This window comes from Bidens hawaiensis, unplaced genomic scaffold (assembly GCF_021521415.1).
Source record: "Bidens hawaiensis isolate Kalapana, Puna unplaced genomic scaffold, B.hawaiensis_p1.1 tig00033156_1, whole genome shotgun sequence".
Classification (NCBI taxonomy): Eukaryota; Viridiplantae; Streptophyta; class Magnoliopsida; order Asterales; family Asteraceae; genus Bidens; species Bidens hawaiensis.
The window spans coordinates 1-65,951 of NW_027505280.1; the positions used below are offsets into that span (position 1 = coordinate 1).

Genomic DNA, 65,951 nt, shown 5'->3' on the forward strand with positions numbered 1-65,951 from the left:
GTTTCAGTTTCTGATTTCCAGTTCGTTATTCTGCTCCGTTTAAAATAGGTTGATTGTTTAACGGAGTTCAGTAGAACAATCGTTAAGTTCAAGCTCGTGTTGCTGTGTCTGTCTCTGTTTTATCCAGTTTTTCGTTTTAGTCATTGCCATGGCAGAAGACGGAAAGGTTTCGATACAGAAGTTTGGTTGGTGGAAGATGCAGATTGAGGCACTACTTTGTCAGAAAGACTTGGATGTAATGTTTGAGGATGAAAAACAAGAAAAGTTGTCGGAAGCAGAGTGGAATAAGTTAGACAAGAAAGCTAGGGCTTGTATTACATTATCGTTGTCGGAAGATGTGGTGTTTAACGTCATGAAAGAAACCACAGCCCGTGGTATGATGGACGCACTATCCAACATGTATGAGAAGCCTTCGGCAGCAAATAAGGTCTATCTTATCAGAGAGCTAGTGACAACTCGAATGAAAGAGGGTGGGTCAGTTACAACGCATATCAATAATCTTAATTCGAACCTCTCCCGCTTAGTGTCAGTCGGCATTAAGTTTGATGATGAAGTTCAAGGCTTGTTGTTATTATCATCTTTGCCCGACAGTTGGTCGCAAACAGTGACAGCAGTTTGTAGTTCGTCTACAAAAATTACTTTTGATGGATTCGGGATTTGATTCTTGGAGAAGATTCAAGACGCAGAAATTCAGGTAAATCATCAAGTGATATATTAGTCACAGAAGGTAGAGGTAGGGAAAAACAACGAGGCAGTGAGAGTAGGAAGAGGAGTCAATCTAGGACTCGTAATGATATTGAATGCTGGGGTTGTAAAGAGAAGGGACACTTCAGGAATCAGTGTCCGAATGGCAAGAAAGAGGTGAACGTTACAAAAGTCAACACTGTAGAAGAATGCCCAGAGGATGAGTTTTACGTTCTTAGTGTTGAGGATAACGTTGATGCTTGGGTGATGGATTCTGGTGCATCGTGTCATGCCACTCACTGTAGTGAAACGATGAAGAATCTAAAGTTTGGGGATTTTGGAAAAGTTCGACTTGCGAACGATGATATTCTAGAGCTTACGGGTATGGGAGATGTTGATTTGATAACTTCAGCCGGTACTTCTTGGACTTTGAAAGATGTTAGGGTTATTCCAAGTTTGAAGAAAAGTTTGATTTCAGTTGGGCAGTTGGATGACCAGGGTTACGATGTTAAGTTCGGGAATGGGCAGTGGAAAGTAGTCAAAGGGAATCTCGTTGTTGCTCGTGGCAAGAAAATGGGTTCGTTGTATACGGTCGATATGTCACCGAAAGGAGTGGATCCAGTTTTGGTGAAAGACAAAGTCCGGTTCACAGAATCTCGTGGGCAGAAGAAGGTTCGTTTTGCAAGTAACAAACCCAGAGCCAGAGTGAGGATTCAGGATGAACGAGCTAGGAAGGTTAAATCAGACAGAGGACATCGTGACAGTGGGAGCACATGTCGTGTTTCAGTTACAGTTTCAGGTCGACAGTGGATTAAGAAAACCAGTATTCCGGCTGTAAAAGTCTCTCCAGTGAATTACTTGCTGAATATGGAGAGTGTTTGTTCTTAGGGTATCTCAAGATCCGGTAGTTTGTTTCAGTGGAAGCCGGTAGGGACAGAGAACGGGTCAAGGGCAGTTTTAGCCGTGACTGACGTTGGAGCTTCGGGGAGCTTCAACGGGCCTTCAGGTTAATTGATGAGAAGGCGGTGGCAACTAGAAGATGGTTAATGTTTGGATTACAGAAGTACAATCAGGAGTGCAGACGAAAGTACTCAAGGCCTCCGAGTGGGAGTTTGTTGGGTTTCGTAGGCCTTTCGGTGTAGGCCCGGTTTATTATTTGAAGTCCAAAGGGCAGGCCCGGCCCGGTTTGGATTTCTTGTTTAATAAGATACAAACCCTAAGTGTATCTCTATATATTTGATGTCTTGTACTTGTAATCGTTGTCACTCATTAAAGAAATACCTAGTTGCCACCCGTGGACGTAGGTCAGTTTAGACCGAACCACGTTAAATCCTCGTGTCGTTATTGCTTTCGTTTCGTGTTCGGTTCGTTTGTTCGTTTAATCCTAACAGTTTTAACCGGTTTCATGTTGGTTTCATAGGTTAACTTGAACGTTTCTGCGAGAAAACCATACCGTTGGATGCTGCTCTCTGGCGTAACACATGGTGGGACTAAAACCCGGGTGGACTCGGTATTCAAGCTGCCAATCTCACAAGAACTAGCTCAAATCATTCATTGTCAATGTCCATCCAAAATGTCATAAGTGATAATTCAACTTGGGTCAATAATGATGGAGAATACTAACCTTTTATCACTGGGCCACAATTGAGGGATGAAACTTTTACAAACTAATATGTGGTAGGGAAGATTTTATCTTATAAATATATTTAAAATTGTTTTGTTTAGCTATTTTAGTGTAAATAAAATATATTATATTTAATTTGAAGATAAAATATGAATCAAGTTTTTGTTCTACTGAAATTATTATTACTTTTTTAATTATAGAAATCAATGAAGTAACATTCGTTGCTCCATGATTTTATGGTTAAAACTTAAAAGTGTAGAGCTTGATCTAAGAGGATAAACACAAATAAAATAAGAAGCCTTAAAGATGAACAATTTATAAATTACAAACCTTTATAAAAATCAGGTTGAACTTATTTACAAGAAGCCTTAAAGACGACCCCATGTGTGTCATTTGTTCTTCAGAGATAGACTATAACACAATGGGCTTGTTGCAGGTTTGAAGTGTGGTGTTTAAATATTTGAAAGGTTTAGAGAATGAAGTGTGTTTGATTTAGTATTTACTTGTGTTTTCGTCTTTTCTTAAAAAGTTTTTTATTTGCACCATGTTGTCTATAGTGTCTGATGAAAGTTTTTGTTTGCTAGAAACTTGTTGAAGCTCCAACAAGTCTATCCCGATGTTGATACCGATCTATTTAATTTTTGGTTTTTGAACTTGCCTTTTATTTCCATATGAGTTTATGGCCTCGTTGTGTAAGGAGAAACGGGCATGTGGTATGAATTAAGGTGATATTTGGTTTCTTACTTTGGAATGAATCACAATGGATATTACTACTAAGATATGTCGGATTATACTCTTAGGTGTTGTTTGTTTTTCTGAAAAAGGTCTTCGCGGGCTCTTTTGTCTGCACCGTGCAGACATTGCCATCTGCAGACTGTTTGTTTTCTTGTAGAAATTTCATTAAAAAAACGTATGCACAAGCTTTTCTTGGATCATCCACTTCTGAGATCTGCAGAGGGTTAAAACATCACACCCTACCAACACCCACTATCCATCACCACTCACCACCACCGCCCACCACCATCCATCCACCATTCGCCACCACCACTACCCATCATTCGCCGCCACCATCGTCCACCCCCACCACCCACCCACCATTTGCCATCACCATCGTCACCGACTAGACATTTTAAAAAAATAAAACACAATAAAAATGTGTAACCATTTAGCCGATTACGTTAAACGCTTAAAGTGTCGGTCGCATGACAATTTCCACTATGGCGGGAAATCTTGTCAAACTCCCTAGTTTTAAGTGAAAATGAGCAAAACAAGGATATGTGATTCTCAAGGAACTTCCTAATAAAAGCAATCAACTAACTTTAAATAAAAAAATATTCTGAGAGAAGTCATAAAAATATTTTGAGGGTGAGACATAGTCTCGGGGTTATAAAAATATTTTGAAGATGAAGCATAGCTTCGGAGTTGTATGTGCATGACAATAAAAATAAATAATTAATTAAATAATTATCTAAGAAAGCTGTAAACAACTAATTTGAACACATAAGGCAAACTATTAAGCACGTATGTGGCTCCTAAGCATGTTACTAAGGCACCACTAACAACCTATCTTAAACCTCCGGATATGATACTAATCTGTCACACCCCAACCTAGGCGGAAATGCCGAGGCATGAGCTGATTGCTCACAGCTCTCAATGTTCTATCATGCAATATTTAAAATGGTAATATCTATTAATCAAATTCAAATAATCCAACAAATTTCAAATAACCAAAGCACATAATTCCATAAACAAAACAAGTAAAACGTAATTCAAATTTAAATTCTTGTATCTTCTTCTCTAGCATGCAACCCTAAGTTTTCTTCAAACAAATCTTGATAATTATATCATACGGTGATCTGCATATGCGTTAAAAATACAATAATTTGTCAACACAAGGTTGAGTGAGTAAAACACCAGATGAGTGAATATATAATAAGTATAGAAAAGTGCAAACTGTATCAAGTGAGATAATCAATTTAACTAAATGAGCAAGTAAATAAGTTACTGGTAAGCATGAGGCCAGATGAACTGGACGATAGCTACTACGACAGTCGTATGATCATACTATTATGTGATTATGATGGACCTTTCCGAATGCGTATCAAATAAAGCATATAAGCATTTAACACGTTAGGCATAAATTGATATACACGCATGATTAATAGTTGCAATTGAGTATTAAATAATAATAAAATAATTATAACGCATATGTCTCCAAAATAATAAAAACGAGTTAAAAGAGGGGAGTGGCATACTCACATGATTAGATGAACCAAATTACAATGATGATTATGAGAATGATGAACCCCTTCGAGATTTACCGTCAAGGATTCCTAATTAAATAATATAATATTATGAGTTATTTGTAAATGATATAACACGTATAACGATTTACCGTCAAGGATTCCTAATTAAATAATATAATATTATGAGTTATTTGTAAATGATATAACACGTATAACGAATTAAAGTTTCGATGTGATTTGAGTTATGTTTGGTATTAGAATGTTTATTAATTGATCGATGAATTTCTATTATGATTGCTATTGTAAAAACATTATTATTAGTTTAAGTAAATAAATATGCAAAAACATTATTATTATAAAGATAATATAATATTATTATCTTTGTCATTGTGTTGCACTATCTTGATCATAAATTTTTATGATATCTTTGAGCTTCTTGGTTCTCTTCCAAAACTTCAAGACCTTCATTTGAGTTTACAAGACTACAAGGCAATTTATGGTAAGTTGTGTCTTTGAAGTTTACTTTATAGTCTTATTTTTTCCGTTCAGCTTTTGTATAGTTGACTAAAGGTGATATTAAAAAGAAGTTCCCCACTGTATTTTCGTCCCTTGAGGCTCTTAATCTATATGGTATAGATTTTGGCAATGTTATGAATTTATCATGTGCTTTTGAATTGATTAAGATCTCCCCGAATTTGCAGACCCTTCGAATCTCAGCAATTCAATGTGTAAGAACCAATCATACTATAATCTCATACTTATATAGTTTTACATTTGAACACTAGTTGGTTATTGTTGCAGGATGCTGACCCAATTCCAATATTAGAGGTGGAATACTGCACAACGCGGCTTCGGAGTGTGGTTTTTATATATTTTGCAGGTTCAGAGAATGAAATGTGTTTGATAAAGTACTTACTCACGTGCTCTCCTTTCTTAAAAAAGATTTTTATTGGTCCACGTTATCGTCTAGCAGCCGCTGAACTATTGATGTTTACCACAAAGTTAATAAAGCTACCTCGAGCCTCCACTGTATTTGAAATTGATTTCCAGTATTTTTTGTTCTAGAATGAATTAAGTTGACGCTTGATTTTTAGACTTGAACTTCAAAACTGTCGTGTTCATGTGGCATCTAGATTAATATCAATACATTTGGTTGTTGCATGTTTGTTTTGCATGAGTTTATAAATGTATACATTTGTATATGCATAGAGGAAACCTGCTAGAGCAATATATATCAATTACAAGTAGTTATTTTTTTTTTGAATTGTCATGAATAGTTAAGGGGATCATTATCCACTTAGTGTAGAAATGGATATCTAGAGTGAGTCGTTTGATATGCAAAATTGTATATATCTTCTATTTTAAAGAATATGAATTGAGTCGACTATCTTCTTCATCCCCTTTGAAGATTCACCTTCTTATGTCATAGTTTTATGATATATGATTCGACTTGTGTCATTAAAAAGGTAACTTTTTTAGAAGAATAAGTGATAAAAAAAATTGATTTATACTAGTCATTCAATATTTTGTTTTATCATATTTGACATTAATTAACTATATTTATACTAAGGTTGGAAAAATATTTTTTTTAAATAAAGAAAGAAAAGAAACCCGGGTGAAAATAATTTAAGAGTAATCATATTATCTTGACCTGAAAAATCACTATTTTTTAAAGCAAAGGCGTGGACGCACGGGATAACCCTTTCGACCGAACAGAAGATGGCTACCCCGGTCACCCATTGAGGAAACCCACAACAAAAAAAAAACTCATGACTTCAGACGAAACTTTTACCCACGAACTCCGATAAGGAAGTCAGAGAGCTACTGCTAGGCCGTTATGAAATTCAAAATAATAAAAATAAACAAGATTAATATATGAAATGAGAAAATAAAGAGGGGAAGGGAAAGTATTGTCAAATTGAAAGATCGTCTCCGATGAAATAAGAATAAGAAGGGAGTTCAAATTCACAATCATTAGAGGAGGTTAAAACTCAAATTCAAGCTAAGGTAAGGTTGTAAAGGTGGGTAAGTGTGGTTAGGGTGCAATTTTATAAGGTCTAATATGTTTTATGCAAGCCTTTGCTACACTAACGGATCAAGTGTTCAAAGTTCAAACACATTTCTTGCGGTTAGGTTATGGATTAGTTGATGCCAATAGATGTAAATGCATAAATGGAGATTGTTTATGAGTAGAGTAAATATACAAACTAGTAAAATAGTGGTGTTATATGCTATTTCTTTTAACTTTTTTAATAAGTAAAGGGCATTCGGGAAAGTAATTGCAAGTGAGGTGCGTCTGTATAGCTCTTAAAACATTAAACTTATGTGATATCATATTAGCATTGGTATAGGTGATATTGTGGTAAATATGACGTTGTTACACATATATGTGCTATTGGTATTATACTATTATGTAAAATAAAAGGTGATGAACAAAACGACTCATTTGACGTGTTTAGTATTAAAATGGGGATCATGGTTATTAAGGTGATTCTATATCGAGATCGTTGAGTCTTGTATAGAGTTATTAAGGTGTTAACACATTCAAAATGAAATTTCATGGTGATTTTAAACGTGTAATGAACAAAACGACTCATTTGACGTGTTTAGTATAAAAATTATATAATTCTTGATTAACTCCTATATTGGATTATTATTAGGTTAGCTATAAAGGTTTATGCAATGTTGTAAACATCATTTGTTTGTTTAATTATGGTGATTTATATTTAGATAAATAATACAACGTGGAAAAAGGAAAGGCAAAAATGCACTTGAACGGGGTTGTTTTGGTATTCATGTTGTTGTTGCACATTTGTACGACCATACACCAAGTACTAAACTAAGATACATTCAACCTAAAAAAAAAATAAAAGAAAAAAATAGTTATAGGACCATGCTTAGGATCATTTAAACTTTCAAGACATTCTATTCCAAGATTTTAATTCTAATTTGGGCTTTGGTTCCTACTTTCGTACTTTGAGTTAAGTGTCATTTTGGTACCTGCAGTTTATTCAATTGCGCAATTTTAGTACTTTTTTCGAATTTTTTGCAAATAGCTACTTGAGTTTTCTAAAACTTGCAATTTTAGTACTATTTTCTAACTCCGTTTATTTTATCCGTTAAGTTATGGGTAATTTGGTAATTTCGCTATTTTCTTTGTTTAATCACATTCCCCAATTTCTAAAAAAAATATTGAAATCCTTTTTTTAGTCTTTTCTTGGGTTAAATATATGTCAATCCATTTATTTAAGATTAAAATACACAACATTATCATGAAGTCTCTCATCCTCATTCATAATCTTCGGCAACCATCAAACAGAGTCCGATGAGTTTTTCTGGCGACATGGCTTATTAATTTCTTCTTCATGTCTGTAATAATGATCCTTTTACCCAACATAGTTCACACCAAAGAATTTAACTTCTATCAAACTCTCCTTGTCGGAGATTGATCCCTTAGAGAAATCCGTTAATTGGCAAGCCTCGCTGGAGAAATCTCACCCTTCAAATTCCGATGAACCCTCATGAACTCGTGACCTCTAATGTATTTCCCGATTCCATTACCCTTCGCTAGCAAATAGCCGAAGATCCTGAAATCATGCTCGACGTTCATGGTTTCGGTAATCGACATTGATGTCGTCACCGCTGGCGACGGCAACGATGCTGATGGTTTTGATGGCTCTACACCCCCAATTTACTGCGAATTTTGAGGATTTTGGGGAATTTTGGTTAGGGTTTTGACATTGGGGGAATTGGAGCAGTGAATTGTGAGAAGATGTGAAAGATTGTGTGTGATCTGGTGTGCGGATGAACTCAAGATTTGGGGGAAATTAATGAAATCTAGGGTTTGGGTTGTTGGATTTCATGGTAATGAAAAGGGATCTTTAACAAATCAATCTATATGATATAAAGGGGAATGTGATTAATTAAAGAAAAAATTAAGAAAATAGCGAAATTATTGAATTACCCCTGACTTAACAGATAAAATAGACGGTGTTAGAAAATAATACTAAAATTGCAAGTTTAAGAAAACTCAAGTAGCCATTTGCAAAAAATTCGAAAAAAGTACTAAAGTTGCGCAATTGAATAAACCACAGGTACCAAAATGGCACTTAACTCTACGTACTTTCTAGGAGCGCTCTAGGATTTAGGAAAATACTACTAGGTACAAGTATATATTAAGGCTTGCCTCCAAAGTTTCCTTTAAATAATCATATTTTATAACAATAGTTAAAAAACATTTAAGAAAGTTTCCTATCGTTTATAAGTTTCTTTTTAAGAAAACAACAGCAATTATAATAATAATAATAATAAACATACCTAATTGAACAAGTTGTACGGTACAAAAGAATGATGCTGGGGATATTTCCGGTAACAATTAATAAGAATCATAAACATAAATTCATAATAATAAGATGAAACGAAAGCACAGTACTAGCGGTGGCGGAGTTAATTATACACTTATCAATCCCTTGCTTGCATGCCGCCTCCTTCATTTCATTTCTTCACAAGGTTATATTTTATAACTTCTTCTTCTTCTTCTTCTTCAGTTACCATTTCCAATTCCTTCTTATTATTCATCAGTGAGATTGAGATAGAAGAATTATATATTCAAAATTCATATGAATTGTGACGCGATATATAATTGCATAGAAAGTGTCAATTTTATTTGTATGTGGAAAACTTAACTGGGAATATATGTATGTAGATAAGGTGTTCGACGATATGCCACTTTGTGTTTATTTTATTATTATGTATATATATTTGACTTCTCTCTCTCAACACATATACCATCCATCAGTTAATGGGTCTTGCTTGTACATGCTAAATGCTGCTAGGCTTTTCGCAATTAGGTTCGGCAAATTTGGGTTCTTTATTTGTTTAGGCTGGCTATTTAAAGATTGCATTTTGTGGTCCATGTCACAATATTCATTTTTATCATTGGATGAGAAATTGAAATAATAAAGAAATGATGTGGGTCCAGTTTACTTACAAGCTGTGAAATGTATCATCAATTTGAAATACTGAAACAATAGGTAGCTGAATTCACCATAAACATGGCTAAAATACTCCAAACATTTAATCATGTTATGTTAATGTGTACTTGTGTATACGAAACCAACCGTTTGCACATGTGGGAGTGTCAATTGTTAGTCGAAGAATCAAAAAGGATATTATTCATTTCTGTTACGAGTATTAGTAGCCGTTTCAGTCCTGATTTTGTTCATAAGTAACACATTTTGTTGATCGTTTGTGACTCTTGTTTAATGATGTAATTTGTTGCATATTGTGAAGTAGGTTTTCATATGTCATCTTGCTAATGTTAAATAATAGTTTCTGTGAAAGTTAAAACAGATAAGTGGATGATGCACATCCATCAATGTCTGAATCTTTGTTTATTGATCTTGTATGTATGCTAGGATGTAGATGACACCGTCCATGCCGTTTTAAAGTGTAAATTCTGAGTCACTTGGGTTGAATTTTGTCTTTCTTGATTGTTTCTTGTAAGCCCGGTGTTACTTGTATACCTACTCCTCTTTTGCTAAACTCGTGTGTTAAGTTGACACCTACCCATAATATATACAACTTCATAAAGTTGGTTTCTCTGCTCCACCCTAATCTTATAAACTATTGACCATTTGACTTCTTTTATAAGATAAAGGACAGAATGATTACTCGATTATTCGATATGGATTCTGAATCTGACAAATATATGTTTTAATATACACAGATACCTAATCCTATAACCTATTTTAAGAGCAAGCAATGGCTTCTGGGCAACTCAATGGTGTTCTATTTAAAGGATTAGCCTCCGGAAGCGGTAAACGGGCCAGATCAAAACTGAAAAACGGGCCTCACCCTGAGACACTGTCAATTCGAGCCCATAATTTAATTTTAGCAAACAACCGTAAGAGGTTGAGATTTGCAGCAGATGTTGTAGCAAATCATAGCTCGGTTTCATCAGATCATTCAAAGATGTCATATTCTTCGGTTATCCATAAGCGGAAACATGTTGCTTCCACAAATAAAGGCCGGGTTCAGTCGAATTGTCGTGTGCAGTCTTCTGATGCAGAAAATATTATTGTCAAGGAAGAAAATGATGTGTCAAACATGAGAGAAATATATCCGTAAGTTCTCTGAATTATGTTTATCCTGATTTATCTGCACATCATATTGCATATAGGCTTGTACACAAACTGAACGAACACAAACGGCACATGTTCGTGTTCATTCGTCTGTTGAGAAAATGAACGTACTTGTGTTCGTCTGTTGAGAAAATGAATGTGCTTGTGTTCATTTATGCTTGTTTGTTAATAGTATAAACGAATGTACATGACTGGGCATAGATGAATAAATTTGATAGAGATAATACCAATTAAAAGTAGCCATGAATCTAAAAAATAAATAAAACTAGACAAAATTGTAATGGGTCTAAAAATTTAAATTAATATATTGATGAATGTAAACGAACTTGAACGGTCGTATACTAACAAGTAACAAGCATAAATGAATGAACGGATTAACATTCATGAACGAACACAAGACATATATTCATCGTCTGTTTAACTAAAATGAACAAAAAAAATATCTCTATGTTCATTCGTTTATTAAATAAACGAACGCAAACGAGCTTCCTGCAGTATGGTTCACAAATGGTTCACTGAATGTTTGGTTCGTTTACAGTTCTAGTTGCACACAACAAATGTGTTCTAATTTCAAAGATATTTTGTCGCATACGTTTCCTGTTAGCATGTCATAAAAAAATTCTCTTAATTGTGACCTTTAAATAAAATCATCTAATTTATTAATATGTATTAGTTATAAGATATTTTGCAATTTGATTCACAGGGACTTGATGGGTGTTGGTTCAAATGAAGAACTGAAAACGACCGAAAAATCTCATTCTGAAAATATCAAAAAGGAACTCATTGCATTGTCGCTACCAGCACTCGCGGGCCAAGCAATTGAACATATGGCTCAGTTAATGGAGACCGCTTATATTGGTCGATTAGGTAATATTATTTCATTTTAGTTATAGTTACATTTGGGCATAATAAACCCTTTTATATGATATTATTTACGTTATTCACAGGCTCGGTGCAATTGGCGTCTGCTGGTGTCTCGATATCAATCTTCAACATTGTTTCTAAACTATTTAATATTCCTCTTCTCAGTGTTGCTACTTCTTTTGTGGCTGAGGATATTGCTAAGAACTCGAGTAGTAAAAAATATCTTTTACTGATTTGAAAGTGAAATTTACCTCATTGTTTTAACTTTACTTTGTGGTAAAATGTCACAGGGGAAAATACTGAGCAAGCAAATGGCAAAATAGAGAGACAACAGTTGGCTTCTGTTTCAACAGCTTTGCTTTTGGCGGTTGGAATCGGTTTATTTGAGGGCTTGGCTTTGTATTTTGGGTCGGGAGTGTTTCTCAATTTGATGGGTATATCATCGGTAAGTTTCAATCAAGTTTAATTTTGACTTTTGAGGTCAAACTGAAAGGTGTCAATTTAGTTGGGCTCAAAACGGGTTTGCCAAAATGGAATCGGGTTAAAATGAGTTGTTTTAGAGAAAAGTACTCACCCAGTTTGGCCATGCTGACCATTTTAAGATAACCCAATTTGACCCGTTGAATAATATAAGGTGACCAAATGAACTCATATACAATCTAGTTTTGCTCAAATTAATCCATTATTTGCAATGGCTCATGATTACCACCTAGAATTTAGACTTTTGAGGTCAAACTGATGTTGATGATTTGCCACAGGCTTCTTCTATGCATGGTCCAGCTCAGCAATTTCTCTCTCTTAGAGCTCTAGGTGCACCTGCGGTTGTCGTATCATTGGCTCTTCAAGGCGTATTTCGTGGTTTTAAGGATACAAAAACACCTTTTATATGTCTAGGAAAGTACTCAATTGATTATAGTCATTAAATATTGTTTTAGTAAGTTTCTTGTTATTAAATGATTTATATTTTGTGCAGGCATTGGTAATTGTTTAGCTGTATTTTTGTTTCCTCTGCTTATGTATTACTTCAAATTAGGCGTAAGCGGAGCTGCTATCTCTACTGTTATCTCACAGTATGTGCTCACTTATAGTATTTTCAATGCTTATTTTGTATATTTGTACAATAATATTATAACGTTGTAATGTTGTTTCAGATATATTGTCACCTTTTTAATGATATGGCATCTTAATAAAAGAGCTATAATACTGCCTCCAAGGCTCGGTGCGTTACAATTTGGTGGCTATATGAAGTCTGGTGAGTAACACACGACAATATCATTTTTAGCAAATTTTTAAAAACATATTGATAGTGTTATTTAATCATGTTTTACTCAATTAGGTGGTTTTCTTCTTGGAAGAACACTTGCAGTACTTACAACCACCACCTTAGGGACATCAATGGTGGCTCGCCAAGGTCCTATAGCTATGGCTGCCCACCAAATATGTCTTCAAGTTTGGCTGGCGGTTTCTCTTATAACGGATGCACTGGCTGTGTCTGGTCAGGTTTGAAATTATGGTTACATCTTTGTTTTTGGTCAAATCCATGTGTTGACTTTATTTTTGTTTTGTTTAAGGCGGTGATTGCTAGTTCAGTTTCAGAAGGGGATTATAAGTCTGTGAAGGATATCACATACTTTGTTTTGAAGGTAACATATATTAAAAAGTTTAAAAAGTTAATGTTTTGATGTTTCACCAAAATTAATGTTTGATTATATTTACATGTTTGCCAGATTGGTTTTGTGACGGGTGTTACTTTGGCTGCAATATTGGGTATATCGTTTGGCTCTATATCTACATTGTTTACTAAGGATATTGAAGTATTGAAGATTGCTAGGACCGGGATTTTGGTAAAATGTCTAAAAAAAATTCTTGTTTGATTTTAAGTTTATGTTTCACTTCATTTCATTTACGCCTTTTTTGTTGACAAGTTTGTGAGTGCAAGTCAACCATTGAATGCTTTGGCTTTTATTGTTGATGGTTTGCATTATGGAGTTTCGGATTTCCCTTACGCGGCTTATTCCATGGTGCGTCTTTTATATTATTATTTTAAATTTTTTAAGGACTTTATATTGATGTTTATGAAATGAAATGTAGATGCTTGTGGGGGCTATATCATCTACATTTCTTTTATATGCTCCTTCGGCTTTTGGTCTTTATGGTGTTTGGTCCGGTTTGACTATCTTTATGGGATTGCGAATGGTGGCAGGGTTTATCAGGTAATTATTGTTAATTCCTGTTTCATCTTATTCCTTGTGTTCTGTGAAATTGTAAGTTTTGGCTTTACTGTTTTTCATCAAAATTCAAATGTTGACTGCTTCATGTTTATTTTTTTAGATTGTCGACCAAGAACGGTCCCTGGTGGTTTTTGCATCAGGATTTGAATAAAGCTAAGCTTTCACCCGTTAGATAATCTGATTACACAACACACTGTTGAGTGTTGACTGCTGATACACATGCTGACTGTAAGTTTGTTATTTTGGGTGGGGTTTACTTTGAAATGCTGATCCGTGTATATGAGTATGCTGAAGAAACATGTGTTTATAACTTTATTTATAGGTTCTTTCTGGTTGCATCTTACATGGCTGGGATTGGATTAAAGTTTTTGGACGGGTACAAATTTCTGCTTGCGTATGAACGGACACATTTAGCATCTGGTTATAATTAACTGTAGATATGTTTACCGTCTACTTTTGATGTCAATAAGGTTACTTTTGATGTTAATAAGGTTGTAGATAAACCTACTTTAGATGTTATGAAAATTCGTATTGAGAATCCTAGCCTGTCTTTGAATGTTTCGGAATGGTACATTGGTACGTACGTGTAGCGGGGGCTTTCAATCTGTCGTGGCGCTAATGTATTGTACCAACCCTTTTTGTAATCTTTTGTTCGGTACTGACACAATAGTTATCTCTTATCTATAATAATAATAATAATAATAATAATAACTCACTTAACGCTCATCTTCTTCTTTTATCATCTGCAACATCGATTCAGTCCGGGTTTAATTGAGAGTATTACAAAAGCCCAAACTGTTACGTTTAAGATTGTATAAGGACTTGAATTGTAATAGATAGATAAAGGACTGGTCTTGTAATACTTGTAATAGTCAGGGACAATATTGTAACTATATAACGAACTGTTAGTTCGTTAGGGTTGTTGTACTTAACAATCATTTGAGCTAATGAGAGGGCAAGCAAAAGTTGGTTAATCTTCTCTCTGAATTCTTAATCTCTTTTACCTATCAAGTGGTATCGGAGCACCGATCCGTCGGAGCTCCGGTGACCAATTCCGTCAATATTTCACTTCTGATCTTGTTCCTAAAACCCTAATTGATCATCACTTGATCAATTCTTCTTCGATTCACTCACAATTCATCTGTTTTTGTTTCATTTCATCTTTAATTGATCATTCCTTCGATCAATTTGTCCCATTTCCATCCTAATTCGTTCAATTCAAGAATCAGTAATGGCGGCCAATGTTAACACTCGTCAGCAAGAGATCGATAAAACCTTGAAAGAACACGAACGCATGATTCTTCGCATGGAGACTGCTTCACAAGCGGCGATGGCTGATTTACAGTCTAATGTGGAGAAGATGATGGAAAGAATGCTTGCTCCAATTCAAGAGCAACTGTTACATGGTCGGAACCCTAATTCTGGCCCTAGTTCTGGTACACAGTTGTCTGAATCTCAATTTGGGGCAGATCAACGACCAACTCGATATGGTCGAATTGATTTCCCTAAATTCAACGGCGATGACGTTGAAGGCTGGTTATACAAGTGCGATCATTTTTTCGAAATGGATCGAACACCTGAACATCAAAAATTGAGAATTGCAGTGGTCAACCTTGAAGGCCCTGCTCTTCAATGACACCAAGCTTATATGAAATCTTGTAACTGTTCAATTGATGATTTACCATGGAAATCATATGTGGGGGCAGTAACAACAAGATTTTCTGAAGTTCTTGAAGATGCTATGGAAGAACTTAAGGTATTGTATCAAAATAGTACATTGAAAGAATATTATTTAGCCTTTGATGCCTTATTGAATAAGGTCACAATCTGTGAAACGTATGCCGTGAGTTTGTTTGTGGGAGGATTGAAACCTGAATTGAAATGTATGGTTAAGATGTTTAAGCCTAAGACCCTTAGAGAAGCATATGCCATGGCTAAATAACAAGATATTGCTCACACTACTTTGTTTAGTGGGTTATTCACCAAGAAACCTACTGTTTCCAATTATACTCCTTCAACCACTTCATATAACCACATAACAACTAAAATTGCAGGCCCTACAAATGCAACTAAACTTCCTTTACTTCCTACACCTACCCAAAAACCTTTAAGTTCCAAAAGATTGACTACAAAAGAATTAGAGGCTAAGAGAGCAAAAGGTGAATGCTTTTGGTGTTTTGAAAAATTTATCCCTGGTCATAAGTGCCCAAATAGACAGTTGTTTGTTATTGAGTTAGCTGATGATGATGATAACCAAGAGGTAGTTCAAATACAAGAAGAGGAAGAGCCTAGAATTTCTATTCATGCTTTGACCAGAATTCCATCTTATTCCACTATGAAAATCATTGGTTCCATGGGTACAAGAACTCTGCACATTCTAATTGATTCAGGTTCTACACATAATTTCATTGATCAAAACTTAGCCAATAAGCTCAACATCACTACCCAAGATGTGAAACCTATGAAAGTGACTGTAGCAAATGGTAATCAGTTAAGTTGTATGAGTATGTGTAAAAACTTTAAGTGGATGATGCAGGGGGCATGGTTTAGTGCAGATGTGTTAGTAATTCCCTTAGAAAGTTATGATATGGTGTTGGGAATTCAATGGCTCACTCCATTAGGGAATATCACTTGGAATTTTGGAAACATGACTATGGAATTTAAGGTGAAAGGGGTTACATACAAGCTGAAGGGCACTGAGACTAACAAGGCCAGTTTATGTTCGGTAGAAAAGATGTCCAATATTCTGCAATCTCCTACAAAGGTCATACAATCTCAAATGTATGGTCTACAACTTATTCCATCAACTACTACAGAAAACCATGGGTCTAAAGTTAGCAATCTCCTTGACAATAATGCTTTACAAGATCTTTTGGGATCTTATAAAGATGTTTTTGCTATACCTAAAAGTTTACCACCTTCAAGACATTGTGACCATAAAATTGTCTTAAAGGATGAAACCAAAACTATTAACCTAAAACCTTACAAATACCAATCCAAAAAGATGTAATTGAGAAAATGACTCAGGAGTTATTAGATTCGGGAGTTATTCGGAACAGTAGCAGTTCTTTTGCATCACCAATAGTTCTTGTGAAGAAAAAAGATGGCACATGGAGGATGTGTGTGGACTACAGACAGTTGAATGATGCAACAATCAAGAATAGGTACCCAATTCCTTTAATTGATGAATTATTAGAGGAATTAGGAGGGGCTACTATATTCTCCAAGTTGGATTTAAGGTCTGGTTACCATCAGATAAGGATGTTTGAGAATGATATTTCCAAAACAGCATTTAGAACACATCAAGGATTGTTTGAGTTCTTAGTTATGCCTTTTGGTTTGACAAATGCCCCATCCACATTCCAATCCTTAATAAATAAGACCTTTAAAGATTTGTTAAGGAAATGTGTGTTGGTATTTTTTGATGATATCCTTGTATACAGCAAGGATATGCAACATTTGGGGCATTTACAAACAGTTTTGGAGACACTAAGGGGTAATAATTTGTTTGCTAAACAATCCAAATGCACTTTTGGGGACCAATCTGTGGAGTATTTGGGGCACATAATCACTAAAAATGGAGTCTCCACTGACCCATCTAAAATAGAAGCTGTGGTACAGTGGCGAACACCTGCAAATGTTAAACAACTGAGAGGATTTTTGGGTTTAGCAGGTTATTACAGACGGTTTATTTGTAATTTTGGGTTAATTGCTAAACCTCTGAATGAGCTATTAAAGAAAGATGGGTTTAAATGGTTTATGGAAGCTCAGACTTCTTTTGACCAACTTAAGAATGCCTTAAGTTCTGCACCAGTTTTAGCTCTTCCTGATGTGAGCCAAACTTTTATCGTGGAGACCGATGCATCTAACCGAGGTATTGGTGCTGTTTTGATGCAAGGGAAACACCCTCTAGCTTTTATTAGCAGAGCTCTCTCTCCTAAACAGCAGACTTTGTCTGTTTATGAGAAAGAACTTTTGGCCATTATCTTAGCTACTAAGCAGTGGCATTATTACTTAATCACCGGTCATTTTATCATAAAGACATATCAAAAGAGTTTAAAACACTTAATTGATCAAAAGATCACCACACCACTACAACATTCTTGGCTTGTGAAATTAATGGGATATGATTTTGAGATACAATATAGAAAGGGTTGTGAGAATGTGGCTGCGGATTCCCTTTCTAGAATGGAAGGAGTGTCTGAGTTCAGTTTAACACTCATTTCCTTTCAACCATTATTTCTGTCTAGAATTTAGAATTCTTGGAAGACTGACCTTGCAATTCAAAAACAGATCTTAGATCTGCAACAAGGTCAATTATCGAACCATTTTACATGGCAAGATGACCTTTTAAGGAGAAAGAATAAACTAGTGGTGGGTCAAGATTCAAGCTTGAGGCAGGACATTATTAAGGAATGTCATTCCACTGCTATGGGTGGTCATTCTGGTGTGCATGCCACTCAACAAAGGCTAAAAAGCATGTTTTATTGGAAAGGGCAGTTGAAAGAAGTTAGAGAATTTGTGAGAAATTGTGCAATTTGTCAACAAGTGAAATCAGAAACTGTTTCTTATCCTGGATTATTACAGCCATTGCCTATACCAACCTTTGTATTCTCTGATATCAGCATGGATTTTATTACTGGGTTAACAAGATCTAGGGGTGAAGTGGTAATTTTTGTTTTAGTTGACAGACTCACCAAGTATTCTCATTTCATAGCTTTATGTCATCCATATAGTGCAACCACTGTAGCTCAAGCTTTTGTAGATAATGTCTACAAACTTCATGGATGGCCAACTACAATTGTATCCGATAGGGACACTATTTTCTTGAGTGCATTTTGGAAGGAATTCACCCGGATTCAGGGTATTTCAGTCAATATGTCAACTGCATATCACCCAGAAACTGATGTGCAAACAGAAGTAGTAAATAAATGTTTGGAAGCCTATTTGAGATGTATGGTATTACAAAATCCTAACTCATGGGATAGATGGTTGTCATTGGCTGAATTCTGGTATAACACAAATTTTCATACCACTATCCAAACAACCCCATTTCAGGCTTTATATGGATATGCTCCACCATTGCATGTTCCGTATATCCATCGGGATTCAAATGTAGCAGAGGTGGATGATATGATGTGTGATCGGGAAGGTACAGTAAAGTTACTGAAAGAAGCATTAAACAAAGCGCAAAACAGGATGAAACAATATGCAGATAAGAAAAGAAGTGAAAGAAGTTTTGCGACAGGAACTTGGGTATATGTTAAACTACAGCCTTATGTGCAGTCATCTTTAAGGCTTGTTGGATATAATAAGTTGTCTCCAAAGAATTTTGGACCATATCTGATCATTGAAAAAGTAGGAATTGTTGCCTACATGTTGGATTTACCAATAGAAGCCCAGATCCATCCAGTTTTTCATGTCTCGTTATTGAAGAAAGCATCTGGTCCTTCAACACATGTTTCAGTCATACCCACTACTTCTCCAAGATTTTCCTTACAGCCTTTAAAGATTTTGGATAGTAGAGTCACTAGAAGAAGAAATAGAGCTGTTGGACAAGTTTTAGTGCAATGGAAGGATCTTCCAATTTGTGATGCTACGTGGGAATTTAGAGATGAGTTTCAATGTCGATTTCCTGATTTTCAGATGTTGTATCCTTGGGTCAAGGATCTCTAATAAGGAGGGGGTATTGTTACGTTTAAGATTGTATAAGGACTTGAATTGTAATAGATAGATAAAGGACTGGTCTTGGAATACTTGTAATAGTTAGGGACAATATTGTAACTAGATAACGAACTGTTAGTTCGTTAGGGTTGTTGTACTTAACAATCATTTGAGCTAATGAGAGGGCAGGCAAAAGTTGGTTAATCTTCTCTCTGAATTCTTAATCTCTTTTACCTATCACAAACTTCACATATTGTGTTTGACTAGTTTGCCTGCTAAACAAACCCCAAATTATAATTATAGATAGTTATATACACAGAAATAAGTAAAATGTTTCAAGCCAAAACGTGTTTTGACTAGATTGTGTTGGAGAAAAATTGAGCTGATCCGAAAAGAAATATCAGCTTGGTTAGGTTAAAAAAACGTTCACTTGTTATAATTGTGTTTGTAATAAAACTGAAAAAAAGAAAAAAAGAACAAAGGAAAAATAAGATTTCAAATAATGTTACTATCTTTCTCTTGCATGGCTGTAATATATATAGCTATGACAGTGACACACACACCTTTGAAGAATATTGTAGTTGTGAATCTCATCATCTTACGTTTACAATGAGAAACTGGAAGTAGCTTTTTTGAACGTCAAACCTACTCCGAAATACTTCTACAGACCACCTATGCCAGACCATGCCCATGAAAGTAGCTACATAACTTATTTTGTACTTGAGAAAACTTATCATGGATGAGTGTATATAGTTTAACATCATGCTCCGAGACTGGTGCAACCATTCTAGGAAGGAGATTGGGATTGGCGGATTGTCGATGCTTGATTTGCTCTGTGAGCTAATTCAGTAGTATTTTTCTGGTAAAATCATCAAAACTTGAATTAGAAAACAACATTAAAGGACTAAAAGTGTTTTTTTGATGTACATCCATAATTTGTACCAACAAGTCACACAGAGGCTTTTATTGGTCTAGCAATATCCATTATATGTTTTGAGATACCTAAAAACATTCCTTTTCTCACAAGTTAGGAATAAGTTGATTTGGGTTATGTTTTCTCTCAAACAAGTATAAATTCTAAAAGAACGTGTCAAAATGCGTACATCTAATCTTAGTTTGGTGTAAGCCTTGAAAACAGGGGCGTAGCTTAATGGAGACTCAAGGGTCCCCTGAATCTGGTGACTTTGTATTCATTTGGGAGTATGAGCTATTATAATTGGATGAGTTTGTAACAATTTCAACACATAATTACCCTAATTAAACTGTCTTTTTTATTCGCTCTTTAACTTATGTCTCTTATAGGCATTCATAAAAGAAAAACAAAAGTTAAAATCAAAAGTTCAATGACAAGTTCAACCATGTCTTAAAGAACCTTCTAATAAATCCAAAAAAAAAAATTAAAACCTTAGAACCAGCAGGTGGTGGTCAGGTAAACTGATGCAGGAGCATCGAGAATCTTTTTTTATTATTAGTTTATCTTTTATTATTTTACGTTTATCTCGTTTCCATGTTTATCTCATTTTCTTTTAGTATAACTAGGGTGCTAGGGTTTTTTTGTTATTTAGTTTTTTGTTGAATATTAAATATAAGAACATTGTTCTTTGAACCTTCGGTTCGATTTTATCGTCTTTGATTATCATGAGTGTCTTGAGCCATTGATCGCTTCCGAAACTGCATCATAAACCAATTTATTAAACAGTTATATTAGGTAAACAAAAATATAAGCATATTCATATCATGTTTCGAATAATGGAATCAGACGGATGGATCTTTGTGGGTTAGACCTCAAACAAGTCACTTCAGCATCTGGAAAACCGCCAATCTGCTTGTTTCATTGTAACTTATAGCATAAACAATGCAAAACACAAACTTTTTAACACACTCTATGATAGACAAAAAGATAACCATGTTTAGCTTCAATTTTGCTACATTAATAATTGCCTCGATGTAACATCCCATCGGTTCAAATCCGCACAAATAAATACATGATGATAGAATATCATGATCAGTTCTTTTTTAAAAGTATTCCCGCCTCAAAGGTCAAGTTATTCACAAAAGAAATTCAAATCTCCAAAGAAGCAAAAAACCCGTATAAAGCAGCAAAACAATGAAAACATCTATCAATCAAGCTTAGCAATGACAGCATCAACAACTTCCTGAGTAGTACTGTTCCCGCCAAGATCTTTTGTTCTGTATTTTCCCTCCAAGATCACACGTTTCACAGAGTTTTCAAGTCGGTCTGCAAATGAAGGGAATTGAAGATGTCTAAGCATCATGGCTGATGACAGAAGCAATGCAATTGGATTTGCAGTCTTTCTTTCAACAAATTTCTGTTTTCCAACGTTTCCCGCTGATGCACCTTGCTCGAATACGGCATGATCCGCCCCCACATTGCCTGCAAATTATCCCAACTTAAGTTATTATTTTTTAGATTAAATACAAAGGCATACCGTATAACTAGTCTTCAGTAGGGCTGTAAATGATCCGAACAACAGTTCATGAACCATTCCACTGGAAGTTCATACTTAATAAATTGTTCTTTTAGTTAAACAAACAAACGTGAACACTACCAGTCCGTTCATTTATGTTCGTGAACGTTCGTTTATTTAAAATTGTTCATGTCAGTTCGTTTATGTTACTTTACGATTGTTTAAGTTCGTTCGTTCGTTAATATATTCATTAAAAGATATTTTGCCCCATTACAGCTTAGTCTGGTTTTTATAACTTTTTAGACCCAACACATTGTTCTTCACATTACTTTTAACTAGTTTAAGCTCAGTTAGAGCATTCACATCCCATTCTCAATTAAGCTCAGCTAAAATACCTCTACAGTCTACATCCATTTCTCTCTTTTCTCTAGATCTCTAAACTACATAGTCGAGAGTAATAGTAACTCTATATATTTGATAGGTTATACTATTCATCACTCTTAACTTGTTGTGAGTGTATAAGATTTGGTCAAGAGATAAATTTAAAAACAAATGCTTTAGAGTAAAATAGAGATAGAGATGGAAAATGGGATGTAGGAGGTTTATAGAATATAAACCAAATTTAGAGAAAAATGTGTTTTTTAAGCATTCACATCCCATTCTCTAAAATAAATATATCTCTAAATTATATAGAAAAGTATAACAAAAGCACCTAATTTACCCTTAGAGCATTCTCATCCCACCCCTATCTCTAAACCAAAAATTACACTAAAACTCATTACACTTTCTCTCTCCATTTCAATTAAATAATACTTTTTAATACCTTTATCATTATCTTCTCTTTCCCTCACTCACAACCACTTTCAAAAATATTAAAAAATTCTAGAGAAAGAGAAAAATAAAAACACATACGTAATAGTGAGTATTACGGAGAAAGAGAATTGGATGTGATATGTTTTAAAAAATAAACAAATTTTAGAGAAAACGTGTTTTTTTTTGTTAAATTATATAGATATAGAAAATGGGATGTGAATGCTTATAAAGATATAGATGAAGAATGGGACGTGAATGCTCTTATGTTAATTTATATATGCTCAGTTATGTCCGTTCGTTTTCGTTTGTGAACTGTTCGCTTATACTGTTAACGAACGAGCATAAACAAACATGACATGTTCCACTTCTTAATAAACGAACAAAAACAAGAAAGCTTGTTCGTTTTAACTGTTTGTGTTAGATCGTTTGGTTTGATTTAAGTTAAACGAACAAACACAAACATACTCCGTTCATGTTCGCTTGGTTCCTTTACAAGCCTACATGACAGTGACAGTACAAACCTCCAGGCATGACACCAGTGCCGCCCGCAATACCAGCAGCAGTATTTGCCACCAAATTTCCATAAAGATTAGGAGTCACCTACAAACAAAAATCTCAGTTTTCAGAATTTTGTACATCATTAAACCTTTTATATACAAGAATTAATTAGAATTACAAACATATTATTATGGTGATAAAACCAATAAGCCAAATGTTTTAGACAAAAATGTTACAAAATTGTTAGCATTAAAAAATATGAGCAGCTTTCGGCCACTTTGACCCATTTAAAACTTTTGATTAAACCCGTTTGCAATAAGCGCATAACCCAAACTAATTTAACTATGAACAAATTTAGCACAAGTGCTAGAAAAGTCAAAATTATGACAGCAATAATCCTAAATTCCTAATGTTAGAATAAAAATGTTTGGTGTGTGCATTAAAACAAAAAACTTAACAGCTTTCAGCCCGTTTGACCCATTTAAGCTTTTGATTTGGCCGGTTTGCGATAAAACACACAATCCGAATCGATGCATTATAACCTTACAGCACAAGAATTAGAGAAAACCAATTTTAAGACAGTAATAATCCAAATGTTGGAATAAAAAACTACTTTGAACAGCTTTCAGCCAGTTTGACCTGTTTAAAACATTTGATTTGATCCGTTTGCGATAAAACATAGCGCAAGGGTTGGTTAAAACAACTCAGTGAAGAATTACTGACCATAACATCGAATTGTTCCGGCTTAGAAACGAGCTGCATGCAGCAGTTATCTACAATAATTTCATTGTATTTAATGCTGGGATACTTGCTTGCTATTTCTCTGCATGATTCCAGAAACAAACCGTCTGCCAGTTTCATGATATTTGCTTTGTGTACAGCTGTCACTGTTTTCCGGTTGTTGAGGTAAGCATACTCAAACGCATATTTTGCAATACGTTCTGAGCAAAACTTTGTGATTACCTGCCCATTATTAGAAGATACTTGAGATCGTTATATAAATGAATATATATTATCAATATACATAAGCATCAGGTTAACCGTCTACCAAAAGGCATAGAAGAAAAAGCATTCTGATTTCAGGCATATATGTAATAAAGATACAATCAACATACAAAGTCATAAATGAGAACTTATCAGGTAACAAGATCTAAAATTAAAAAATCAAATCTTATTACCCTACAAAATGTCAGCATTTTCTCTGTTTTAATACGCTTGAAATATAATAAAGAAGCAAACAATGCATAGAACTACTAAACATTTCTTTAAGGTTTCACAATAAATAAACAATGTCAATGTAATAAAAACATTAAGAGAAATAGACTAACACGGCCCAAAGTGCCCCCTCCTTTCTTTGTTTTTAGTTCAATTACAGAATTTTGTAAGAATGAATATAATTAACCAAAACTCACAACTTAAGGTCTACTAACCACTAGCCGGCTAATGCCCATGAAAGAAAAACCGTGAAGCTACAAATGAAACAAACAATAAATTGTGTTTCATTCTTAATCTTCTAAAGCTATCAATCATGAACACATCAATCTATATAACTTAAAACCAAAACTCTACACAAGTTCTTTAAAGCACTATCAAAGCATCCCAAAGTCCAAACTTGTAAAAATCTTTTTGCATTTTTCTTGTTAAAAAGTTCATTCATCATCTATCATTTCCTTCACCACAATTTCTTTCACAGCCTAAATTAAGTTCCCTTCAAAACCTATGCTTTAAACTAGCTAAACCATCATTCATCATAAACACACAACCGTCAAGCTCAGACCATCATTTCCTTGATCCTTAAAACATTTGAGACACGAAATTTTAGGTTTGTATTTGCACATGGAAAGCTTGTAGTAATATGAAACACCAGGTCTGTAAACAAACAGACACGAACAAAGGCATGCTTGTGTCCGTTCATTTAACTTTAAACGAACACGGACACTTAATCAGACAAATACTTAACCTTAAATCTAATCGTACAGTTCACGAACATAACCAAACAAATATAAACGAACGCAACTGAACATAAAAAAACTACCTTAAGACTTTCAACAACACCGGGAACAACCTCATGTTCCAGCCCCGCATACTCGCCCTCAGTATTCTCCCTAATAACCACAATATCCACATTCTCATGGCGCGTAACCAGCCCGGGCAAATTAAAACAATTGACAAGCGACGCGTACAGATCAAGCTCCTTCCTCAACTGCACATTCAACGAGCTCACACCGCCGCCCATGGGCGTGTTCAACCCGCCTTTCAAACACACCTTGTTCCTCCTGATCGAATCCAAAACCTCGGACGGAATAGTCTTCATGTCGCCGTGAACCTCAAACTTCTCGAAGTAAATCGGCGCGTGCATGGCCTCCATGACCTGCTCGACGGCGCCGGTGACGAGAGGGCCGATGCCGTCGCCGGGGATTAGGGTGACGGTGCGAGGTGCGCCGTCGCCGGGTCGGGGCATGTAGGTGACGGATCGGGTGGTGGCGGGGTGTTGGTGGAGTAATTGCTTCAGGATCGGAAGAGTACGACGGGCCATTGGAATAGGGTTTGGGTTTGGTTGATTCAAAGAGTCTTTTACAAGTGGTGATAGGCAGCAGCCGCCGAATAATTGGAGGGAGAGAGAAGAGAAGAATTGACTTTTTAATAATCTAACCTAATAATAATAATAATATAAGTTTTTATCGTATAAAACTAGTTTGATCCTCGTGGAAGTTTATTTAAAGTTGGAAAATTGTATTTTTTTCCAGCTATTACCTTTTGGTCATTGTCGGTCCCAACTAACGAATTGGTTACTGAGGTCACAACTTTTAATATATTTGTTCCTAATGGTCCGCGACTAACAGAATCATAACGCCGTTAGTTTCAGGTCGCCGGAAAAAACGTTTTTTACTGGAAAAGTCAATTTTTTTTCCGGAAAATACTACCTGAACACCGCCGCCACCACCACCAATTAACTCACCGCCAACCAACCACCATCACTTAAGCACTATCAACTGATTCCGACGATGGTTCTAGGGTTCCGGCGACCTCAATAATTAGGGGTTTTACTAGAAAAATGTTCCTAAATGTACGATACAAAATTACCATGATGTTTAGGACAAAATTGTTGAGTTTTCGGGAAAAAATGTGTGTTTTCCGGCAAAAAACGTTTTTCCAGCGGCCTGAAACTAACGACGTTAGAATTCTGTTAGTCGCGGGCCGTTAGGAACAAATACGTTAAAAGTTGGGACCGCCAGCAGCCAATTCGTTAGTTGGGACCGGCAGTGACCAAAAGACGATAGTTGGGACCAATAAAAACCAATTTTCCTTTAAAGTTTTGTTTTTAATCGTTTTCTATTTTATGATGATTTATTTTATTTTTAACGTAGTTTTATTTTAATTTAATACATATATATTCGTTTGTTATTATATTTTTTTAATGTTTCGGTTTTATCAGTTGAGATGTTTAGGTTTTTTAGATTTTTAACGAACAAACATAAACGAACACGAGTATGTTGATTTTTTTAAATGTACAAACATGAACACAAATATTTGTCTAATGAAAAAAATAGGCGTTGATGTAGTTGGTGATGGTGGGTAGTATCGAAAGTTAACTGAAGATAGAGATGAAAGACCAGCAACGAAGAACATGTAAAGCAAATAAATTAAATTAGGGTTTGATAATGAAAATGTCAATAAATAAGATCTTATAACCCATTTGAGGGCTATTAGAGTTTGGTAAGACACATAACCCGTGAAAATTATTCTTTGATAATTAAGGGGTATTTCACAAATAAATGAGATGTTATAACTCATTTAAGGGTTATCCGGGTTTGGTGAGACCCATGACCCGTGAAAATTATTGTTTGCTTATGAAATAGTTTACAAATAGATGAGATGTTATAACCCATTTAAAGACTATCCGGGTTTGGTGAGACCCATACCCGCGAAATCGGGTCAAATGCATGAGAAGCCTCCATTTATAAATCAAGCAATCTGGTGACTTTAGAGAATGGGAGGGGGAACAACCTGAGAGCGACACATGCTAATTTAAGAGGAGTGCATAATAAACACTTGTTAACTTAAGAATAATTCATAATTAACACATGTTAACTTAATAGGAGTGTAAAGTAAACACCTGGTAACTTAAGAGGAATGCACCGTAAACACCTGTTACTTAAAAGGAGTGCATAATAAACACATGTTAACTTAATAGGAGTGTAAAATAAACACCTGGTAACTTAAGAGGAGTGCACCGCAAACACCAGTTACTTAAGAGGAGTGCATAATAAACACATATTAACTTAAGAGGAGTGTAAAATAAACACCTAGTAACTTAAGAGGAGTGCACCGTAAACACCAGTTACTTAATAGGAGTGCATAATAAACCTAGATAACCTGCTATGCAGGTCAAATATATGGGGTTGAAACACTAACTAAAGTTTAAGTTACCAAAATTAAACAAAACTTTACACCAGTGACCTGATTGGAACACAAACTGAAACTTGGTTACTATTCTATGAAGTTGCCCCTTTAATTTTGAATGCTGTTTTTCTTGGTTTAGGTTTGCTTATCTTTGTTTGTAGAAAACTAGATGTGTATAACAATAGCATTTTTAGGTATCTATCACATGCTTTTAAGTTATTTACATGTATTGTTGTATTTGTATAATTTGTTCACTGCACATTTAAAAAACATGTGTTTCACTTAGTAGTTGTTTCCTGTCTTTTGTCTCTTCAGTCTTCATTGTTGTTTCGATTGTTGCTTGCATGTACCAGTAGTTATTTTATATGTTAAATCAAAATGCTGTGTAAACCAATTATCACTATAATATAAACAAGAGATTTGGTGCCGCACTTGGGCGGCATCGTATTGTTTGATAAATTTTGTTTTTTTAGTTCAGTTACCATAATACATATAATGGGAATTGATCAAACGTCATTTTTTAAGTTCTGGTACCAAGAACTGACCGAGTTCGCGCAAACTCGCGAACTTATTTAAAGTCCGTAATTGACAACGCTCGAGTTTTACCGATGCTCAAGTTTACCGTCAACCCCCCTCCCCCATTTCCCCAATAAATAAATAAAATTGGTCTTTGGTCCACCTCAATTTTTATATTTTTTTCGTTTTTTAGTTCCGGTACCGTAACGTACGTAAACAAAACCAACCTAATTCGTGTCAAGTTACTGCATCAATCTTCGAGACCACAACACTTTTGTTTTACTACCACTCGGGTTTGCCAACCAAATAAACACCGTCTTAAATATTTTGTTTTCTTATATGTTAATTTAACGAATTAATTTTTGGGTTTTAACACTCAAATTTGACCAATGATGTCTATATCGTAACGAATGCATTCGATATTGATCGAATTCGTGTCGCCTCATTGTCATAACGCTCAGGTTTACCAACGTCTGTGTTTCAACCCTGGTGTTTTTTGCTAAGCGCCAAGTAAAAAAACTAGTTATACAAAAAAAACATATAACCGAACAACACAAATGCCATAACGTCACTAACATCATCGACATCCTTCCTTGACCAAAAGCAAGAGATAATCACCAGACGAAAATGTGGATGCCAAAGTGAGATAATTTTCTGTATATATGAAAAGTTAATGTTCATACTCTATAATTTTTTTAATATATTTTGAGAATAGTTGTGAGTGAAGGAAAAAAGAAATGGTAATGATAAATGTACTAAAAAATATTATTTAATTAGAAGGAAAGAAAATATGTATTTTTAGTGTAATTTTGAATTTGAAGACAGGGGTTGGATGTGAATGTACTAAGAGCATTCTCATCCAACCCCTCATATTATATGAGACGGTGTTTTTATAATCTAGAGAGTGATTAAGGTGTTGTGAGTGAAGAATTTTTATATTTTAGAAAACGTAGTGATTTTTCTGTATATTTGAAAAACAACTGTTCACCACTATAATCTTCTATAATATATATAAACGAAAACCCAAAAATCTTATGTGTCGCGATGTGGTCGCTCCCCCTTTTTTGGAGTCATCAGATTTGCTTGATTTTTAAATGGTGGCTTCTCATGCATTTGACCCGAATTCACGGGTATGGGTCTTATCAAACCCAGATATTTTTTAAACGGGTTATAACATCTCATTAAATTAAAAACCAATCTCAATAACAAATATTTGATATAAAAATCCTATAAAGTAGGGATATACTAAAAATTAATATCTTATTTATTTAAAAAAGATATATATTATTTATATTTAAAAAACCAATTTTATAGTAAAAAAATAAACAGGTCTTGAGTCTCATCAAACTATAAGTATATTATTAACTTTCATAAATATTATTTATAATTAAAAAACCAATTTTATAGTCAAAAAATAAACGGGTCTTGGGTCTCATCAAAACCATATAGCTTTTATATAAACGAAAACATAAAAATCATACGTGTCGCGATGTGGTCTCTCCCCCTTATTTTGGAGTCATCAGATTTGCTTGATTTTTAAATGGAGGCTTCTCATGCATTTGACCCGAATTCACGGGTATGGGTCTTACCAAACCCAGATATTCCTTAAACGGGTTATAACATCTCACTAAAATAAAAATTATTCTCACTAAATTATTAATGTGAAAATCCTATAAATAGGATATACTAAAAATTATTATATAATTTTTTTAAAAAAAATTATTTATAATTAAACAATTTTATAGTAAAAAAAATAAGCGGGTCTTGGGTCTTACCAAACCCAGATAACTTTTAAACCGGATTATAACATCTTAGTTATTTGTGAAACCTTTTTATCATCAAACTCTAAGTATATTATAAATTTCATCACAATAAATAATATTAAACCTAAAAAATACATAAATATTAAAAACGAGTAATGTAAAACAGCCCCCGTAATACGAGGATAAAAACTAGTTTTTTAATATATTTTGAAAATGTTTGTGAGCGAAAGAAAGATAAGTGGTAATAATAAAAGTATAAAGGGTATTATTTAATTGAAAATGAGAGAGAAAATGTAATGTATTTTTTTATAATTTTGGATTTAAAAATAAAGAGTCAGAGAGAATACTCTAAAGCATCTAAAAAGTGTGGTCATTTTAGCGATTCACTTAAGCCAAGTATTTATCTGGTCAAACCAACTAGGTTCTCATATACTTAAACGATAATCCACAAAGGACTTACCACACATTTTGTAACACGTTTTTTTAAAGTGTTTATCTTCATAAAAATCATTTTTATTTATGTTCTTATGCAACAATATTGGGGATTCTAGTGTGAAGCCATTTTTATTTTGTTGGTATCACTTAAAAGCCCAAAAATAAATAAATATATAAATAATGAAAAAAGTAACATTACCCGTGAAGGAATAAAAGTGATGTTGAGATTGAGAAGAGTCAAAAGTTATTCAAGCACTAAGAGACCTTAATGTTCGGACACCTATATAATTTTATTTAATAAATTTAATATATGTTTTCTGTAACATTTTAAAAAATATTATATTTATTTTTGGATTAATATGTCAAATTATGAAAATTTAAGAACCCGAAAATAATTTAATAATAAATATGGTAAAGAAATAATATATATGGAATATAATAAATTAGAAGAATTCATATTAAGAAAATGATAGAAGGATTTCCATCCCACATGGAAAGTAGAAAGAAAATGGAATTCCTTTCCAAAGGTATAAATAAATTGCATCCCACATAGAAAGTGCGATAAATTTGGAAGCTCTTTATAAGAGATGGAGTTTCCATAATAATATTCTTTTATGCATAGCATGTATCAAGTGGTCCTAGCGGAGGGTGTGCAGCACCCGACGCGCACGGGCTCGGGCGGAGCCGATGGCGACGGCGAAGGGCACAAACTGGCGCTTTGATGGCGCACGCTCACATCGCCTCGAGCGGCTTGAGAGCCGCCTTATTGTTTTTAGATAATGGAAGCGAGAACCTAAATTCCATCGCGATACGCGATGGAATATAATATTCAGAGGTGGTTAACAGGTCCATCGCGATACGCGATGGATCCCTTTTTAACCCATCGCGTATCGCAATTGGTCACAATCTCAGCCCTTTAAATAGGGGTGTCGGGCTCTGCTTTATGCATCCCAAATTCTTTTTTTACTATCACTTGTCTCGATAATCGTGTCTCGACCCCGACGTTTCGACGATCCGATCTCGAAGTACGTGCAAGAGTTGAAGTTCTGATAATTGTATTTTTGTTTACCCGCTGACAAGCAGAAGTGCTGCCCGTGTCAAATCATAGGCATTTCAAATAAGCTAGCCATACAAGGTTGGGATTCTGCCCAATTACTTTATTATATATAGCTTAGACCCTAGTCGGGGGGGTATAGTCTATACCTTGGTAAAATATAGTTTTATAAGACAAGGGTATAGATAAAATATTATTTCTTTATAATTATAAATTTTCTAATGTTTCTTAACAAAGAAGAAACATAATATATACGTTTCTTCATGAAGAAGAAACGTAATGTTTTATGAATGAATGTTTTGGACTAAAGGTCCATGTGTAAAGAAATAATTATCAAGGTAATGATTATGCAAATAGACTAAAAGGCCTAAAGCTAGATCGTTGATCTAGTATTTATACTTGGTTATTCTCGTACCATAGGTCCGAGGTAACTTCAAAACAAAATCAGTGAAAGCGCTGATCAAAATAAAGGTGAATACGCTCATAACTTTAAAACTCTTTAATCGAGTCATTTACCCAGAAACCAAAGTTACATGGGATAATGTATCCCTAAAACTTTAGTATCTGCTGACAATTGGACTAGTTATAATTGCGTTTGGATCCTTACATATGTGGGCAGAGGGTAGGCATACCCCACCACGCGTGGTACCAGGTCCCCGTCTCGTTGAGCCAGTCTATAGGGCTGGACTAATGTGATATAATTGGTACTCCGGTCTAGAGGGCCGCTGATTGTTTCGAGTATGAACTAAAGGTTTTTCATAAATGTTTTAGCGTCAGCCTGTTCACCAGTATGTGTTGCTGACGTATTTTATTAACTGTTTTTCAGGTAATCAAGATTAGGTGTTTGGAGATGAAGAATAGCCATTAGACGATCTGATGGCTCAGATGGAGTTTTATTATTAAAATAATGTAAATTATTAATGTGTTGCAAAACACATAGCGTTTTATCCCGTTTTTGTGTTGTTTTGTGCGTAAACCGTTAACGAATATAACTTGTTCTTGCATGAAATTATATGTTTATGTATATGATAGGTCCCATGTTGAAGAGAGCGAAAAAAATGACTTTAATGAAAAAAAAAATCAGCTCAAACGAGATTCAAATGAAGCTGGTATGCGCATTTGAAGATAAACGAGTCAGAAAACGAAGAAATGAGTACCCAGGACCTGGCCGCGCTACGCGACCATGCGATTCATCCATGCCCGCGCTATGCGACGTCCCAAAGGCTGCCAAGAATGTTCAGGAATCAGCTACCCATCTATTTTGTCTTATAATGGGCTTGTGGGCTTGTTTTAACCTATTTTATATTAGGAATGAGGTGTTTAAACATATATACAAAGGGCTAATACCCTATGAACGAATTAAACATAATATTTCCAGCCACCACACCTGCTCTAGAGGAGAAACCAAGGAGGACAAGCTTACGGTTCTATGTTTTATCCTTCGGTTGTCGGTTTTGACTATTTTAACGTTTGTGAGTTTGTTTTTGGTTTTTAATCAGTCAAACCTTTTGTAATCAGATTTATATGAACATGTTTATCATTTATATCTATTTTATCTACTGTTCATTGATTATGATTGGCTAAACCTCTTTGTTCTACCTATGTTAGATGATTATTGTTTGGTTTTGAGGAACTAAATGGATTTATGATTAATATGACTTGAATTGCTATTGAAAGTTTGGTTTAATGATGAATTAGGTTGTGTTTAGTGGCTGTGATTTTATTTATTTTATCTCATAATCTCATATTTCGATTAATTGAATTGGTTTTGATTGATAGTTGTATGTTTAATTCTTTACTTTGTGTTTAGAGTTTGAGTGCGTTAAGATCAACCGTAGGGTTTTGTTGAGATTATTGATTGATATAATTCAGCGGGTAAGCATCTTCTTAGAGACCGAGAGGTGATAGGAAGTAAAGTCGTCTCATAGCTTTTACTTGTTAGGATTAGGATCACGCGAGAGCGGGTTCGGTTCTTGTCGGGTTTGAGTTTGTGAGCGATTAGTTGATCTAGTTTAAGTTAAACCAAATTGTTCCTCTATCCTTGGTTGCGTAGTATTCGTTCCATATGGTTTTCATGTTTCAAACACTTTTTTACCAAACATCGGGTGTTTAATTCCTGACTTTTGAATTATATTAATATTTTAATTAACCTTAGGACAGTTAGAGTTACTGCCGCCGTTTACCGGGGCTTCCATTCAAAGCTTATAACACTTCTCCTTCCTACTTTCCAGCACCGGGCAGGTGTCAGACTCTATACATCGTGTTACCACTTAGCAGAGTCCTGTGTTTTTAATAAACAGTCGCTACCCCCTTGTATGTGCCGCTTTCCTAATCAAAAGATAGGAGAGCACCCCTTCTCCCGATGTTACGGGGTCATTTTACCGAGTTCCTTCGACATGGTTCTCTCAAGCACCCTAGTATACTCTACTTGTTCACCTGTGTCGGTTTGGGGTACGGTCAGTTCACCGGGAGGATCGCCCTCCCAATTCGAAGTTTAAAATTTCCGCTTTACAACCTCACTCTGATATATTTACAAAACATGTACTAACTATTGGTCACACGCCTAGGCCCTAAGTCGGGGTGTGACAGGTTGGTATCAGAGCCATCGATCTTAGAGAACTGGGTATTTAATCGTACCTAAGCTTTGATCAATGGATAATTTTCAATATTTTATTATATTATATTATAGGGACAAGATAGGTTGGTATCCTTTCCTATCCCTCATCGTTCTAAAATTCCAAAAATAGATGTCATTCCAGAAAGTGATGAACGGCTTCATGAGCGACGCGAGAAGAGCAGGCATCCCCGAGCCAATACTCCTGGAGGATAACAAGAATGAAGATTATTATGAAGCTTTCTTTAAACAAGACCGTCCAATCATACAGTAGTTCCATATGGAAGTCAACCCATCCATTTCCCGGGCACGGAGCAAATGCTAATTCATGTTCCAAGTTCTCCACCAACTCCCGAGTATCACCCATCTGGATTCCGGACTATCACCTTCCAATGAAATGCAAGTTGATAAGCATATCAAATCGGAATCTGAGCAAGAAACATCCAGTTGGATGCAGTGTCATTCCGATCAGTGAAGATGGCGCTTTGGAACTCCATCTTATAACCAACCAGATCCCAACAATAATACTTTAGTAGGTCCATCAAGGAAACCTAAGATGAGATGCAACCTCAAGAAAAGATAAAAATACAAGTGGATTTGAACAAGGATGATGAAGAGATGCGGATTAAGGAAGAATCAGAAGAAGATACAGAGGAGGAAGAGGAAGAAGAAGAGGATGTTTCCGAAGAAGAAATTTCGGAAGAGATAAGCACGGAAGAGGAAATCTTGGTATTCAAAATGCTCCAACATGTGATTGTCCACCAAATATTGGTTGCCAACACCCCATGCTTCCTATGACCTATTACTACACAATTCCAGAACGATTCACTCAAATGCCTTTTGGGATTCCAGAACCACCCACTCAAATGCCTTTTGAGATTCAAGAACCACCTACTCAAATGCCTTTTGGGTATATTCATCAAGACCCTTATGTTCAAATGTTTCCCCCAAGTTTCCTACCATACCCTGGAATTGTTCCTACCATCTCGAAACAAGCCAATGAAATAAGGGAAAAGGAAGCCACAGCTGAAGCTTTTTACAACTTACCAATTGAAGCAAGTCTCCCACCACCATACCCGAAGAATCACTATGATATTGTGATGATGGGATATCGTGATCCACCACCACAATATGGATACCCTAATATTATGCCCCAGTCACAAGAGGAACACCTTAATAGAGCTCTGCATGAAGCTGACGACTTGAGGAAGAAGGTTGCTATTAGTGGAGGTAAAAAGAAGAAGGTTGGAAATAAATTACCACGAAAATGTAGTAAGATGAAGAAGATAATCAGGGATTACATGAAGGATTAGGAATTCCGCTTATGGTTGTTTGTATCGGTTGTTTCGGTGTCAGTCTTTGTAATATACTCTATCCTTAGGATTCGTAATCGTTTGTATGATGTTTTAGGTGTGTTTGTAAGATATTCCATCCACCGGTATATAAATAAAAACCTTTGGTTCTAAATGTATTCTTTATAATTTCAGATGTCGAACCAAAACAATCCTTCACAAAACGAAGAAGCTTCTAACGCAAATAACAATCGATATAGAACCGAACCTGCTCAAGCGATTCCTAAAAATCTTATGATAAAAATGCAAGAAATGATAACACAAGCTATGAATTCATGATTCAAGCTATGAAAGATGGTTCAGTTCGCAAGAGTGAAACTCGAACATCCCACAAAACCGAACAATCCATCAAATCCAAGATACATCCTAACCCTACTCACCAAGATGAAGGAAGTGACCAAGGATCAAATACTGGTGATAACTTTAACCGAAACTTTAAAAAGAAACTTAGGATCAAAGGAAGGTTGTCTTTTTAAAGATTTCAAGACTTATGGTTCAAAAGAGTTTAATGGCGACATGGGCGCCATTGCTGCCTTACGATGGTTAGAAGAAATGGAATCCATTGTGATAATCAGCAAGTGTTCCGAGAAGGAAAAGATTCAGTATACTTCTCAAATGTTTAGGGGTGAAGCTTGGGAGTGGTGGAACACTCTAATCATGTCTAAAGGAAAAGAACCCATGTAGCAGTTGACGTGGGAAGAGTTCAAGGAAGTGGTGCTTCAAAAATTTTGTCCGATGCATGAGACGGACATGATTCAAACCAAGTTCTTAAACCACAAGGTGGTTGGAACCAATCTGAAAGACTACAATACTAAGTTCCAAGAGTATTGTAGGTTGGTACCTCAATTAGTTACTCCCGAGTCAAGTAAGGTAACTCATTACATTTGGGGTTTGCCTAGGGAAATACGAGACATGGTGAGGTCTCATTTGCCACAAACTGCCGACTCCGCTATGGAATTGGCCGGTTACCTAATGAATGGTTTGATTCGAAACAAAGAGGAGGACAAGAAAGGAGATGGTGAAGGAAGGAAGGATACCCGTTTCAAGGGTAAACAAGTGGAAAGGAAAAAGGGAGGATTTACTCAAACAATTCCGTTATGCAAGACTTGCAAGAGACTCCACTTGGGGCGATGTAGATATGAAGCTTCTACTTCAACAACAAAAGTTTGTGACTCATGTAAACGACCAGGTCATCTAGCGGCAAATTGTTGGAAGAAAAATATGACTTGCTTTAACTGCAAGGAGATGGGACATCTAAGTTTCGATTGCCCTAAAAAAATACTGTAACACTCGTCAAATTTCGTGTCAAAAATGTCAACTTTAAAAGTTGAAAGGTTATGGATATATATAATAATGACATAAGAAGTGGGTCCAAATATACGCATATGGATATAAATAATATGTATTTCGGTTTATATTGTAAATATTATTACTCGATCTTTTGGCAGAGAAATGGTCGTTTAAGATATAAAATGTAATGAAACACACCAATCTACAAAGGTAATATGTGCTCTACAATAAGAGTGATTAATATATATATATATATATATATATATATATATATATATATATATATATATATATATATATATGTGTGTGTGTGTGTGTGTGTATAATAATAATAATAATCTCATGTTCTTATGCTACAAATATTTTACTGCAATTGGCATATGATAATAAATAGATAGGAGAACATGAAGCTTCGTTTATCATATAAATAAATTTAAGTGAGTTTTAATGTAAAGTAATAATATTGGAAATGAGAAATTGAGAATCAATAATTCTTCCTATGAGGGCACGTGTGTTTTGGGGTAAATAAAAATTTACAAGTGTTTACACCACAAATATAACTGTAATGCATTATACATATTTTATGAATTCTTCGTGTTGAAGAATCTAATCTACTAGACTTATCCTTTACTATTATTAATATATACATATGAAATTAATATTGAAAATCTTCATAATAAAGCAATTGAATTGGTGAGGACACGTGCATCATCCTTTTGTGTTTAGTCATTATGGTCATATATATACACACACATAAAATGTGACTCATTGACAATCTAACGTGAGGAATAGAAGAAATAAAAAGTTCACAGAGAAACTAAAGAGCGAAAAATACGGTAGAGAGAGAAAGAGAAGGGGCGCTAAACGGTTTTGGCGAGCCGCATGGGCAGATTAGTCTTGACGCTCCACCGGACGCATCGAGGAAAGGGATACTCATTTGATGCATTCCGAGGTGTTACCTAAAAGTTTGTACACGGCGTTTGTTCTTGAGGTATGATACCATCCTGTCCTCGAGGCCTCAAGAACAAACGCCGTGTACAAACTTTTAGGTAACACCTCAGAATGCATCAAATGAGTATCCCTTTCCTCGATGCATCCGGTGGAGCGTCAAGACTAATCTGCCCATGCGGCCCGCCAAACCCGTTTAGCGCCCCTTCTCTCTCTCTCTCTCTACCGTATTTTCGGTCTTTATTTTCTCTGGGAACTTTTGATTTTTTCTATTCCGCACGTTAGATTGTCAAGGAGTCACATTTGATGTGTGTATATATATGACTATAATGACTAAACACAAAAGGATGATGCACGTGTCCTCACCAATTCAATTGCTTTATTATGAAGATTTTCAATATTAATTTCATATGTATATATTAATAATAATAATAAAGGATAAGTCTAGTAGATTAGATTCTTCAACATGAAAAATTCATAAAATATGTATAATGCATTAGAGTTATATTTGTGGTGTAAACACTTGTAAATTTTTATTTACCCCAAAACACACGTGCCCTCATAGAAAGAATTATTGATTCTCAATTTCTCATTTCCAATATTATTACTTTACATTAAAACTCACTTAAATTTATTTATATAATAAAACGAAGCTTTATGTTCTCCTATCTATTTATTATCACTAGCAGAAGTGCCCGCGCGTTGCTGCGGGTTCGCGCAAATTATCTTCTCGTATTTGTTTGCATGTGGCGTGTAATGGGTTATCAGTGCGAGCGTGCTGCCGCATGTGCATATTGTTTGTTGGATGTTGTCTTGTGTGCAGAAGTGCGCATTCAAATATTAACGTGTGCATATATATTAGAGGCATGATTTTTGTGAAATATTTGTTGATAAAGTAAATGTTTGTTAATTGGTGAGTAGTTAGAGTTGCAATTTAATTAGAATATTAAAAAAAAATGTTCAAATTAAAACCACAAATTGGTCTGCCAACGAATTGTAAAAAGAGTAAATTGATGGCCATACGTGATCTGATTGTGCACATGCATTGTGGTGTATATATTTTACGTTTCATAATTAAAAATATCAAATGTATCCATATTTGTTAATCTTTAGAGTTTAGAAACAACTCATTTTCTAAAAAATAGTTGTTGTAACCTTACGATTTTACGTTAAGTTGTAACTCATAATCAAGTTATAACTTATATTGTGATATTATAAAATTTATTAATTTAAGAAGGGTATTTGTCTCGCTAAACAAGATTTCTTGGTCCTTGCTAAACCAATTCATGTGGTATGCACGATCTAAAGGTTTAATGACCTTGGCAATCTCATATAACTTTGTCACGCCACTCATAGAAAGCAATGAGTCGTTTGTAATGTATTGGGTAATTGGTATCCATGATCTAAGCGATATTGGTGACATTGCACGTGTCAGAAACATAGGGACCCACTGATCTCCTTGCATGGATCATACGTAGTGTGATATTTTTGTCTTTCAAGAGTTAGCAGCATAAATGTAGGGAGTTGTGAATGTTTCCTATGTCTGTCCAAAATATGGACTTTGATGGAACTGGTGGGAAGGTTAGCTCGATAACCAGCTCTTTTTTTATTGTCAAATTTAATAATATCATGTGTAATTACAAACCAAGTTTCTAAAATGAATATGTACAAACTATGTTGAAATTGAGTTCCATTCGACCAAATTGAAGTCGTTCTTGGTATTCGTGCTTGGTGTTGAAGGGTATATGTCTCCAAGTGGCCGTTTATCTTGAGTAGATGTGACCGGTAATTGTCACACCCCCATCTTAGGCCTAGGAGTGTGATCCAATAGTTGGTACCACAAGTGTAAATAAATCAGAGTTACGTTATATTAGCGGAAGTCTTATAAAACTTGTGTATTAAAGTTGTATATATTTACAATAACAAAAGTTGGGATTTTAAAAGATTAAACTTAAGTACAAAAGATTACTTGTTTTTACATTACAAAACCACCATCATTTATATTTTAAAGTTTAATACAAAAGATCCGAGCCATCGGATATTCATAGCACTTCGTCACTCCAAGCGCTATCATTGTTCACCTGCAAAATGTAAGAAATTACGTCAGCAACGAATGCTGGTGAACACGCTGACGCAAAATAATTTCTTTTACTTTATTACCCCTAGAGACTACGCCTGCCTCGGCCCATCGTGGCTTAGGAATAACAAAGTTAAATCAACACATTATAAATTCGAGCCTCTACTCTAGGTCACCTCAGCAAACACCGCAACGTTCGACTTAGTTAAGTACCCGTAAATATACACATAAGGTCGTACTCCCTGCAGGAGAGCGTCCTACGACCAAGGGTGGTGCGATGTGCCCATTCATCGCATAGTACCACCTATGTAAGGATCCAGACATACGTATACCACAGCCTGAGGGCTAGGTTTATACTCTTATCTATAACGGTTTTAGGAACACATAGTTCCTTGTAAACAATTTCATATAACATATTTGACTCGTTTGAAAACAAGTTTAAAAGTTTGGGGGTGTATTCACCTTGTCTCTTTTAGGATCGGCTTCACTCACCGTCCAAGGGTCTTTCCCTTCTTTATGTCGCACCTATAGTACGAGTATAAATACTTGTTAGTTGGATACACGATCCGGCTTAAGACCTTTAGTCTTATTTTATATCTCAACCTTGATGAACCTTTAGTTCATTTTCTTTTACTTAAAAACCTTTAGTTTAAAAGTAAATTATAAACCTTTAGTTTATATTGAAACCCGACGTTTCTTCTTCTCCAAGAAACGTAATCATTTTCATTTATTATTTAAGAATACTCATTATTCATTAAATAATATTTTCATAACAAAGAGAATACATATATACTTACACACATATATACGTATTCATAATATTCAATATCTTATATTTCATTCATTTCTTTGTTATGTTTTCTTTTCTTTTCTTTTATCGAGGTATCGAGTATAACCTCGACTTAAGACTTAAACCTTGAATATAATATTATATTCAATTGACATTACGCCTCCTTGTTTGTTGAAACCAAACTTTCAACACTTGACGGCACGCTTTACGAGATTCATTGCCATTATAACAAACACCTTCTTGATCGTATGTGGATGGAGGGTGGCACGAACTTCAAGGAAACGCTGGTACAAATGAAGGTTTGGGACACGTTTTACGAGGAAAGATGGCACGCTTATCGAGCCAAATCGTTTATATGTTTGGGATATTCTAGAGAGAGGCTAGAGAGAGAGTTAAGTGTGTGAAATGAGGTGTGTATGAACTGAACTTGTAGCCTACTATTTATAGGCAAAATTTGGTTCCCATCGCGGTACGCGATGGGTCCCTGGGCAGGCCTATCGCGTACCGCGATATAGGCCTGCTGAATCACCATGTAGACCTGCCATGTGGCAGGCGCCGCTCCACATGGCGGACATGTTGCCACGTGGTGACACGTGGCGGCAACCGGTGCCATCGTGTGCCACGTGGCACACGTGTCACAACTTGTCAGGCACCCCATCGCGAATCAGGATAGGAGTCTCTTCTGACTCATCGCGTAGCGCGATGGGTCTGGAAAACAATATTTTCACTTTTAACCCTCAGGTTTGGATTTTTGGCATTTTCAGTCCCTATACTTTGGAAAAATGACATTTTAAACTCGAAATTTTCACGGTGTTACATCTTCTCCACCTTGAAACAAATCTCGTCCTCGAGATTGCTTTACTCAAACAAGTGTGGGTATTTTCTTTTCATTTCTGATTCGAGTTCCCAAGTATATTCGGGCCCTCTACGCGAGTCCTATTTTACTTTCACTATTTTCAAAGTTCGTCTTTTTAATTTCTTTGTTTTCGAATTTTCTATTTGTATTGGACGTTCAACAAATTTTAAGTTCTCGTTTATTTCAACGTCTTTTAATGGCATATCCAAAGATTCATCGGTTAAACATTTACGCAGATTCGAAACATGGAATACATCATGTGTTCCTTGCATTTCCTCAGGCAGTCGCAATCGGTATGCAACAGTGCTGATTCGCTCAAGTACCTCGAAAGGTCCAATGAATCGAGGACTTAACTTTCCTTTCTTACCGAAGCGAACAGTGCCTTTCCAAGGCGAGACTTTCAATAAAACTTTGTCACCGATATTAGATTCTAACGGCTTACGGCGGATATCAGCGTAACTCTTTTGACGATCGCGTTGTTTTAAGTCGTTCTCGAATTTGGAGTATTTTATCGGTGGTTTCTTGGACTATCTCAGGTCCAGATAATTGATTATCTCCGGTATCAGACCCACACACGGGCGTTCTACACTTTCGTCCATATAACGCCTCGAATGGTGCGGTTTGAATACTTGCGTGATAACTGTTATTGTACGAGAATTCCATTAGGGGTAAGTGGTCGTCCCAACTTCCACCTAAGTCTATCACACAAGCGCGGAGCATGTCTTCCAACGTTTGAATAGTCCTTTCGCTTTGCCCATCGGTTTGCGGATGATAGGCGGTGCTAAGGTTAAGTTTCGTACCAAGAGCTTGTTGGAAATTTTTCCAGAAATGAGACGTAAAACGACTGTCTCGATCAGAGATTATAGACAACGGTATTCCATGCAAAGCGACAATGGTGTTTACATAGATACGTGCTAGTCTATCCATAGTGTACGACTCATTGATGGGTATAAAGTGTGCAGACTTCGTTAAACGATCCACAATTACCCATATTGCATTATGTTGTCGAGTCGTCTTCGGGAGTTTGGTAATGAAATCCATAGTGATTAACTCCCACTTCTAAACGGGAAGTTCGGGTTGCTAAAGCAATCCCGAAGGCTTTTGATGTTCAGCCTTGACTTTCAAACAAGTTAAGCATTTCGCAACATGCGAAGCGACATCCCTTTTCATCCCATTCCACCAATAATTTGCCTTGATATTGTGGTACATCTTATCACTCCCGGGATGCATCATGTATTTTGACTTATGAGCTTCGTTCAAGATTTTCTCACGCAATCCTCCAATGATTGGTACCCAAATCCTATTACCGAGTCTAAGGATACCATCATCACCCTTGACTAACGAGTCAATTGTGCCATTAAGCTTTTCGTCGGAGATTTGGTTTTCATTGATCGCTTGAGTTTAAGCAGATTTGATTTGTTCGAAAAGATCAATTTGAAGCTCTAAACGTAACGCTCGAACTCTTTTTGGCTTCTCATGCTCCTTACGACTTAAGGCGTCAGCCACAACGTTAGCTTTACCTTCGTGATAAACGATCTCACAGTCGTAGTCATTGAGCGTTTCCATCCATCGCCGTTGGCGCATATTGAGCTCTTTTTGGTCGAAAATATGTTTTAGACTTTTGTGATCGGTGTACACGGTAAATCTTACTCCATAGAGATAGTGCCTCCATATCTTAAGTGCAAAGATTATGGCGCCTATTTCTAGATCGTGAGTCGTGTAATTCTTTTCGTGTACTTTGAGTGGACGAGAGGCGTAAGCGATTACTTTCTTGCGTTGCATTAGTACGCATCCTAAACCCGAGTGAGATGCGTCACTAAAAACTACAAAATCCTCAGTACCTTCCGGCAAAGCCAAGATAGGTGCTTGGGTGAGCTTTTGTTTAAGTATATCGAACGCCTCTTGTTGCTTCGTTCCCCATTCATACTTGATGTTCTTACGAGTTAAGAAAGTTAGGGGAACGGCGATACGAGAAAAGTTTTCGATGAATCTACGGTAATAGCCGGCCAAACCGAACAAACTTCGGATTTCGGTTGGCGACTTTGGGACCTCCCACTTAGATATAGCTTCAATCTTAGCGGGATCCACTTGAATACCGTTTACGTTAATGATATGTCCAAGAAATTGTACCTCGTGCAACCAGAACTTGCATTTTGAGAACTTGGCATAAAATTTCTCGGTTCTAAGCATCTCAAGCAGAGTTCGGAGGTGGATTTCATGATTAGCCTTTGACTTAGAATAAATAAGTATATCGTCGATGAATACGATAACAAATTTATCCAAGTAAGGTTTGCAAATACGATTCATCATGTCCATGAATGCAGCTGGGGCATTAGTAAGTCCAAACGGCATAACTGTGAACTCATAATGTCCATACCTTGTTCGAAAAGCAGTCTTTGGAATGTCTTCGGATTGGACTTTAAGTTGATGATAGCCGGAACGAAGATCGATTTTTTTGAAAAGAAGCTAGCACCTTGAAGTTGGTCGAAAAGATCATCGATACGAGGGAGTGGATATCGGTTTTTGATTATGACTTTGTTTAACGCACGATAGTCAATACACATCCTCATGGAACCATCCTTTTTCTTGACAAACAGAATTGGCGCTCCCCAAGGCGACAAACTCGGTCGAATGAAACCTTTCTCCAATAACTCATCGAGTTGTTTCTTTAACTCCTTCATCTCGGTTGGTGCTAAGCGATACGGAGCTTTGGCGATCGGAGCAGTACCAGGAATAAGATCGATCCTAAACTCTACTTCACGATCAGGAGGAATTAAAGGAAGTTCATCAGGAAAGACATTAGAAAAGTCAGAAACGATAGGAACGTCTTTGATTTCTTTTGGCTTAGACTCTTTAGTGACGTAGGCCATGAATGCGAGGCATCCTTGATTCAAACATTTGTTAGCCCTAATCATAGAAATTTGCTAACTTGGCCAGCGTCTTTGTCCCCTTCAATTCGAATCGTTCGTTTATCGGAGGCTTGAAGTTCAACGGTTTTGCTATTGCAGATGATACGAGCATGGTTATCGGATAACCAATCCATACCAAGTACAATGTCAAAACCAGCCTGACTCATGGGTAACAAACAAATAGGCAAGATATAACCATCTAAAAGAAGTTTTCCGTTTTTAAGGGCTTCGGAGATCTTAACGATTTCGCCACTAGTACTCTCGACGCTTAGAGTTTTATCTAATTTTGTTAATGGTTCGTTTAATAGACTACAGAAACTATAATCTATAAAACTCAAATTGGCACCTGAATCAAATAAAACTCTAGCATAGGTGTCGTTGACTAAAAACGTACCGGTAATGGTTTCTGGCATATCAGCGGCCTTCTTTGTATTGAGTATAAAGACTCGAGCGTTTCCTTTCTTGTTTTGGCCACTTCCACCCGCACCATCAGCAACAGGTTTGTTCTTTGGGCACTCGAAACTGAGATGGCCCATCTCCTTGCAATTGAAGCAAGTCATCTTCTTCTTCCAGCAATCAGCAGCCACATGACCTGTGCGGTTGCATGATTCACACACCTTTGGAGGCGGGGCTAAATTACATCGACCCTTGTGGTACCTTCTACATGTTTTGCAAGGCGTAGCACTTGTATTGAATCGACTTTGGTTTGTGCTTTTGCCTTTGTAGTTGGCACCTCCTCCAGTTTTCCCTTGGGTAGTTGTTGTTGACACCTTCTTATCCTCTTCTTTGTTGCGGACCATGCCGCCCATCAAATAACCGGCTAATTCCATTGTGGAGTCGGCGGTTTGAGGTATGTGAGACCTCACCATGTCGCGGATTTTCCGCGGCAGTCCCCATATATATCTTGTGACTTTGATGGACTCAGGGTTAACCAGCTGGGGAACAAGGCGACAATACTCAAGGAATTTAGTATTATACTCACGAAGATTCGTCCCCACGACTTTATGATTGAGGAATTTCATTTGCATCTGATCGGTTTTGTGCATGGGACAAAACTTTCCCATCACTATGGCCTTAAACTCATCCCATGTCAGGCCGTACATCACGTCTCTTCCCTTACTCATTAACAACGTATTCCACTATTCGTGCGCTTCTCCTTTGAACATTAGAGCGGAGTATTGAATTTTCTCCTCCTCGGAATACTTGTTTGTTATAACAATTGTTTCCATTTACTCAAGACATCTCACGGTTGTGATGGCTCCTTTGTCACCATGGAACTCTTTCAGTCCAGTGTATTTGAAATCTTTAAGCAAACACTCACTTATCTTGAGTTTCTTGAACTCACGTCTAACTACACCATCAGCGTTAGACTCATGCACACTCTCCTCGACACGAAACGGGTTCGGACGAGATTTTTCAGATTTTCGAGAGGGATGAACAAAAGGATTAACAGATCGGGAATGTTTGGATTGTCTAGATTGAGATCTAAACTCGGATTCTTCCCTAACGGCTTTCTTAATCATCATTTGAATTTTATTCATGTATTTTTCAGGAATTTCTTCCTCTCGCTCGTTTTCATTTTTGGGGCCTTTCCCCTTTTCTTTTATTCTTTCTGTTTACGAGCATTCTCGTTATTGCTTTGTTCAGACATTTTTCTTTTTCTTTTTCAACTAAGTCTGAAAACTTTAACAATATTTCTTTTATTAAACACTTATTTTATTACACACATATATATATATATATCACAAGAGATATATATTTTATATTACACTTACGTATATATATATATATATATATATCATCCTATCATTACATAAGAACGTTTCATACGTTCTTTTATTCATCACATAACACAGATAATTTACATTATATACATAACTTCACATGACCACCATCTTCAGTCTTTCATGAACCTCTTCACAACCTTCGTTATTTTGCTGCACTTACGAATGAGTGTTTCTCCCACTTTCTTCTTTTTCTTTCCTTCCTCGTCTACCTTCTTCCTCCAATCGTTAGTTTCGTGCAGTGCATGATCCAAATGTTCTTCATATGATTGCGGGACTACGTTGGGGTGTCCATACTGTGGATGTGGGTCGCGGTAACCCAGTGTCACCATCTCGTAGTGATTCCTCGGTTCTGGATACGGAACATAGTCAATGTCAGATGAAAGGTAGAGATAAGTCTTGGCAGCTCGGTTCTGCTCTCGGATCTCATCGGCTTGCTCTTGGATTGATGGAATTTCTCCTTGGAATGGTGGGAAGCTTGACGAAGTTCGAATCCTAAGTTTCTCAAGGTATCGTACATATGGATCCACAGAACCATAGCTTGCATTTTGGGAAGTGAGTGATCCTTCCATTGGGCTTGCCATCTCGTTAGGATTTTCAGGATGCTCTTCTTCCGGTTCTTCCTCAGACTCTTCCTCAGGGTCCTCCTCTTCTTCGGGATCCTCTTCTTCTTCTTCTTCAAGTTCCTCTTGTTCTGGTTCATCTTCCTCCATGGGTTGTGTAGTCTCAATGTTTATTGGGGACATATGGAAAATTTCACAGTGCATCATTACCCTCATTCTAGGTTTGTGGGACGATCCTTCACCATTGTTTGGTTGAGAGTTAACTTCATTAAAAGTGGAGCTTTCGGTATACCATCGGCAGGGATCGGAATGGCATTTCATCCAGTCGGAAGATGGGGATCTCGGTTCTTCCTTGATAGGTATGTTGGAGAGGAATGCATAGGACGGATGTGGATTTGGCGGTACATATCCAGTCGGGAAATACTGTGGTATCTCTGATGGTTGATAAGTTGGGATTTCTGATGGGTGGTATGTCGGCACTTCGGAAGGTTGATACATCGGTATTGTTGGTGGATGATAGCTTGAGTGTCTTGGTGGTTCAATACTTGGTTTTGGTGGACTATCGGGAACATCTATTGGGTAGTGTCTACTTCCGGGGTAGTACACGGGTTTGGTCAAGTCGTGTTCCACATCTTGGTTGAAGTATGCTTCATAATACCCATCACTCATGTTGTCTTCGGGGTAAGGTTCGGCAATTCCTGCCTCCTTTGCCTTGCGCACAAAGTCCTCTATATGAGCTTTGAATGACATCTAATATTACGGGTGGTTTAGAATGTAGAGAGGGAAAGAAAGGTTACCAACCTATCTTATCCCTAAAACACATAAACAATTATTTCCTATACTTGGATCGAAGCTTGGGTATTGTTTTATGGTACCCAATTCACTAAGATCGATGGCTCTGATACCAACCTGTCACACCCCCATCTTAGGCCTAGGAGTGTGATCCAATAGTTGGTACCACAAGTGTAAATAAATCAGAGTTACGTTATATTAGCGGAAGTCTTATAAAACTTGTGTATTAAAGTTGTATATATTTACAATAACAAAAGTTGGGATTTTAAAAGATTCCCAAACTTAAGTACAAAAGATTACTTGTTTTTACATTACAAAACCACCATCATTTATATTTTAAAGTTTAATACAAAAGATCCGAGCCATCGGATATTCATAGCACTTCGTCACTCCAAGCGCTATCATTGTTCACCTGCAAAATGTAAGAAATTACGTCAGCAACGAATGCTGGTGAACACGCTGACGCAAAATAATTTCTTTTACTTTATTACCCCTAGAGACTACGCCTGCGTCGGCCCATCGTGGCTTAGGAATAACAAAGTTAAATCAACACATTATAAATTCGAGCCTCTACTCTAGGTCACCTCAGTAAACACCGCAACGTTCGACTTAGTTAAGTACCCGTAAATATACACATAAGGTCGTACTCCCTGCAGGAGAGCGTCCTACGACCAAGGGTGGTGCGATGTGCCCATTCATCGCATAGTACCACCTATGTAAGGATCCAGACATACGTATACCACAGCCTGAGGGCTAGGTTTATACTCTTATCTATAACGGTTTTAGGAACACATAGTTCCTTGTAAACAATTTCATATAACATATTTGACTCGTTTGAAAACAAGTTTAAAAGTTTGGGGGTGTATTCACCTTGTCTCTTTTAGGATCGGCTTCACTCACCGTCCAAGGGTCTTTCCCTTCTTTATGTCGCACCTATAGTACAAGTATAAATACTTGTTAGTTGGATACACGATCCGGCTTAAGACCTTTAGTCTTATTTTATATCTCAACCTTGATGAACCTTTAGTTCATTTTCTTTTACTTAAAAACCTTTAGTTTAAAAGTAAATTATAAACCTTTAGTTTATATTGAAACCCGACGTTTCTTCTTCTCCAAGAAACGTAATCATTTTCATTTATTATTTAAGAATACTCATTATTCATTAAATAATATTTTCATAACAAAGAGAATACATATATACTTACACACATATATACGTATTCATAATATTCAATATCTTATATTTCATTCATTTCTTTGTTATGTTTTCTTTTCTTTTCTTTTATCGAGGTATCGAGTATAACCTCAACTTAAGACTTAAGCCTTGAATATAATATTATATTCAATTGACATTACGCCTAACCTTATTGGCGTTTAGAAACCCTAGGAACTTAAGCAGCACTCCAACGCCACTTGATCAATTGTTCCTCCTTGTTTGTTGAAACCAAACTTTCAACACTTGACGGCACGCTTTACGAGATTCATTGCCATTATAACAATACCTTCTTGATCGTATGTGGGTGGAGGGTGGCACGAACTTCGAAGAAACGTTGGTACAGATGAATGTTCGGGACACGTTTTACTAGGAAAGATGGCACGCTTATCGAGCCAAATCGTTTATATGTTTGGGATATTCTAGAGAGAGGCTAGAGAGAGAGAGTTAAGTGTGTGAAATGAGGTGTGTATGAACTGAACTCGTAGCCTACTATTTATAGGCAAAATTTGGTTCCCATCGCGTACCGCGATGGGTCCCTTGGCAGGCCTATCGCGTACCGCGATATAGGCCTGCTGAATCACCATGTAGACCTGCCACGTGGTGACACGTGGCGGCAACCGGTGCCACCGTGTACCACGTGACACACGTGTCACAACTTGTCAGACACCCCATCGCGTATCGCGGTGGGAGTCTCTTTTGACTCATTGCGTAGCGCGATGGGTCAGGAAAACAATATTTTCACTTTTAACCCTCAAGTTTGGATTTTTGGCATTTTCAGTCCCTATACTTTGGAAAGTTGACATTTTGAACTCGAAATTTTCACGGTGTTACAGTAATGGAACCTATATTACATCTAATATGCAAAACTTTGTAGTCATTTGAAGGGGTATTGTATAACCCAAGACTGCCTTTAATGGGGTTATGAAAGACATGGGAATCATTTGAGCGTAGTCATCTGTATCCATGGTTCTCGGGTTCCAATGTACCAATTATTTGGTTTCTAACATTAACACGTTGTGCCATTATTAAGACGAGCATGTTGAATGGTTGGATAGGAAAGTCAATCCTTGCAGGAGGCTCATACCCACCTGTTTCATTGTCAATGGGATAAACATTCCATCCCATCCTGCCGACCAGCAACAATTTTTGGGTGCTTTCAGCTAAAGATGTCGATGGGTGTTCCTCTTAAAATTCGGTTGTGGATAGCATGCGCCGCCATTCTGTATAGGTTGCCTTCAATGTTGCAACGGTCTTTGTTTGTTTCCTTATTAGGATGCAAAATACAAGTCTGTCCACACCTAAGCCTTAAACGTTGATATCGTGCCTTGTAATTTGACAGTTCGACTTTTTATGTGATTAAGAAGTCGTCATAAAACTAACATCAATAATGTTATGCCCAAACTGTTTTAAAAGCAGTACATTATAAGATAATTTGATAGTTAGAAACAAAAGAATAAAATGTTTTTGCTGTTTATGTGTTTACATTGGATGTTTGGCATTGGCACGATAAGCATATTAAATTATCATAAACACATATCATGTTTAAATCAACCTTAGACACATAAGCATATTAAACAACATAATCACATACCACTTGTCATTATTATCACTTTCATTTAACGAACTGCCGGTTCTAATCAGTTTATAATGTCAAGCATAGATAATAAAATGTGCATGCACAATGCACACGCAATCCAAAAACCTTATGTTTAATGTGAGTGCCATAAGAATTTTTAAATTATAAACACATAGCATGTTTAAATCAAACTTAAATATATTAGCATAATAAACACCATAGTTGGGAACAACTTCTCATTATTTTGACCTTTATTTAACGAAGTATGCATAATGCACAAGCAAACCTAAAACCTTATTTTAATGTGGGTACGATATAGAGAGATAACATGTTTAAATTAAGGTTAAACACAAAAGTATATCAAACACTATAGATGCAGTCCATTTCTCTTTATGCATCGGTACCCTATGAGTTCATGATGTCAAGCAAACACCATAATTAAAGGTGCATGCACACTGCAATAGCAAACCTAAACCCTTTCCTATGACTACTAATGGTGCATTTTGTAACATTAACATGAACCAACAATGCTATTTTTTAATAAAAACGAACCATATAATTTGTAGTTAAATCATATGAATAGTGAAATATGTTGTGGGTGTATCAGGGTTTGGTCCTTTCGGACGTTTTCTTGTTGAATCCTGGTTGGAGCAGAATCTGTGTTTGTGTTGCTTTGGGGGTGTATGGGTTTTCCTTTCTCTTAGTTCTTTGTTGGTGTGGGTTTTGTTTTTACATTGGTACGTAGTTAAAAATGTGAATCAAAATGGTGTGTGTACAAATCTAATTTGAAGGTGTCTAGTGGAGCTTTGTACTTACCATTTTCTAAGGGCTTGGTTTCTTCATCAGTTCCCAAGACCTGGACCATCGACATCCTTTTCCTGAAACGTTGTGATGTAGTTTTAGTAATGTGATCTATAGAAGTAAGTCATAATTGAAAAGCATTTTGCATTTATGTGATGATGGGTGTTATGGTTAGGTCCAAATTCATTACGCTTGGTAGGGCGTTTATGAAATCCACTGGTTTGTAGAGAAAGATTATAATAAGTGTTATGTAAATTTGTTGTATAAAACTAAAATTTTACTCACCATACCCTATATACACATATAATGTAAAGAATATTGAATAGGGTGGCTAGGATAATGGTAGGTGTACCTTCCTGGAGTGCAGGAGAGGTGGGTTGTAGGTGAAAGTGAAACTGGAATTCAATGCATGAATTAATGGGTGTTAATTGGTGGCTTGATGGAGTGTGGAATTCATTTCTTGAACACATTTATAAATTTATTAGCTATTAATTAATATGAGTTAAGAGTGGTTAATTTCTTAAAAGGATGTTAAAGTTGTGTTTATATATCTAGTAACCGAAATTCTCATTAAGGGTAGGGTTGTGTGTTAATTCTTGAGTTGATGGAATTGTCTTTTATAGTAGAATCATAAGTATGCAGGTTAGGTAAATATAATATTATCCAAACAAGACTATTGGAAGCAATTAAAAAAACGATTTTCACGAATATCCAACTGCTAATGGTAAATGTATGAGCGTGGATCTAACATTGCTACGGAAACAAACATGCATTGTTGAGTAAAGACTGGGAACATCTTTATTTAGTGAGTATATTGGCAGCCTAGTAAAAGCTCAAATTATTATGCAACTTTTAGTCAATAAACGCCATTTAAATGTGACTAAGTATATTTAGATATCACATAATTATGTGTTAGAAGTGAACCATAATGGTCCCTGATATGTCCTTGTGTGGTGTGCCCATAAGGATTTATATGTATTGGTATTATTGTTAATTACAGAATTTTGCTGAGTGGTAGATGAATGACAGACAATTTAGAATAAATCAAAAAAAAATTGCAATCAAGGCTCTTTGATAGTTTTGGCATGAAAGTGAATAGATAAAACACTTATTTGCATTTGAAGCATCACAAGACAACATGTGGATGCATAATAAGGTTTGGATTTATGAGACCAGATCAATGTAACAATACATGAGAGTGAGTAGATAAACCACTTATTTGCATTTGAAGCCTCACAACACAACCTTTGGAACCAGAATAAGGTTTGGATTGATGAAAGTAAATCAACGCAACATCGAGAATATGGTTTTGGTTGATACGTAAATATTCAAAATAACAGTAATAAACATAAGATAAAAGTGCAACAATCCATGTAGTTACTAATATAGCAAGACATTTCATTTATTAAATTAGTAATAACGTCAAGGAACGATATTATTATAAAACCAACAGTACGCATGAGTTGTGTTACAGATCTTCAAATCTGGCACTTTTGCTAGGAATATAAGTACTTATTATACAACCTATTACAATTGTAACACTGAATTAAAAAATTAATATTAATTAATTACAGTATCACAAAAGAGGATCAATTGATCTTGTAATCCTAGATAGCGGCGTGCATATTGGATGCCTACCATACATCAACTAAATCGTGCTCTTTACTTGGGCATGCCGGTATGATGGTTACGGGTGGGGGTGGTGCGTCAATACATGCAATGTTATTGTCTTCTTCGTTAGTTGTGTTGCTGGTGGGTCTAGGTGTTGTTGAGAACCAATAATGTTATTTTTGTTAATTAAAAACAAATTGTATAATCTGTAGTTAAATCATGAGTAGTGAAATATGTTGTGGGTGTACCCGGGTTTGGTCCTTTTAGATATTTTCTTGTTGAACCTTCATTGGAGCAGAACCTGTGTTTGTTTTGTTTGGGGTGTATGATTTTTCCTTTTCTCATAATGCTTTCCCATAATCCGAACCTGCCTGACCCCAAACAAAACCTAACTAACAAAATCTTGAGTTAGTGTATGCTAACAATTAATAACTGTAAAGCTATAGCCAATTTCTCCAATTTTTTTTTATTAGAACAAATATGTATTAAAATTGCAAAAAAAAGAAAAAAAAATAAACAAAGTTGACGTATATACAAACATTGTTTGTTAAGTTTATGCAAAAAAGTCAAAAGAAAGCTAAAACTTACCTTGCCCAAAGGCAAGCTTTGAGGAAAATGTATTAATCTATGTATAATAATGGAATTTCTTGGAAGAATCCAAAGGCAAGATTTGAGGAAAATGTATCGAGTTCAACGGTTAAGAACACGATGCAAAGGGTAAGAACTTCGATGAACCACCATGGACCTAGAAACGGGTGTCATTGATCTTCATCCCAACGTGCAGGAGTAAACTACCACAACGTTCATTTTACCTTATTCAGTGAATGTCATTAGTTTGACCTTACAAGTCAAAATCAAAAGAAATACCCAATTGACATTGGTATATAGCATAAGGGCAGTTTAGGTACCTGTCATAATAGTCATGATATTAGAAAACTATGTTTCAATTGAAGTCAAACAATTAGTTTGAGATATATGGTTGACCATGATATTTATTTTATGTAATAAAATTGATCGCAAAAGTCAAAGCCAATTAAAAATGCAATCTTCTTTCCTTTGGGTTCAAGATTTAATCAAAATTCCTTTTTTTTTTTTTTTGCCAAAATGGTCATTAAAATACCAATTAACGATCTATAGCATAAGGGCATTTCGGGCACTTGGTATATAGTCAAATTACATAAGTGAACTACATTTAAAGACAATGTATTTAGTTGGACACATACAATTTACCATTGTATTTAGTTATGAGAATGTAATAAGATTGACCTCAAAAGACAAAGTCTAATAAGAATGCAACCTTATTTTATTAGGTAAGATCTAATCCAAAATTATGTAATTTGTCCACATTGGTTTGTAACATAAGGGCATTTCGATCATTTGACATACAGTTAATATCTTAGCTGGAGTAATATTAAAAGGCAAACAGTGTATTTAGCTTGAGACACACATAGTATGTTTTACCGTAAAAGAATGAACAATATGCATTCCAGCTTAAATACATGGCAAGCTGTTTTGGTAAATGGCTCACCCACCCCAGAATTTCCATGTTTTTGGGGAATCAGACAAGGCGATCCTTTATCACCATTTCTTTTTATATTGGCTATGGAGTGCTTAACCGGGATGATGAAACAGTCCAGCCAAGTGGGTTTATATAAAGGTTTAACTTGTGGAAGTGGAGGGCCATTACTAACCCACCTTCTTTATGCCGATGACGTGGTTTTTATAGGAGAATGGAATAGAGAAAATGCGTTAAACCTAAGGCGCATTTTGCGTTGTTTTTATATGATTTCCGGGCTAAGAATAAATTTGAATAAGAGTTGGGTGTATGGCATAAGGGTGGCGGAGCAGGAAAGGTTGGCGATGGCTAGGTTATTAAAATGTAAGACGAGCCAACTTCCGTTTAAGTACCTTGGGTTGCAAGTGGGAGGGAATATGAACTTAGTAGCTTCATGGGACCCGGTAGTGGAACTTTTCCGAAAGCGGCTATCACTCTGGAAGGCGAAGAAGCTTTCTATCGGGGGGAGAGTTACATTTATCAAAGCCGTGTTAAATTCTTTACCAGCGTACTATTTTTCTTTATATAAGGCGCCGAAGGGTGTATTGGAAAAGTTAGATAGAATAAGGCGGTTATTCTTTTGGGGAGGGTCGGAAGAGGAAGTAAAAGTAAATTGGATAGCTTGGTCAAAAATAACAGGCCCAACGAAAAATGGGGGACTTGGATTGGGGTCTTTACGGTATGCAAATATCGCCATGCTCGCGAAGTGGTGGTGGAGGTTCAAAGGTGAAAAAAATGGGTTATGGAGGAAGATAATTTGGGCCGTTCATTATTCAGAAAGATCATGGTCCTGTATACCCGCCAAAATGTCCATACCGGGACCATGGAAAAAAATCATGAAGATAGAAAATGATCTAAAAGAGTTTCATATAGACTTAGGTGCTGCAATAAAACAAATTGTGGTTAATGGTAAAAACACCATGTTTTGGATTGATAGATGGTGTGGTGAACTGGATTTCAAGTCGAGGTTTTCATGTTTGTTTCAGCTTGAGACAAATAAATGGTGTACCATGTCGGAAAGGCTGGTAATGTATATGAATAATATTTGTGGAGTATGGGGTGGCACAGACAACCAGTGTGTTCAACTGAGATACAAGAGCTAAGGAGGTTGTTGTTACAATGTCAACATGTCCGATTGCGGGAAGGGAGTGATCGTTTAGCCTGGGGGTTTGGAAGATGGAAATGATTTTTCGGTTAAAAGTATCAAAAGGAAGATGGAAGTGAATCTTGGTGGGGATACAAACTATGTGTACGAGTGGAATAATTTTGTGCCAAAAAAGGTCGGAATACTAACTTGGAGGGCGGAAATGGAGAGAATCCCGGTGCTAGTCGGTTTGGCTAAACGTAATATTGCGGTCGAATCGGTTTGGTGCCCGGTATGCGGCGAAGCGGAAGAAACGGCTGAACATCTAATGGTGTCATGTGCGTTCGCCCAAGCAATTTGGCATGGCATCACGAGTTGGTGTAAGGTTCCGACTTTTTTCGCTTTTTCGACACGAGATATTTTGGAGTTACATAAGTATTATCGGATGTCCAAACAAAGTGGGAAGCTCTTCCATGTGGTATGTCTAACGACAATGTGGTGTATTTGGAAGACTAGAAATGAGGTGGTATTTGAAAGGAAGGCGGTCAATGTGATCAATGTATTGGGTGAAATTAAAGCGTTGAGTTTCTTATGGGCGCGTAACCGATCAAGGCGTTCGAACATTACTTGGGAGAGGTGGCGCGTGTTTGATATAAATAGGATGTAAGAAAGGAGTGCTAAAGTAAATCGGGTGTATTGTTATTATGGAGGTGGTGTAACTTTGTTGAACTAGCAACTTGCTAGGTCAACTTTTATGTTTTGTTTAATAAAATTATCTTGATTGGTCGTTAAAAAAAACATATTTCTCATCCAAACAATTGCAGATCAGTATATCAAGAACAATGTTGTCCCACTAACACTTGTTGAGATTTGGTAACACATGGCGAAAAGTAAGCTGAAAAAGAAAGGTCAAACATTAGGCTTGGACTCCTTTCAAGCAACAAATTTAAGAAAGTCAAAATCTGACATCCAATTATTCGAATCCAATAGATGATGAATGAATCCATCAAAAACTACCCCTGAATCAATTTTAAATTTTAGTTATTTATTAGGATCTTAATCACAAATCTTACTTTTGGAATTGAAATGAGAAAATCATCTTTTTATAAATGGTTGCAAAATAGTTTTCTTTTCATGTAATTTTGAAGTTTAGACGTTTAGTTAGTTTTTTCTAACCACCATATTTTTATAAATCGGTTTTTATTAAAAATATTTAAAGGTATGTTATCAAATTTATACAAATTATGTAAACATAATGTATACATACATAGACGACATACATATATGCCTTAACAAATACTATGTACATTTTCGACAATTTTTAGTGCTTAATAAAATAAAATTAAATGTTTAATTTCAACACACAATAGACAACAAAAAACAATTTTTTTTTAAATTCATACACTGATATTGTCATGATCATACCTTAATAATTAACCCAAAAAAGAAAACCGTATACCACCTTCAATTTCCAAATCCTTAGTACTTTAAAACAGAAATAAAAAAACACCCATGAAACCAAAGAAAATATTATAAAACTAATATCTTAAAGATTTTCTAGTAAAACGTTGAGACCAATCTCATAAGAAGCATATGCACAATACATGCATACTTCACTTAATTCTCATTCAACTCTCTTGCCTCTCAGTTACTCATACACAATTGTTTAGGCTTCTCCATATGCAGCTCCAACACATCAATTGTAAGATCCTCTAAATCTGGCCTATGAAACTTCTCGGCTCACTTCTTCATCACCGCCAATCCAACATCTGCACTTTTGAAACAATCCAGCCTATACTCATTCTTCAGCTTCAATATATCATCGTGAGCTTCGATTCCAACAAAAATGAAAGCCATAGTTGCTGCTTGATATGTTACCAACCAATTGAAGGTAAGTATTCAGTTGTAAATTGATTGTGAACTTAGTGGTATTTATAATCATCCTGTATATAACTTAAAAGGCCTTTGATTTTCTTATGAATTATACACCTTTAATTCCAATAATGGCCCTTAAAGGTTTTTCAATTGAAACCTGGGATAATGAATCGAATGTCATGATGAATGAATGAAAATAATAATATAAATGGATGATGCCACTTTAATGAGATTAATCAATGGCAACATAAACCTTAAAGGATAGAAGAGTAATTAACCTAAATATGAGGCATCATGAACTTGTACGATGCGCTTGAAGAACGAAATGATGTAATGACAAATTACTTTTTCTGCCCAATTATGAAATGACGTTTGTATCCTCGTGCTTAATTGTGAAATGACTCTTTCGTCCATCACTCCTCCTTAATAATATAATATAGATATGCCAATTGCAGTAAAATATTTGTAGCATAAGAACATGAGATTATTATTATTATTATGATACACACACACACACACATATATATATATATATATATATATATATATATATATATATATATATTAATCACTTTTATTGTAGAGCACATATTACCTTTGTAGATTGGTGTGTTTCATTACATTTTATATCTTAAACGACCATTTCTCTGCTAAAAGATCGAGTAATAATATTTACAATATAAACCGAAATACATATTATTTATATCCATATGCGTATATTTGAACCCACTTCTTATGTCATTATTATATATATCCATAACCTTTCAACTTTTAAAGTTGATATTTTTGACATGAAATTTGACGAGTGTTACATCCTCCTACCTTTATTTAAATCTCGTCCTCGAGATTTGTGATGCGCGAAATATTTACCATTGCAATTCTAGTGATATTTGTCAATGATAGGCTTGGGTATAATTTTGTACCCTTTGTTTTGACTTTGTTGTTTTAAGTAATCATTTTATAAGTTTTTTTTTAAGTTAAATTATTAAATTCCGATGCTCAAGTTTTACATGAAAACTGATTCATGTTTATTGTTATTATTATTATGATGTTATTGAAAGTAACAATTTCGGAAAACTTTTCTGCGAGGGTCTAATATCAAATGTGCAGGTTTTGTAAGCATCTAATCTAGTAGCTTTAGTTATATTTTTATGAGTTTGAATAATCAACTGCCTATAACCTTTTATAGTTTTATAGTTGATGAAGTGATATCTCAAATTCAATATATTTATTAATTTCGAACTCCATCATATGTACTTGATTTAAGAGTGACATATTTTATTGTTTAGAGTTATGCTCAAATTTAAGACGTCTTATACATATAAATTTTATTATTTTCTTATACTACATTTATATCGTCTAATTTGACAAAATTTATTTATTCTCTCTTTTTTTATAGCATACAATCACTTTATTATTTTAGTGCATGTACGATTAGTTAATAGATATGTGTAGGGAGCATAAAGTTCTAGTTGTATCTTAATTGGAATATTCAAGAAAGTTGAATATTTTAATCAAATTCTTTTAGGTGAGCATTATTTTTCATTACGATCCTACGGACTATTCAGTTTATTGAATACTGTCAAATACTTATTTGACAAATAATTTTACCATCTTTCAAATTGGTTATGTAATTTTATCCAATGAGAATTTACTTGGCTTAGTTTCACGAGTAACATAACTTAGCTTTGTTTAAATAAGTGGTCTCTTGAATTTCTGACTTAATTGATAATGTTTAAAAACACTATAGATAATTAGAATTTTGTTATAAATATATATTATGGTGGTTATCAATACCTAATATAGATTAGGCTTATTGTCCAAGTTAGCTTCTCTTATATATAGATCTTATTATAACTCATTGTAAGATATACCTTATTAATAAAATCTCTCATTTTCTCCTTACGTGTCTTCTCTTATTCTTTAACTATTAGGCTTGTTTCACAACACGTTATCAGCACGAGTTGCTTTTAGAGACAAGTCGTATAATCATAGGGTTTATCAAAGTATTTTAAACTGAATGCCGTATAGGTAAGTTTTATATTCAATCATGTATATAGTTCTATATTCGATTATATATGCTTATGTTATTATATTCAATTATATATGTTTATGTTAAAATTATTAATCATTATGTTTATTGAAATTTATAACATAAATCTTGTGGAATATCAATCATGCAAGCGGATTCCTTCAACTTTTACGATGTGTACAAAATCGACAACTTATTCGGTCTTTCCTAATCTTCATGTAAGATTATCCAATCGGTCTTTACTCGCCATTCAGGTAACAATCGAAACACCTTATCATAATATAATACATATCTTATACATGTGTGTATGTGCTACTTTCTTGTTTGATCTTGGGATTAGCATACGAAAAGTGCAAATGAAACCGAATGAACACGAAATAGTAATATATTAAATTCTTAAGAAAAGAGAATAACTAAAATTAACTTTCATTTGAAGATTAAGTAGGCGATGGTTATGAATTGGGTTGACTCTATTGAATTTTAATTAACCTATATATATTATTTACTTTTAAGTAAATCTCTTAATAAAATTAAATTTGGTTAAATTTTTTTGTTTTTACTACATTCTTTTAATCAGTTTAACCAATAAAAGGAACTTGATGGTTTTGTTACATACTATACTTACGAAGCTATATATTTATATACTTTTAAAACTTTATTAATGTTTTGTTTATGACTACAAAGATATTTATAGAATGGGATTTCTTTATAAAATAAATTCATAATGATTTTATTTTTCCTATAAGTTCTTCCAACCTCTAAAAATATATTTGGCTCCTCTGAATATGGTAAAAGGGAAATATCATTTATTCTAAAGTCTTCTAAATAAATTATTTCATCAGAACTAAGGACATTGATTAAATATTATTATCTTACGTCACTTAAATTAATAACATTACGTTTGAGTGAGGATAACACTGTTGGTTACAATTTGTATTGATATATGTTAATTTGCATTTAAATGTGTGGTTAGGATTTTGTAATTTTTGGCATGTATAATTTAACTATATTTACTCAACAAACAGTATTTATTTGATTCTTTGCGTAATTTACTTGTTTACAAATAGATCATGCCCTACGGTGATTTTTTTATTTCTACAAAAAGTGGGTTATAATTTTTAGTAATATTTTTATAATGGATTACACGATTGTCCGGGAGATAAAATATACATATATTTGCAAATTAACTCTGTAAATTAGATTTTAATCTGGTACAAGTTATCATCATTTTGAAATTAACTCTAGATCATATATGAGAAATTCTTTTATCAAAGGAGAACAAGATAACTTTCTAATAGACTAATGTTAAGAGAGTTTCTTAAACAAAGGTTTTTAACATATATTTCAACTTGTCTGTTAAAAAGTTTCAATGCAGACTTGCATTCAATTGTCCTTTTGGATTTGAAGCTGAATTATCTTTGAGATATATTTCAAGTTAACTTTTAAAGTTTTATTACTCCATATTCTATTTATTGTTACTAGGTAACCGAAAGTTTAAATTTTAAATTTAAAAAAAAAAACTTCACAAATTATTGTTGCAAATTTCATTAACCTATGTAGAATATATATGTTTTCTGTATGCATAAATTAATTGCATTATACAAATAAAATACCAAACTGCTCTTTTATTATCACTACTCTCATGAAAGAGTTTAAGAAAAAGTACATGTATGCGTTGATATGACACTCGAAGTGTTATACCCCTAATCTTATTATCAATTGAAGGTTATAAGATTCAAGTCTCATAAATTATACTCGAATTTGTCATGTACCTACTTCTCAATTATTATCATGATCATGCACATAATTAAGTAAACCGTAGTTGGTCATGATAGAAGTGAGCGACCATCAAACTTTTAATGGTATTCATGTTAATAATGAGATTGGCCACATGAAGTGGCAAAGGGGTTGAGTACAAAATATGGATGTATGAAAGTGATATAACTTGATCATTGAAAATGATAATACGTCGTTCTCTCGTATATTATGCCTTATATTAGATAAGCATAATACATATACGAGGAGTATATGGATCATGATTGTTTAATTAATTGGCATGACCGGTAAGATCACACCAAGTCAATTATGATGTGAAATTTATTGAGGAACCAAAAGATTCTTCATAATAATTATACATGTAATATTGCTCTCAAGGGAAACCATTTATTTACCAACTGAAAGAGGGTGTGAATCCCTAGATGTTATGGAATTGAGAAAAAGATACACATATCCTAACATGATACCATTTAGTGTTTTCAAAATCGATGCATCTTCTAAATGGTTATCAAGATCGCAACTTGATGTTTGCATGATCTATGGCTTAGCTAATTAGATAGCAAACATATTATTCCAGATTGGTATATTTACATTCGATAATAATGAATTTGATTCCCAAGTTAATAATGATCATTGAAATAAGTGTTGAACTTCATAACATATATTATGTTCTTAATAAATTGTTTTGTTAAAGACGATTACTCAACGTCTTGCAAAGGCAATAATCACAAGAACAAATGTTTATGTTTGTATTTGAGTACATATGATTTTACATGTCTTATAAACTAATTCACATCAAGCCAATAACTTATGATACTTCCTCCCCATTGTAATTGGTTTTGGTCAGTAGCCAAGTATTTCTCATCTAATGTTATATACTGAAATTAATCCACCACAAGACACAAAGATGAGACCACAAAGGAAGTGAGAATTTATGTCGGTATTAAATATTATCTATGATTATATACTTAGAGCTATTAATGATATATTTGTTTATGACTCATTAGTTTTCACTTTAGTGAATCAACATTCCCAACATTAGGGGGAGATATAAAGCAGTTGGAAAACGAATTTAATTAGAAGGAATTATCGTTGTTCCTCAAACTTATATGAACTAAAAGTTAAAAGGATAATTCATGTATAAAGATTAATGAATCAATTACTAGACGATTCACTGACCAAAAGAGAGTGTCTAACTAAGACACCTATACAAACTGCTAATGCTCCAATTAATAAATGTCCCGTAAGGACAACGCATATTGATAATAAGTCAAACGCACACGTGTAGCGTGGTAGACTGATCGGTTCCAAAGGTAAAATTTCCTCGAAAATTGGAGCAAATAATGAAGATGGTCAAGTCGAGGTGCAGTAAAAGATCTCTTGAAAGAGATTAGACATGATGGTTCTTGAAGAACTTTAGGTTCCTGAAAACATAGAGCTCTCAATAAATTATATTGTATCATGTCTATAAAGATATATGAAATCGAAATAAAGTCGACGTCGTTGTAATTTTATTTATATATGTAGGTTCCCTGGACGGATCACACGAGATATCTCGGTCTACTCAGGTACGGAATCCCTGCGTAGATCGTTACGAGCGTAGAAAGCAAATCAAACAAACACACACGAATAAACCGAAACACGTTATATATTAATAACTGAACTCACGTGATATGAATCACTGATACAGACTCTCGTCCTCACGTTACAATGAACTCAAACCAGCTTAGATCAACTCGATTAACTCTCAACACTAAGCCGTAACCTAGTATAAATACACGACAACTTCGCCTGATATGTTCAGGCGAAGTTGTCCATAACTTCGCTTGTTCAACAAGTTCGCCTAGGCGAACTTGTTAACAACTTCGCTTAAACAAAAACATAAATAACATTACAGACTCGATTACAGACACTAGACTATGAACTACTGACATTTATGCACCACCAGACTCCCCCTTGGCAGTAGCTTCATATCTTGATCTTTAAGCACTTGTCTCGTAATCTTCAATCTTGTCTCTTCACGCATGCACTCCTTCTCTAACACAAACTGACACAACTCTTTGATACTTCCTCGCTTCGTTCTTCCAAGCAGGAATATAAAAGATTTTCTTCTCATTAAGCACCTTCAGATCAGCTTGCGATAAGTTTACCAAATGCATCGGATCGTAAACTCTTAGGAGCTCTTGTTCATCCTCGTCTTCCATCACCGCCTCTGCTGTCTCACAATCCACATACCACCACTTTAGGTCTTTAAGCACATCCTTGGGCATTAGCTTCATCGGTACTTCTTTAAGGCACCGGATCGGTTTATACTTCATGACCATCCAAGGTTTTCCATCAGCTCTCAAACCTCTATCCTTGTCTTCAACAAGTTTTCCCTTCTGCGGTTTCAACAGCTCAAACTTCTTTTCTTTTATACTCTCTCTCCATACAATTTTCTCAATGACTCTAGCCATATTATCGTCATTTCGATTGATTAACCCCAATCTGGCTAAGTCTTTCACTTCACATTCCGGCAGTGTATTCAACGACCTTAACATTCTTTTAAAGTACTGAACGCCATCAAAACGTTTCACCACAAACAACTTTATCTGTTCATCATATAGCCAACAAATAATTCCTTTCTTCGACTCAGCATAGCCTTTGATATTATAACTCTTTTTGAACATGGTTGGAACAGCAGGCTTCTTAGTTTTAATAAACCAATGAGCACAGCCTTCCTTCCACCTAGGCTGCTCCTCCCACTCAGTCTCATCATTTTCCATCTCAGTACCCATATCGGCTTTCTCAACATCTGGGATCTCGTGTTCAACATTTTCTTCAATTATTTCACCTTCTTCAATTTCATCTTCAATCACAATCTGTGCTCCAATCTTCTCAATCTCCTCAATAGGTAGCACATCATCATCAAACATCACATCATCCTCTAGCATATCATCATCCAATTCTTTCAACGCATCGATCACATCATCATCATCATCATCAACCATCACCACCTCATCACCACCAACTGCACTTGCAGACTCCCCCTGAGCTGTGGAAGTCCCAAGAGCTTGAGTAGTTCTTGGCAACTCACCACCTGCACCTTTCGATGCATTGGGATCATCGTCTCTATCATTTCTCTTCTTTGTCCTTAACTCGTCGCCTCTACAGCCTGTCTCCCCCTGAGATGCCAAGAACTCCTTCATAGCATCTATAATTCGCCCATGTTCAACCAGGAGGGACGACTGTAGTTGATTCTCTGCTACAAGGCGCTGAATAGCCTGGGTCTGGATAAAGTTTATCCTCGATTGCTCTGCCACGACCCGTTCAAGTGCAGCTATTCTCTCCGAGTCTGAGAGGGTTGCATCGAAATCAAACCTCATGTTAGATGTGTCTTGAGTATACTCAGCAGGGATCTCGAATGTAACCGGGACATCAGAAGCAGTTGTGGACGTAACCGCAGGTGGTATCGTGACCGACAACCCTGCAGTTGCAACGACGGTAGACTCTACAAATTGTGCCACCACCTCTGAAGGAGTAAGCGTTGGAGGTGGTAACGACACAATCTCCGGAGTCGTCGTCTGTAGTGTGATGGATGGGATGCCGACAGCTGATGTAGCCACCACGGGAACATCCGCGGCGCTTGTAACCTGTACAGAAGTAGGAACAATCGATATACCTGACAGTGCGGATGGAGCGAACCGTATAACCCTTGAAGTCTCTCCAGCTCCCATACCTGCACCTGTCCTTTCACGTCTTGATCGTCTAATCAGCTTGTGAATATCCTCTTCTTCTTCTTCTGACTCAGTATCATCAACTGTCCTCTTTCTCTTCCCAATCGTCCTTTCTCGTCTCACCAACATCCTTCTCGCCTCATCCATAACATCATCAAGATCTGAGTCAGCCACCGTCGTAGCTGCTCTAGTAACATTCACTTCCCGAACCTGTGCAGCAAAGACCTGCACCTCTTCTTGCGGATCAAACCGGTCCATGTCGAAGAATCCTTGGCCGCCAAATGCAGCATCAAGGTCTACATCCTCCTCAGCCGACACAACAGGCACAGCAGGTACATCTCGAGGTGCTCCTACCTGTCGTGGTTGAGGGTCTCTGAACTCATCCCCCCGAGCTGGCACATACCCCGGGTTTATTAAGAACCCAAAGAGTGGAGTATGCCTTGGACGAAGTTCAGGCTTGCTCCTCGCACTGGATGTGCGGCATTGAGCGAAGATACGTTTGCTCACATCCTCCACGTATCGTATTGGACGTCGTTGAGGCAAATTTGGAGCCACATGGTTCAAGATCATCTGGATGAATCTTGGATACATTATGAACCGCTCACGAGCCATCGCCCTCCTCTATCTGTCGATCTCATAAAAGACCATCTGACTGAAGCTATAACGTTTGTTATAAGTCAGAGCAGTCATTGCGGACTGCATGGTCGCACCCATACCGTCAGTGCCCGCCTTCCTCCCAGACATACACACAATCATGACGTGCATGAGGAAGCGCCACTGATCGAGCAGGAACCCCTTCCGTCTCTGGGTATCGCCCAAGGGACCAGAATATCCCATTCGTAGGAATGCTCCATCACGAAACGGAGCCACAAAGTCAGTTGGGTCGTCTCGAGTCTCCTCTCCAAAACGTAACGCCACCCGTATTTGTTCAGACGAGAACTGAACTTCTTGGTTGTTGACGGTTGCTCGCATAACCGGGGGCTCAACACGGCAATCGTATTTCACCGTCTGCCAGAAATCCTCGATATTGGGTAAGGATATCGGCAGAGTCGTCGTGATTGCGTGGAATATCCTCGAGCGAATGAGGAATGTGATGATCTCACGGTAGTCTTCAACTCCGCTTGCTTCCGGGTCTAAGGTAATGTACATATTGTGACCCGGAAAAAATTGCCTCTGGTTATCTCCGTCATCGCCTCCAGCACCTCCAGCACCTGCTACTGCAGCCATATCTGCAACAAACGAACCAAGTTAGATACATGTTAAGGTTTAACACAAGTTCGCTTATTACCATGAGCGAAGTTGTGATAACTTCTGTATAGGCGAAGTTAACGTTGGGGCGAAGTTGGGCACAACTTCGCTTCAACGT

General features: G+C 35.8%; 3 protein-coding genes across 3 annotated transcripts; 2 read left to right on the plus strand and 1 right to left on the minus strand.

Annotated features, from left to right (window-relative positions):
* Window positions 1-9,040: 9,040 nt before the first annotated feature.
* LOC143612059 (protein DETOXIFICATION 45, chloroplastic-like) lies at window positions 9,041-14,415 on the plus strand. The gene is made up of 15 exons (XM_077086132.1): window positions 9,041-9,063; window positions 10,283-10,679; window positions 11,401-11,564; window positions 11,645-11,773; window positions 11,852-12,006; window positions 12,320-12,476; window positions 12,535-12,631; window positions 12,713-12,813; window positions 12,898-13,061; window positions 13,133-13,204; window positions 13,289-13,405; window positions 13,487-13,582; window positions 13,653-13,774; window positions 13,893-14,020; window positions 14,115-14,415. The coding sequence occupies exons 2-14, from the start codon at window positions 10,318-10,320 to the stop codon at window positions 13,966-13,968; spliced, it is 1,812 nt and encodes a 603-aa protein (XP_076942247.1). The 5' UTR covers window positions 9,041-9,063; window positions 10,283-10,317; the 3' UTR covers window positions 13,969-14,020; window positions 14,115-14,415.
* A 6,950-nt stretch (window positions 14,416-21,365) lies between these two features.
* Window positions 21,366-25,809, minus strand: LOC143612052 (isocitrate dehydrogenase [NAD] regulatory subunit 1, mitochondrial-like). The gene is made up of 4 exons (XM_077086122.1): window positions 25,232-25,809; window positions 23,920-24,159; window positions 23,220-23,298; window positions 21,366-21,851 (listed from the first exon to the last, which is right to left on the minus strand). Exons 1-4 carry the CDS (start codon window positions 25,730-25,732, stop codon window positions 21,577-21,579), a joined length of 1,095 nt encoding a protein of 364 aa, XP_076942237.1. The 5' UTR covers window positions 25,733-25,809; the 3' UTR covers window positions 21,366-21,576.
* A 29,507-nt stretch (window positions 25,810-55,316) lies between these two features.
* On the plus strand, window positions 55,317-55,853 carry LOC143612057 (uncharacterized). Its single transcript, XM_077086129.1, has one exon. The coding sequence runs from the start codon at window positions 55,317-55,319 to the stop codon at window positions 55,851-55,853; it is 537 nt and encodes a 178-aa protein (XP_076942244.1).
* Window positions 55,854-65,951: the final 10,098 nt, after the last annotated feature.

Bases quoted from the DNA above. Each gene is read 5' to 3' on its own strand.
- LOC143612059 (XM_077086132.1), top strand. From the start codon at position 10,318: ATGGCTTCTGGGCAACTCAATGGTGTTCTATTTAAAGGATTAGCCTCC. The intron at 11,565-11,644 runs GTAATATTATTT...CGTTATTCACAG, and splicing joins CGCTTATATTGGTCGATTAG to GCTCGGTGCAATTGGCGTCT. The intron at 12,814-12,897 runs GTGAGTAACACA...TTACTCAATTAG, and splicing joins TGGTGGCTATATGAAGTCTG to GTGGTTTTCTTCTTGGAAGA.
- LOC143612052 (XM_077086122.1), bottom strand. From the start codon at position 25,732: ATGGCCCGTCGTACTCTTCCGATCCTGAAGCAATTACTCCACCAACAC. The intron at 24,160-25,231 runs GTAGTTTTTTTA...AATAATGGGCAG, and splicing joins GTGTTGTTGAAAGTCTTAAG to GTAATCACAAAGTTTTGCTC. The intron at 21,852-23,219 runs GTTTGTACTGTC...GATAATTTGCAG, and splicing joins CACTGGTGTCATGCCTGGAG to GCAATGTGGGGGCGGATCAT.
- LOC143612057 (XM_077086129.1), top strand. From the start codon at position 55,317: ATGGAAGTGAATCTTGGTGGGGATACAAACTATGTGTACGAGTGGAAT.